Genomic DNA, 60948 nt, shown 5'->3' on the forward strand with positions numbered 1-60948 from the left:
GCAGTGTGCGGGCAGTGTGTGGGCAGTGTGTGGGCAGTGTGAGGGCAGTGTGAGGGCAGTGTGTGAGCAGTGTGTGGGCAGTGTGTGGGCAGTGTGAGGGCAGTGTGTGGGCAGTGTGAGGGCAGTTTGCGGGCAGTGTGTGGGCAGTGTGTGGGCAGTGTGAGGGCAGTGTGAGGGCAGTGTGTGGGCAGTGTGAGGGCAGTGTGTGGGCAGTGTGAGGGCAGTGTGAGGGCAGTGTGACGGCAGTGTGTGGGCAGTGTGAGTGCAGTGTGTGGGCAGTGTGAGGGCAGTGTCAGTGCAGTGTGACGGCAGTGTGTGGGCAGTGTGAGTGCAGTGTGTGGGCAGTGTGAGGGCAGTGTGTGGGCAGTGTGATGGCAGTGTGCGGGCAATGTGTGGGCAGTGTGTGGGCAGTGTGTGCAGTGTGTGGGCAGTGTGTGGGCAGTGAGTGGGCAGTGTGTGGGCAGTTTGTGGACAGTGTGTGGGCAGTGTGTGGGCAGTTTGTGGGCAGTTTGTGGGCAGTGTGTGGGCAGTTTGCGGACAGTGTGTGGGCAGTGTGCGGGCAGTTTGCGGACAGTGTGTGGGCAGTGTGTGGGCAGTGTGTGGGCAGTTTGCGGACAGTGTGTGGGCATTGTGAGGGCAGTGTGCGGGCAGTGTGTGGGCAGTGTGAGGGCAGTTTGTGGGCAGTGTGAGGGCAGTGTGTGTGCAGTGTGAGGGCAGTGTGAGGGCAGTGTGAGGGCAGTGTGTGGGCAGTGTGAGGGCAGTGTGTGGGCAGTGTGTGGGCAGTTTGTGGGCAGTGTGAGGGCAGTGTGTGGGCAGTGTGTGGGCAGTGTGAGGGCAGTGTGAGGGCAGTGTGTGGGCAGTGTGTGGGCAGTGTGTGGGCAGTGTGAGGGCAGTGTGTGGGCAGTGTGAGGGCAGAATGCGGGCAGTGTGTGGGCAGTGTGTGGGCAGTGTGAGGGCAGTGTGAGGGCAGTGTGTGGGCAGTGTGTGGGCAGTGTGTGGGCAGTGTGAGGGCAGTGTGTGGGCAGTGTGAGGGCAGTGTGCGGGCAGTGTGTGGGCAGTGTGTGGGCAGTGTGAGGGCAGTGTGAGGGCAGTGTGTGGGCAGTGTGAGGGCAGTGTGAGGGCAGTGTGAGGGCAGTGTGAGGGCAGTGTGTGGGCAGTGTGATGGCAGTGTGTGGGCAGTGTGTGGGCAGTGTGAGGGCAGTGTGAGGGCAGTGTGTGGGCAGTGTGAGGGCAGTGTGAGGGCAGTGTGTGGGCAGTGTGAGTGCAGTGTGTGGGCAGTGTGAGGGCAGTGTGTGGGCAGTGTGATGGCAGTGTGCGGGCAGTGTGTGGGCAGTGTGTGGGCAGTGTGAGTGCATTGTGAGGGCAGTGTGAGGGCAGTGTGTGGGCAGTGTGAGGGCAGTGTGAGGGCAGTGTGAGGCAGTGTGTGGGCAGTGTGTGGGCAGTGTGAGGGCAGTGTGAGGGAAGTGTGTGGGCAGTGTGAGGGCAGTGTGTGGGCAGTGTTTGGGCAGTGTGTGGGCAGTGTGAGGGCAGTGTGAGGGAATTGTGTGGGCAGTGTGAGGGCAGTGTGTGGGCAGTGTGTGTGGGCAGTGTGAGGGCAGTGTGTGGGCAGTGTGAGGGCAGTGTGTGGGCAGTGTGAGGGCAGTGTGTGGGCAGTGTTTGGGCAGTGTGAGGGCAGTGTTTGGGCAGTGTGTGGGCAGTGTGAGGGAAGTGTGTGGGCAGTGTGTGGGCAGTGTGAGGGCAGTGTGTGGGCAGTGTGAGGGCGGTGTGTGGGCAGTGTGTGGGCAGTGTGAGGGAAGTGTGTGGGCAGTGTGAGGGCAGTGTTTGGGCAGTGTGTGGGCAGTGTGTGGGCAGTGTCTGGGCAGTGTGAGGGCAGTGTGAGGGAAGTGTGTGGGCAGTGTGAGGGCAGTGTTTGGGCAGTGTGTGGGCAGTGTGAGGGAAGTGTGTGGGCAGTGTGAGGGAAGTGTGTGGGCAGTGTGAGGGCAGTGTGAGGGAAGTGTGTGGGCAGTGTGAGGGCAGTGTGTGGGCAGTGTTTGGGCAGTGTGAGGGCAGTGTGAGGGAAGTGTGTGGGCAGTGTGAGGGCAGTGTGAGGGCAGTGTTTGGGCAGTGTGTGGGCAGTGTGAGGGCTGTGTGAGGGCAGTGTGAGGGCAGTGTGTGGGCAGTGTGTGGGCAGTGTGTGGGCAGTGTGAGGGCAGTGTGAGGGCAGTGTGAGGGCAGTGTGTGGGCAGTCTGTGGGCAGTGTGTGCGCAGTGTGTGGGCAGTGTGAGGGCAGTGTGTGGGCAGTGTGTGGGCAGTGTGTGGGCAGTGTGTGGGCAGTTTGAGGGCAGTGTGCGGGCAGTGTGTGGGCAGTGTGTGGGCAGTGTGAGGGCAGTGTGAGGGCAGTGTGTGGGCAGTGTGTGGGCAGTGTGTGGGCAGTTTGAGGGCAGTGTGCGGGCAGTGTGTGGGCAGTGTGTGGGCAGTGTGAGGGCAGTGTGAGGGCAGTGTGTGGGCAGTGTGTGGGCAGTGTGAGTGCAGTGTGCGTGCATTGTGAGGGCAGTGTGAGGGCAGTGTGTGGGCAGTGTGTGGGCAGTGTGAGGGCAGTGTGAGGGCAGTGTGTGGGCAGTGTGTGGGCAGTGTGAGTGCAGTGTGCGTGCATTGTGAGGGCAGTGTGAGGGCAGAGTGTGGGCAGTGTGAGGGCAGTGTGTGGGCAGTGTGAGGGCAGTGTGCGGGCAGTGTGTGGGCAGTGTGAGTGCATTGTGAGGGCAGTGTGAGGGCAGTGTGTGGGCAGTGTGAGGGCAGTGTGAGGGCAGTGTGTGGGCAGTGTGTGGTCAGTGTGTGGGTAGTGTGTGGGCAGTGTGTGGGCAGTGTGAGGGTAGTGTGAGGGCAGTGTGTGGGCAGTGTGAGGGTAGTGTGAGGGCAGTGTGTGGGCAGTGTGAGGGCAGTGTGCGGGCAGTGTGTGGGCAGTGTGAGTGCATTGTGAGGGCAGTGTGAGGGCAGTGTGTGGGCGGTGTGATGGCAGTGTGAGGGCAGTGTGTGGGCAGTGTGTGGGCAGTGTGTGGGCAGTGTGTGGGCAGTGTGAGGGCAGTGTGAGGGTAGTGTGAGGGCAGTGTGTGGGCAGTGTGAGGGCAGTGTGAGGGCAGTGTGAGGGCAGTGTGAGGGTAGTGTGAGGGCAGTGTGTGGGCAGTGTGAGGGCAGTGTGTGGGCAGTGTGTGGGCAGTGTGTGGGCAGTGTGTGGGCAGTTTGAGGGCAGTGTGTGGGCAGTGTGTGGGCAGTATGTGGGCAGTGTGAGGGCAGTGTGTGGGCAGTGTGAGGGCAGTGTGAGGGCAGTGTGTGGGCAGTGTGAGTGCATTGTGAGGGCAGTGTGAGGGCAGTGTGTGGGCAGTGTGAGGGCAGTGTGAGGGTAGTGTGAGGGCAGTGTGTGGGCAGTGTGAGGGCAGTGTGTGGGCAGTGTGTGGGCAGTGTGTGGGCAGTGTGTGGGCAGTTTGAGGGCAGTGTGAGGGCAGTGTGTGGGCAGTGTGTGAGCAGTGTGTGGACAGTGTGTGGGCAGTGTTTGGGCAGTTTGCTGACAGAGTTTGGGCAGTGTGAGGGCAGTGTGAGGGCAGTGTGTGGGCAGTGTGTGGGCAGTGTGAGGGCAGTGTGAGGGCAGTGTGTGGGCAGTGTGTCGGCAGTGTGTGGGCAGTGTGTGGGCAGTGTGCGGGCAGTGTGAGGGCAGTGTGTGGGCAGTGTGTGAGCAGTGTGAGGGCAGTGTGTGGGCAGTGTGTGAGCAGTGTGTGGGCAGAGTGATGGCAGTGTGTGGGCAGTGTGTGAGCAGTGTGTGGACAGTGTGTGGGCAGTGTGTGGGCAGTGTGTGGGCAGTGTGCGGGCATTGTGTGGGCAGTGTGTGGACAGTTTGAGTGCAGTGTGTGGGCAGTGTGTGGGCAGTGTGTGGTCAGTTTGCAGACAGTGTGTGGGCAGTGTGAGGACAGTGTGTGTGCAGTTTGCGGACAGTGTGTGGGCAGTGTGTGGGCAGTGTGTGGTCAGTTTGCAGACAGTGTTTGGGCAGTGTGTGGGCAGTGTGAGGGCAGTGTGTGGGCAGTGTGTGGGCAGCGTGTGGACAGTGTGCGGGCAGTGTGTGGGCAGTGTGTGGGCAGCGTGTGGACAGTGTGCGGGCAGTGTGTGGGCAGTGTGTGGGCAGCGTGTGGGCAGTGTGTGGGCAGTGTGAGGGCAGTGTGTGGGCAGCGTGTGGACAGTGTGCGGCCAGTGTGTGGGCATTGTGTGGACAGTGTGCGGGCAGTGTGTGGGCATTGTGTGGACAGTGTGAGGGCAGTGTGTGGGCAGCGTGTGGACAGTGTGCGGGCAGTGTGTGCAGTGTGTGGGCAGTTTGCGGACATTATGTGGACAGTGTGTGGGCAGTGTGTGGGCAGTGAGTGCGCAGTGTGTGGGCAGTTTGCGGACAGTGTGTGGGCAGTGTGTGGGCAGTGTGTGGGCAGTTTGTGGGCAGTGTGTGGGCAGTTTGCGGACAGTGTGTGGGCAGTGTGCGGGCAGTTTGCGGACAGTGTGTGGGCAGTGTGTGGGCAGTGTGTGGGCAGTTTGCGGACAGTGTGTGGGCAGTGTGAGGGCAGTGTGCGGGCAGTGTGTGGGCAGTGTGAGGGCAGTGTGAGGGCAGTGTGTGGGCAGTGTGAGGGCAGTGTGAGGGCAGTGTGAGGGCAGTGTGTGGGCAGTGTGTGGGCAGTGTGTGGGCAGTGTGAGGGCAGTGTGAGGGAAGTGTGTGGGCAGTGTGAGGGCAGTGTGTGGGCAGTGTGAGGGCAGTGTGAGGGCAGTGTGAGGGCAGTGTGTGGGCAGTGTGTGGGCAGTGTGTGGGCAGTGTGTGGGCAGTGTGTGGGCAGTGTGAGGGCAGTGTGTGGGCAGTGTGAGGGCAGCGTGAGGGCAGTGTGTGGACAGTGTGTGGGCAGTGTGTGGGCAGTGTGAGGGCAGTGTGAGGGAAGTGTGTGGGCAGTGTGAGGGCAGTGTGTCGGCAGTGTGAGGGCAGTGTGAGGGCAGTGTGTGGGCAGTGTGTGGGCAGTGTGTGGGCAGTGTGTGGGCAGTGTGAGGGCAGTGTGTGTGCAGTGTGAGGGCAGTGTGAGGGCAGTGTGAGGGCAGTGTGAGGGCAGTGTGTGGGCAGTGTGCGGGCAGTGTGTGGGCAGTGTGTGGGCAGTGTGAGGGCAGTGTGTGGGCAGTGTGAGGGCAGTGTGAGGGCAGTGTGAGGGCAGTGTGAGGGCAGTGTGAGGGCAGTATGTGGGCAGTGTGTGGGCAGTGTGTGGGCAGTGTGTGAGGGCAGTGTGAGGGCAGTGTGAGGGCAGTGTGTGGGCAGTGTGAGGGCAGTGTGTGGGCAGTGTGTGGGCAGTGTGAGGGCAGTGTGTGGGCAGTGTGAATGCAGTGTGTGGGCAGTGTGAATGCAGTGTGTGGGCAGTGTGAGGGCAGTGTGTGGGCAGTGTGAGGGCAGTGTGAGGGCAGTGTGAGGGCAGTGTGTGGGCAGTGTGTGGGCAGTGTGTGGGCAGTGTGAGGGCAGTGTGTGGGCAGTGTGAGGTCAGTGTGAGGGCAGTGTGAGGGCAGTGAGGGGGCAGTGTGAGGGAAGTGTGTGGGCATTGTGCGGGCAGTGTGTGGGCAGTTTGTGGGCAGTGTGTGGGCAGTGTGTGGGCAGTGTGAGGGCAGTGTGAGGGCAGTGTGAGGGCAGTGTGAGGGCAGTGTGTGGGCAGTGTGTGGGCAGTGTGTGGGCAGTGTGTGAGAGCAGTGTGAGGGCAGTGTGTGGGCAGTGTGTGGGCAGTGTGAGGGCAGTGTGAGGGCAGTGTGAGGGCAGTGTGTGGGCAGTGTGTGGGCAGTGTGTGGGCAGTGTGAATGCAGTGTGTGGGCAGTGTGTGGGCAGTGTGAATGCAGTGTGTGGGCAGTGTGTGGGCAGTGTGAGGACAGTGTGTGGGCAGTGTGTGGGCAGTGTGTGGGCAGTGTGTGGGCAGTGTGTGGGCAGTGTGAGGGCAGTGTGAGGGCAGTGTGTGGGCAGTGTGAATGCAGTGTGTGGGCAGTGTGAATGCAGTGTGTGGGCAGTGTGTGGGCAGTGTGAATGCAGTGTGTGGGCAGTGTGTGGGCAGTGTGAATGCAGTGTGTGGGCAGTGTGTGGGCAGTGTGTGGGCAGTGTTTGGGCAGTGTGAGGGCAGTGTGTGGGCAGTGTGAATGCAGTGTGTGGGCAGTGTGTGGGCAGTGTGAATGCAGTGTGTGGGCAGTGTGTGGGCAGTGTGAGGACAGTGTGTGGGCAGTGTGTGGGCAGTGTGTGGGCAGTGTGTGGGCAGTGTGTGGGCAGTGTGTGGGCAGTGTGTGGGCAGTGTGAGGGCAGTGTGAGGGCAGTGTGAGGGCAGTGTGTGGGCAGTGTGAATGCAGTGTGTGGGCAGTGTGAATGCAGTGTGTGGGCAGTGTGTGGGCAGTGTGAATGCAGTGTGTGGGCAGTGTGTGGGCAGTGTGAATGCAGTGTGTGGGCAGTGTGTGGGCAGTGTGTGGGCAGTGTGTGGGCAGTGTGTGGGCAGTGTGAGGGCAGTGTGTGGGCAGTGTGAATTCAGTGTATGGGCAGTGTGTGGGCAGTGTGTGGGCAGTGTGTGGGCAGTGTGTGGGCAGTGTGAGGGCAGTGTGAGGGCAGTGTGTGGGCAGTGTGAATGCAGTGTGTGGGCAGTGTGTGGGCAGTGTGAATGCAGTGTGTGGGCAGTGTGTGAGCAGTGTGTGGGCAGTGTGTGGGCAGTATGAGGGCAGTGTGTGGGCAGTGTGAATGCAGTGTGTGGGCAGTGTGTGGGCAGTGTGAATGCAGTGTGTGGGCAGTGTGTGGGCAGTGTGTGGGCAGTGTGTGGGCAGTGTGTGGGCAGTGTGAATGCAGTGTTTGGGCAGTGTGTGGGCAGTGTGAGGGCAGTGTGTGGGCAGTGTGTGGGCAGTGTGTGGGCAGTGTGTGGGCAGTGTGTGGGCAGTGTGAGGGCAGTGTGTGGGCAGTGTGTGGGCAGTGTGTGGGCAGTGTGTGGGCAGTGTGTGGGCAGTGTGAGGGCAGTGTGTGGGCAGTGTGTGGGCAGTGTGTGGGCAGTGTGAGGGCAGTGTGTGGGCAGTGTGTGGGCAGTGTGTGGGCAGTGTGTGGGCAGTGTGTGGGCAGTGTGTGGGCAGTGTGTGGGCAGTGTGAGGGCAGTGTGTGGGCAGTGTGTGGGCAGTGTGTGGGCAGTGTGTGGGCAGTGTGAGGGCAGTGTGTGGGAAGTGTGTGGGCAGTGTGTGGGCAGTGTGTGGGCAGTGTGTGGGCAGTGTTTGGGCAGTGTGTGGGCAGTGTGTGGGCAGTGTGTGTGCAGTGTGTGGGCAGTGTGAGGGCAGTGTGAGTGCAGTGTGTGGGCAGTGTGTGGGCAGTGTGTGGGCAGTGTGAGGGCAGTGTGTGGGCAGTGTGAGGGCAGTGTATGGGCAGTGTGTGGGCAGTGTGTGGGCAGTGTGAGGGCAGTGTGTGGGCAGTGTGTGGGCAGTGTGTGGGCAGTGTGTGGGCAGTGCGTGGGCAGTGTGAGGGCAGTGTGTGGGCAGTGTGTGGGCAGTGTGTGGGCAGTGTGTGGGCAGTGTGTGGGCAGTGTGAGGGCAGTGTGTGGGCAGTGTGAGGGCAATGTGTGGGCAGTGTGTGGGCAGTGTGTGGGCAGTGTGTGGGCAGTGTGTGGGCAGTGTGTGGGCAGTGTGAGGGCAGTGTGTGGGCAGTGTGTGGGCAGTGTGTGGGCAGTGTGATGGCAGTGTGTGGGCAGTGTGTGGGCAGTGTGAGGGCAGTGTGTGGGCAGTGTGTGGGCAGTGTGAGGGCAGTGTATGGGCAGTGTGTGGGCAGTGTGTGGCAGTGTGTGGGCAGTGTGTGGGCAGTGTGAGGGCAGTGTATGGGCAGTGTGAGGGCAGTGTGTGGGCAGTGTGTGGGCAGTGTGAGGGCAGTGTATGGGCAGTGTGAGGGCAGTGTGAGGGCAGTGTGTGGGCAGTGCGAGGGCAGTGTGTGGGCAGTGCGAGGGCAGTGTGTGGGCAGTGTGAGGGCAGTGTGAGGGCAGTGTGTGGGCAGTGTGAGGGCAGTGTGAGGGCAGTGTGTGGGCAGTGTGTGGGCAGTGTGAGGGCAGTGTGTGGGCAGTGTGTGGGCAGTGTGTGAGGCAGTGTGAGGGCAGTGTGTGATGGCAGTGTGTGGGCAGTGTGTGGGCAGTGTGAGGGCAGTGTGAGGGCAGTGTATGGGCAGTGTGTGGGCAGTGTGTGGGCAGTGTGAGGGCAGTGTGAGGGCAGTGTGTGGGCAGTGTGTGGGCAGTGTGTGGGCAGTGTGTGGGCAGTGTGAGGGCAGTGTGAGGGCAGTGTGAGGGCAGTGTGTGGGCAGTGGAGGGCAGTGTGTGGGCAGTGTGTGGGCAGTGTGAGGGCAGTGTGTGGGAAGTGTGTGGGCAGGTGTGTGGGCAGTGTGTGGGCAGTGTGTGGGCAGTGTGAGGGCAGTGTGAGGGCAGTGTGTGGGCAGTGTGAGGGCAGTGTGTGGGCAGTGTGAGGGCAGTGTGAGGGCAGTGTGTGGGCAGTGTGAGGGCAGTGTGAGGGCAGTGTGTGGGCAGTGTGAGGGCAGTGTGTGGGCAGTGTGAGGGCAGTGTGAGGGCAGTGTGTGAGGGCAGTGTGTGGGCAGTGTGTGGGCAGTGTGTGGGCAGTGTGTGGGCAGTGTGAGGGCAGTGTGAGGGCAGTGTGTGGGGCAGTGTGAGGGCAGTGTGTGGGCAGTGTGAGGGCAGTGTGAGGGCAGTGTGTGGGCAGTGTGTGGGCAGTGTGAGGGCAGTGTGTGGGCAGTGTGTGGGCAGTGTGAGGGCAGTGTGAGGGCAGTGTGTGAGGGCAGTGTGTGGGCAGTGTGTGGGCAGTGTGTGGGCAGTGTGAGTGCAGTGTGAGGGCAGTGTGTGAGGGCAGTGTGTGGGCAGTGTGTGGGCAGTGTGTGGGCAGTGTGTGGGCAGTGTGAGGGCAGTGTGTGAGGGCAGTGTGAGGGCAGTGTGTGGGCAGTGTGTGGGCAGTGTGAGGGCAGTGTGAGGGCAGTGTGTGAGGGCAGTGTGTAGGCAGTGTGTGGGCAGTGTGTGGGCAGTGTGAGGGCAGTGTGAGGGCAGTGTGTGAGGGCAGTGTGAGGGCAGTGTGTGGGCAGTGTGTGGGCAGTGTGAGGGCAGTGTGTGGGCAGTGTGAGGGCAGTGTGTGGGCAGTGTGTGGACAGTGTGTGGGCAGTGTGTGGGTTGTGTGTGGGCGGTGTGTGGGCAGTGTGAGGGCAGTGTGTGGGCAGTGTGTGGGCAGTGTGTGGGCAGTGTGAGGGCAGTGTGAGGGCAGTGTGTGGGCAGTGTGAGGGCAGTGTGTGGGCAGTGTGTGGGCAGAGTGTGGGCAGTGTGTGGGCAGTGTGAGGGCAGTGTGTGGGCAGTGTGAGGGCAGTGTGAGGGAAGTGTGTGGGCAGTGTGTGGGCAGTGTGTGGGCAGTGTGTGGGCAGTGTGAGGGCAGTGTGTGGGCAGTGTGAGGGCAGTGTGTGGGCAGTGGGCAGTGTGAGGGCAGTGTGAGGGCAGTGTGTGGGCAGTGTGTGGGCAGTGTGTGGGCAGTGTGTGGGCAGTGTGTGGGCAGTGTGTGGGCAGGTGCAGTGTGTGGGCAGTGTGAGGGCAGTGTGTGGGCAGTGTGTGGGCAGTGTGTGGGCAGTGTGTGGGCAGTGTGTGGGCAGTGTGTGGGCAGTGTGTGGGCAGTGTGTGGGCAGTGTGTGGGCAGTGTGTGGGCAGTGTGTGGGCAGTGTGTGGGCAGTGTGTGGGCAGTGTGTGGGCAGTGTGTGGGCAGTGTGTGGGCAGTGTGAGGGCAGTGTGTGGGCAGTGTGTGGGCAGTGTGTGGGCAGTGTGTGGGCAGTGTGAGGGCAGTGTGTGGGCAGTGTGAGGGCAGTGTGTGGGCAGTGTGTGGGCAGTGTGTGGGCAGTGTGTGGGCAGTGTGTGGGCAGTGTGTGGGCAGTGTGAGGGCAGTGTGTGGGCAGTGTGTGGGCAGTGTGTGGGCAGTGTGTGGGCAGTGTGATGGCAGTGTGTGGGCAGTGTGTGGGCAGTGTGAGGGCAGTGTGTGGGCAGTGTGTGGGCAGTGTGAGGGCAGTGTATGGGCAGTGTGTGGGCAGTGTGTGGCAGTGTGTGGGCAGTGTATGGGCAGTGTGAGGGCAGTGTATGGGCAGTGTGAGGGCAGTGTGTGGGCAGTGTGTGGGCAGTGTGAGGGCAGTGTATGGGCAGTGTGTGGGCAGTGCGAGGGCAGTGTGTGGGCAGTGTGAGGGCAGTGTGAGGGCAGTGTGTGGGCAGTGTGAGGGCAGTGTGAGGGCAGTGTGTGGGCAGTGTGTGGGCAATGTGAGGGCAGTGTGTGGGCAGTGTGTGGGCAGTGTGTGGGCAGTGTGAGGGCAGTGTGTGAGGCAGTGTGTGGGCAGTGTGTGGGCAGTGTGAGGGCAGTGTGAGGGCAGTGTGTGGGCAGTGTGTGGGCAGTGTGTGGGCAGTGTGAGGGCAGTGTGAGGGCAGTGTGTGGGCAGTGTGAGGGCAGTGTGTGGGCAGTGTGTGAGGGCAGTGTGTGGGCAGTGTGAGGGCAGTGTGAGGGCAGTGTGTGGGCAGTATGTGGGCAGTGTGTGGGCAGTGTGTGGGCAGTGTGACGGCAGTGTGAGGGCAGTGTGTGGGCAGTGTGTGGGCAGTGTGTGGGCAGTGTGAGGGCAGTGTGTGGGCAGTGTGTGGGCAGTGTGTGGGCAGTGTGTGGGCAGTGTGAGGGCAGTGTGTGGGCAGTGTGTGGGCAGTGTGTGGGCAGTGTGAGGGCAGTGTGAGGGCAGTGTGTGGGCAGTGTGAGGGCAGTGTGTGGGCAGTGTGAGGGCAGTGTGAGGGCAGTGTGTGAGGGCAGTGTGTGGGAAGTGTGTGGGCAGTGTGTGGGCAGTGTGAGGGCAGTGTGAGGGCAGTGTGTGGGCAGTGTGAGGGCAGTGTGTGGGCAGTGTGAGGGCAGTGTGAGGGCAGTGTGTGGGCAGTGTGTGGGCAGTGTGTGGGCAGTGTGAGGGCAGTGTGTGGGCAGTGTGTGGGCAGTGTGAGGGCAGTGTGAGGGCAGTGTGTGAGGGCAGTGTGTGGGCAGTGTGTGGGCAGTGTGTGGGCAGTGTGAGGGCAGTGTGAGGGCAGTGTGTGAGGGCAGTGTGTGGGCAGTGTGTGGGCAGTGTGTGGGCAGTGTGTGGGCAGTGTGAGGGCAGTGTGTGAGGGCAGTGTGAGGGCAGTGTGTGGGCAGTGTGTGGGCAGTGTGAGGGCAGTGTGAGGGCAGTGTGTGAGGGCAGTGTGTGGGGCAGTGTGTGGGCAGTGTGTGGGCAGTGTGTGGGCAGTGTGAGGGCAGTGTGAGGGCAGTGTGTGGGCAGTGTGAGGGCAGTGTGTGGGCAGTGTGTGGGCAGTGTGAGGGCAGTGTGTGGGCAGTGTGAGGGCAGTGTGTGGGCAGTGTGTGGACAGTGTGTGGGCAGTGTGTGGGTTGTGTGTGGGCGGTGTGTGTGCAGTGTGAGGGCAGTGTGTGGGCAGTGTGTGGGCAGTGTGTGGGCAGTGTGAGGGCAGTGTGTGGGCAGTGTGAGGGCAGTGTGTGGGCAGTGTGTGGGCAGAGTGTGGGCAGTGTGAGGGAAGTGTGTGGGCAGTGTGTGGGCAGTGTGTGGGCAGTGTGACGGCAGTGTGTGGGCAGTGTGTGGGCAGTGTGTGGGCAGTGTGAGGGCAGTGTGTGGGCAGTGTGTGGGCAGTGTGTGGGCAGTGTGAGGGCAGTGTGTGGGCAGTGTGTGGGCAGAGTGTGGGCAGTGTGTGGGCAGTGTGAGGGCAGTGTGTGGGCAGTGTGTGGGCAGTGTGTGGGCAGTGTGTGGGCAGTGTGTGGGCACTGTGTGAGGGCAGTGTGAGGACAGTGTGAGGGCAGTGTGTGGGCAGTGTGTGGGCAGTGTGTGGGCAGTGTGAGGGCAGTGTGAGGACAGTGTGAGGGCAGTGTGTGGGCAGTGTGTGGGCAGTGTGTGGGCAGTGTGAGGACAGTGTGAGGGCAGTGTGTGGGCAGTGTGTGGGCAGTGTGAGGACAGTGTGAGGGCAGTGTGAGGACAGTGTGCGGGCAGTGTGTGGGCAATGTGAGGACAGTGTGAGGGCAGTGTGAGGGCAGTGTGTGGGCAGTGTGTGGGCAGTGTGAGGCCAGTGTGAGGGCAGTGTGTGGGCAGTGTGTGGGCAGTGTGTGGGCAGTGTGAGGGCAGTGTGTGGGCAGTGTGTGGGCAGTGTGTGGGCAGTGTGAGGACAGTGTGAGGGCAGTGTGTGGGCAGTGTGTGGGCAGTGTGTGGGCAGTGTGAGGGCAGTGTGTGGGCAGTGTGAGGGCAGTGTGTGGGCAGTGTGAGGACAGTGTGAGGGCAGTGTGTGGGCAGTGTGTGGGCAGTGTGTGGGCAGTGTGTGGGCAGTGTGTGAGGGCAGTGTGTGGGCAGTGTGTGGGCAGTGTGTGGGCAGTGTGAGGGCAGTGTGTGGGCAGTGTGTGGGCAGTGTGAGGGCAGTGTGTGGGCAGTGTGTGGGCAGTGTGAGGGCAGTGTATGGGCAGTGTGTGGGCAGTGTGTGGCAGTGTGTGGGCAGTGTGAGGGCAGTGTATGGGCAGTGTGAGGGCAGTGTGTGGGCAGTGTGTGGGCAGTGTGAGGGCAGTGTATGGGCAGTGTGAGGGCAGTGTGAGGGCAGTGTGTGGGCAGTGTGAGGGCAGTGTGTGGTCAGTGTGAGGGCAGTGTGAGGGCAGTGTGTGGGCAGTGTGTGGGCAGTGTGTGGGCAGTGTGAGGGCAGTGTGAGGGCAGTGTGTGGGCAGTGTGTGGGCAGTGTGAGGGCAGTGTGTGGGCAGTGTGAGGGCAGTGTGTGGGCAGTGTGTGGGCAGTGTGTGTGGGCAGTGTGTGGGCAGTGTGAGGGCAGTGTGAGGGCAGTGTGTGGGCAGTGTGAGGGCAGTGTGAGGACAGTGTGAGGGCAGTGTGTGGGCAGTGTGAGGGCAGTGTGTGGGCAGTGTGTGAGGGCAGTGTGTGGGCAGTGTGAGGGCAGAGTGAGGGCAGTGTGTGGGCAGTGCGTGAGGGCAGTGTGTGGGCAGTGTGAGGGCAGTGTGAGGGCAGTGTGAGGACAGTGTGAGGGCAGTGTGTGGGCAGTGTGAGGGCAGTGTGAGGGCAGTGTGTGGGCAGTGTGAGGGAAGTGTGTGGGCAGTGTGAGGGCAGTGTGTGGGCAGTGTGAGGGCAGTGTGTGGGCAGTGTGTGGGCAGTGTGTGTGGGCAGTGTGTGGGCAGTGTGAGGGCAGTGTGAGGGCAGTGTGTGGGCAGTGTGAGGGCAGTGTGAGGACAGTGTGAGGGCAGTGTGTGGGCAGTGTGAGGGCAGTGTGTGGGCAGTGTGTGAGGGCAGTGTGTGGGCAGTGTGAGGGCAGTGTGAGGGCAGTGTGTGGGCAGTGTGTGAGGGCAGTGTGTGGGCAGTGTGAGGGCAGTGTGAGGGCAGTGTGAGGACAGTGTGAGGACAGTGTGTGGGCAGTGTGAGGGCAGTGTGAGGGCAGTGTGTGGGCAGTGTGAGGGCAGTGTGTGGGCAGTGTGTGAGGGCAGTGTGTGGGCAGTGTGAGGGCAGTGTGAGGGCAGTGTGTGGGCAGTGTGTGAGGGCAGTGTGTGGGCAGTGTGTGGGCAGTGTGTCGGCAGTGTGTGGGCAGTGTGAGGGCAGTGTGAGGGCAGTGTGTGAGGGCAGTGTGAGGGCAGTGTGTGGACATTGTGTGGGCAGTGTGAGGGCAGTGTGTGGGCAGTGTGAGGGCAGTGTGTGGGCAGTGTATGGACAGTGTGTGGGCAGTGTGTGGGCAGTGTGAGGGCAGTGTGTGGGCAGTGTGAGGGCAGTGTGTGGGCAGTGTGAGGGCAGTGTGTGGGCAGTGTGAGGGCAGTGTGTGGGCAGTGTATGGACAGTGTGTGGGCAGTGTGTGGGCAGTGTGTGGGCGGTGTGTGGGCAGTGTGAGGGCAGTGTGTGGGCAGTGTGTGGGCAGTGTGTGGGCAGTGTGAGGGCAGTGTGAGGGCAGTGTTTGAGGGCAGTGTGTGGGCAGTGTGTGGGCAGTGTGTGGGCAGTGTGAGTGCAGTGTGAGGGCAGTGTGTGGGCAGTGTGAGGGCAGTGTGTGGGCAGTGTGAGGGCAGTGTGAGGGCAGTGTTTGAGGGCAGTGTGTGGGCAGTGTGTGGGCAGTTTGTGGGCAGTGTGAGGGCAGTGTGTGGGCAGTGTGAGGGCAGTGTGTGGGCAGTGTGAGGGCAGTGTGAGGGCAGTGTGTGGGCAGTGTGTGGGCAGTGTGTGGGCAGTGTGAGGGCAGTGTGTGGGCAGTGTGTGGGCAGTGTGTGGGCAGTGTGTGGGCAGTGTGAGGGCAGTGTGTGGGCAGTGTGTGGGCAGTGTGTGGGCAGTGTGAGGGCAGTGTGTGGGCAGTGTGTGGGCAGTGTGTGGGCAGTGTGAGGGCAGTGTGTGGGCAGTGTGTGGGCAGAGTGTGGGCAGTGTGTGGGCAGTGTGAGGGCAGTGTGTGGGCAGTGTGTGGGCAGTGTGTGGGCAGTGTGTGGGCAGTGTGTGGGCAGTGTGTGAGGGCAGTGTGAGGACAGTGTGAGGGCAGTGTGTGGGCAGTGTGTGGGCAGTGTGTGCAGTGTGTGGGCAGTTTGCGGACATTATGTGGGCAGTGTGTGGGCAGTGTGTGGGCAGTGAGTGGGCAGTGTGTGGGCAGTTTGCGGACAGTGTGTGGGCAGTGTGTGGGCAGTGTGTGGGCAGTTTGTGGGCAGTGTGTGGGCAGTTTGCGGACAGTGTGTGGGCAGTGTGCGGGCAGTTTGCGGACAGTGTGTGGGCAGTGTGTGGGCAGTGTGTGGGCAGTTTGCGGACAGTGTGTGGGCAGTGTGAGGGCAGTGTGCGGGCAGTGTGTGGGCAGTGTGAGGGCAGTGTGAGGGCAGTGTGTGGGCAGTGTGAGGGCAGTGTGAGGGCAGTGTGAGGGCAGTGTGTGGGCAGTGTGTGGGCAGTGTGTGGGCAGTGTGAGGGCAGTGTGAGGGAAGTGTGTGGGCAGTGTGAGGGCAGTGTGTGGGCAGTGTGAGGGCAGTGTGAGGGCAGTGTGTGGGCAGTGTGTGGGCAGTGTGTGGGCAGTGTGTGGGCAGTGTGTGGGCAGTGTGAGGGCAGTGTGTGGGCAGTGTGAGGGCAGTGTGAGGGCAGTGTGTGGACAGTGTGTGGGCAGTGTGTGGGCAGTGTGAGGGCAGTGTGAGGGAAGTGTGTGGGCAGTGTGAGGGCAGTGTGTCGGCAGTGTGAGGGCAGTGTGAGGGCAGTGTGTGGGCAGTGTGTGGGCAGTGTGTGGGCAGTGTGTGGGCAGTGTGAGGGCAGTGTGTGTGCAGTGTGAGGGCAGTGTGAGGGCAGTGTGAGGGCAGTGTGAGGGCAGTGTGTGGGCAGTGTGCGGGCAGTGTGTGGGCAGTGTGTGGGCAGTGTGTGGGCAGTGTGAGGGCAGTATGTGGGCAGTGTGAGGGCAGTGTGAGGGCAGTGTGAGGGCAGTGTGAGGGCAGTGTGAGGGCAGTATTTGGGCAGTGTGTGGGCAGTGTGTGGGCAGTGTGTGAGGGCAGTGTGAGGGCAGTGTGAGGGCAGTGTGTGGGCAGTGTGTGGGCAGTGTGTGGGCAGTGTGTGGGCAGTGTGAGGGCAGTGTGTGGGCAGTGTGAATGCAGTGTGTGGGCAGTGTGAATGCAGTGTGTGGGCAGTGTGAGGGCAGTGTGTGGGCAGTGTGAGGGCAGTGTGAGGGCAGTGTGAGGGCAGTGTGTGGGCAGTGTGTGGGCAGTGTGTGGGCAGTGTGAGGGCAGTGTGTGGGCAGTGTGAGGTCAGTGTGAGGGCAGTGTGAGGGCAGTGAGGGGGCAGTGTGAGGGCAGTGTGTGGGCATTGTGCGGGCAGTGTGTGGGCAGTTTGTGGGCAGTGTGTGGGCAGTGTGTGGGCAGTGTGAGGGCAGTGTGAGGGCAGTGTGAGGGCAGTGTGAGGGCAGTGTGTGGGCAGTGTGTGGGCAGTGTGTGGGCAGTGTGTGAGAGCAGTGTGAGGGCAGTGTGTGGGCAGTGTGAGGGCAGTGTGAGGGCAGTGTGAGGGCAGTGTGTGGGCAGTGTGTGGGCAGTGTGTGGGCAGTGTGAATGCAGTGTGTGGGCAGTGTGTGGGCAGTGTGAATGCAGTGTGTGGGCAGTGTGTGGGCAGTGTGAGGACAGTGTGTGGGCAGTGTGTGGGCAGTGTGTGGGCAGTGTGTGGGCAGTGTGTGGGCAGTGTGAGGGCAGTGTGTGGGCAGTGTGAATGCAGTGTGTGGGCAGTGTGAATGCAGTGTGTGGGCAGTGTGTGGGCAGTGTGAATGCAGTGTGTGGGCAGTGTGTGGGCAGTGTGAATGCAGTGTGTGGGCAGTGTGTGGGCAGTGTGTGGGCAGTGTTTGGGCAGTGTGAGGGCAGTGTGTGGGCAGTGTGAATGCAGTGTGTGGGCAGTGTGTGGGCAGTGTGAATGCAGTGTGTGGGCAGTGTGTGGGCAGTGTGAGGACAGTGTGTGGGCAGTGTGTGGGCAGTGTGTGGGCAGTGTGTGGGCAGTGTGAGGGCAGTGTGAGGGCAGTGTGAGGGCAGTGTGTGGGCAGTGTGAATGCAGTGTGTGGGCAGTGTGAATGCAGTGTGTGGGCAGTGTGTGGGCAGTGTGAATGCAGTGTGTGGGCAGTGTGTGGGCAGTGTGAATGCAGTGTGTGGGCAGTGTGTGGGCAGTGTGTGGGCAGTGTGAGGGCAGTGTGTGGGCAGTGTGAATTCAGTGTGTGGGCAGTGTGTGGGCAGTGTGTGGGCAGTGTGTGGGCAGTGTGTGGGCAGTGTGAGGGCAGTGTGAGGGCAGTGTGTGGGCAGTGTGAATGCAGTGTGTGGGCAGTGTGTGGGCAGTGTGAATGCAGTGTGTGAGCAGTGTGTGGGCAGTGTGTGGGCAGTGTGAGGGCAGTGTGTGGGCAGTGTGAATGCAGTGTGTGGGCAGTGTGAATGCAGTGTGTGGGCAGTGTGTGGGCAGTGTGTGGGCAGTGTGTGGGCAGTGTGAATGCAGTGTGTGGGCAGTGTGAATGCAGTGTTTGGGCAGTGTGTGGGCAGTGTGAGGGCAGTGTGTGGGCAGTGTGTGGGCAGTGTGTGGGCAGTGTGTGGGCAGTGTGAGGGCAGTGTGTGGGCAGTGTGTGGGCAGTGTGTGGGCAGTGTGAGGGCAGTGTGTGGGCAGTGTGTGGGCAGTGTGTGGGCAGTGTGAGGGCAGTGTGAGGACAGTGTGAGGGCAGTGTGTGGGCAGTGTGAGGGCAGTGTGAGGGCAGTGTGTGGGCAGTGTGAGGGCAGTGTGTGGGCAGTGTGTGAGGGCAGTGTGTGGGCAGTGTGAGGGCAGTGTGAGGGCAGTGTGTGGGCAGTGTGTGAGGGCAGTGTGTGGGCAGTGTGTGGGCAGTGTGTCGGCAGTGTGTGGGCAGTGTGAGGGCAGTGTGAGGGCAGTGTGTGAGGGCAGTGTGAGGGCAGTGTGTGGGCAGTGTGTGGGCAGTGTGAGGGCTGTGTGTGGGCAGTGTGAGGGCAGTATGTGGGCAGTGTGTGGACAGTGTGTGGGCAGTGTGTGGGCAGTGTGTGGGCGGTGTGTGGGCAGTGTGAGGGCAGTGTGTGGGCAGTGTGTGGGCAGTGTGTGGGCAGTGTGAGGGCAGTGTGAGGGCAGTGTTTGAGGGCAGTGTGTGGGCAGTGTGTGGGCAGTGTGTGGGCAGTGTGAGTGCAGTGTGAGGGCAGTGTGTGGGCAGTGTGTGGGCAGTGTGTGGGCAGTGTGAGGGCAGTGTGAGGGAAGTGTGTGGGCAGTGTGTGGGCAGTGTGTGGGCAGTTTGTGGGCAGTGTGAGGGCAGTGTGTGGGCAGTGTGAGGGCAGTGTGTGGGCAGTGTGAGGGCAGTGTGAGGGCAGTGTGTGGGCAGTGTGTGGGCAGTGTGTGGGCAGTGTGAGGGCAGTGTGTGGGCAGTGTGTGGGCAGTGTGTGGGCAGTGTGTGGGCAGTGTGAGGGCAGTGTGTGGGCAGTGTGTGGGCAGTGTGTGGGCAGTGTGAGGGCAGTGTGTGGGCAGTGTGTGGGCAGTGTGTGGGCAGTGTGAGGGCAGTGTGTGGGCAGTGTGTGGGCAGAGTGTGGGCAGTGTGTGGGCAGTGTGAGGGCAGTGTGTGGGCAGTGTGTGGGCAGTGTGTGGGCAGTGTGTGGGCAGTGTGTGGGCAGTGTGTGAGGGCAGTGTGAGGACAGTGTGAGGGCAGTGTGTGGGCAGTGTGTGGGCAGTGTGTGCAGTGTGTGGGCAGTTTGCGGACATTATGTGGGCAGTGTGTGGGCAGTGTGTGGGCAGTGAGTGGGCAGTGTGTGGGCAGTTTGCGGACAGTGTGTGGGCAGTGTGTGGGCAGTGTGTGGGCAGTTTGTGGGCAGTGTGTGGGCAGTTTGCGGACAGTGTGTGGGCAGTGTGCGGGCAGTTTGCGGACAGTGTGTGGGCAGTGTGTGGGCAGTGTGTGGGCAGTTTGCGGACAGTGTGTGGGCAGTGTGAGGGCAGTGTGCGGGCAGTGTGTGGGCAGTGTGAGGGCAGTGTGAGGGCAGTGTGAGGGCAGTGTGTGGGCAGTGTGAGGGCAGTGTGAGGGCAGTGTGAGGGCAGTGTGTGGGCAGTGTGTGGGCAGTGTGTGGGCAGTGTGAGGGCAGTGTGAGGGAAGTGTGTGGGCAGTGTGAGGGCAGTGTGTGGGCAGTGTGAGGGCAGTGTGAGGGCAGTGTGTGGGCAGTGTGTGGGCAGTGTGTGGGCAGTGTGTGGGCAGTGTGTGGGCAGTGTGAGGGCAGTGTGTGGGCAGTGTGAGGGCAGTGTGAGGGCAGTGTGTGGACAGTGTGTGGGCAGTGTGTGGGCAGTGTGAGGGCAGTGTGAGGGAAGTGTGTGGGCAGTGTGAGGGCAGTGTGTCGGCAGTGTGAGGGCAGTGTGAGGGCAGTGTGTGGGCAGTGTGTGGGCAGTGTGTGGGCAGTGTGTGGGCAGTGTGAGGGCAGTGTGTGTGCAGTGTGAGGGCAGTGTGAGGGCAGTGTGAGGGCAGTGTGAGGGCAGTGTGTGGGCAGTGTGCGGGCAGTGTGTGGGCAGTGTGTGGGCAGTGTGTGGGCAGTGTGAGGGCAGTATGTGGGCAGTGTGAGGGCAGTGTGAGGGCAGTGTGAGGGCAGTGTGAGGGCAGTGTGAGGGCAGTATGTGGGCAGTGTGTGGGCAGTGTGTGGGCAGTGTGTGAGGGCAGTGTGAGGGCAGTGTGAGGGCAGTGTGTGGGCAGTGTGTGGGCAGTGTGTGGGCAGTGTGTGGGCAGTGTGAGGGCAGTGTGTGGGCAGTGTGAATGCAGTGTGTGGGCAGTGTGAATGCAGTGTGTGGGCAGTGTGAGGGCAGTGTGTGGGCAGTGTGAGGGCAGTGTGAGGGCAGTGTGAGGGCAGTGTGTGGGCAGTGTGTGGGCAGTGTGTGAGCAGTGTGAGGGCAGTGTGTGGGCAGTGTGAGGTCAGTGTGAGGGCAGTGTGAGGGCAGTGAGGGGGCAGTGTGAGGGCAGTGTGTGGGCATTGTGCGGGCAGTGTGTGGGCAGTGTGTGGGCAGTGTGTGGGCAGTGTGAGGGCAGTGTGAGGGCAGTGTGAGGGCAGTGTGAGGGCAGTGTGTGGGCAGTGTGTGGGCAGTGTGTGGGCAGTGTGTGAGAGCAGTGTGAGGGCAGTGTGTGGGCAGTGTGTGGGCAGTGTGAGGGCAGTGTGAGGGCAGTGTGAGGGCAGTGTGTGGGCATTGTGTGGGCAGTGTGTGGGCAGTGTGAATGCAGTGTGTGGGCAGTGTGTGGGCAGTGTGAATGCAGTGTGTGGGCAGTGTGTGGGCAGTGTGAGGACAGTGTGTGGGCAGTGTGTGGGCAGTGTGTGGGCAGTGTGTGGGCAGTGTGTGGGCAGTGTGTGGGCAGTGTGAGGGCAGTGTGAGGGCAGTGTGTGGGCAGTGTGAATGCAGTGTGTGGGCAGTGTGAATGCAGTGTGTGGGCAGTGTGTGGGCAGTGTGAATGCAGTGTGTGGGCAGTGTGTGGGCAGTGTGTGGGCAGTGTTTGGGCAGTGTGAGGGCAGTGTGTGGGCAGTGTGAATGCAGTGTGTGGGCAGTGTGTGGGCAGTGTGAATGCAGTGTGTGGGCAGTGTGTGGGCAGTGTGAGGACAGTGTGTGGGCAGTGTGTGGGCAGTGTGTGGGCAGTGTTTGGGCAGTGTGAGGGCAGTGTGAGGGCAGTGTGAGGGCAGTGTGTGGGCAGTGTGAATGCAGTGTGTGGGCAGTGTGAATGCAGTGTGTGGGCAGTGTGTGGGCAGTGTGAATGCAGTGTGTGGGCAGTGTGTGGGCAGTGTGAATGCAGTGTGTGGGCAGTGTGTGGGCAGTGTGTGGGCAGTGTGTGGGCAGTGTGAGGGCAGTGTGTGGGCAGTGTGAATTCAGTGTGTGGGCAGTGTGTGGGCAGTGTGTGGGCAGTGTGTGGGCAGTGTGTGGGCAGTGTGAGGGCAGTGTGAGGGCAGTGTGTGGGCAGTGTGAATGCAGTGTGTGGGCAGTGTGTGGGCAGTGTGAATGCAGTGTGTGGGCAGTGTGTGGGCAGTGTGTGGGCAGTGTGTGGGCAGTGTGTGGGCAGTGTGTGGGCAGTGTGAATGCAGTGTTTGGGCAGTGTGTGGGCAGTGTGAGGGCAGTGTGTGGGCAGTGTGTGGGCAGTGTGTGGGCAGTGTGTGGGCAGTGTGTGGGCAGTGTGAGGGCAGTGTGTGGGCAGTGTGTGGGCAGTGTGTGGGCAGTGTGTGGGCAGTGTGAGGGCAGTGTGTGGGCAGTGTGTGGGCAGTGTGTGGGCAGTGTGTGGGCAGTGTGAGGGCAGTGTGTGGGCAGTGTGAGGGCAGTGTGTGGGCAGTGTGTGGGCAGTGTGTGGGCAGTGTGTGGGCAGTGTGTGGGCAGTGTGAGGGCAGTGTGTGGGCAGTGTGTGGGCAGTGTGTGGGCAGTGTGAGGGCAGTGTGTGGGAAGTGTGTGGGCAGTGTGTGGGCAGTGTGTGGGCAGTGTGTGGGCAGTGTTTGGGCAGTGTGTGGGCAGTGTGTGGGCAGTGTGTGTGCAGTGTGTGGGCAGTGTGAGGGCAGTGTGTGGGCAGTGTGTGGGCAGTGTGTGGGCAGTGTGTGGGCAGTGTGAGGGCAGTGTGTGGGCAGTGTGTGGGCAGTGTGTGGGCAGTGTGTGGGCAGTGTGTGGGCAGTGTGTCAGCAGTGTGAGAGCAGTGTGTGGGCAGTGTGTGGGCAGTGTGTGGGCAGTGTGTGGGCAGTGTGTGGGCAGTGTGAGGGCAGTGTGTGGGCAGTGTGAATTCAGTGTGTGGGCAGTGTGTGGGCAGTGTGTGGGCAGTGTGTGGGCAGTGTGTGGGCAGTGTGAGGGCAGTGTGAGGGCAGTGTGTGGGCAGTGTGAATGCAGTGTGTGGGCAGTGTGTGGGCAGTGTGAATGCAGTGTGTGAGCAGTGTGTGGGCAGTGTGTGGGCAGTGTGAGGGCAGTGTGTGGGCAGTGTGAATGCAGTGTGTGGGCAGTGTGTGGGCAGTGTGAATGCAGTGTGTGGGCAGTGTGTGGGCAGTGTGTGGGCAGTGTGTGGGCAGTGTGTGGGCAGTGTGTGGGCAGTGTGAATGCAGTGTTTGGGCAGTGTGTGGGCAGTGTGAGGGCAGTGTGTGGGCAGTGTGTGGGCAGTGTGTGGGCAGTGTGTGGGCAGTGTGTGGGCAGTGTGAGGGCAGTGTGTGGGCAGTGTGTGGGCAGTGTGTGGGCAGTGTGTGGGCAGTGTGAGGGCAGTGTGTGGGCAGTGTGTGGGCAGTGTGTGGGCAGTGTGAGGGCAGTGTGTGGACAGTGTGTGGGCAGTGTGTGGGCAGTGTGAGGGCAGTGTGTGGGCAGTGTGTGGGCAGTGTGTGGGCAGTGTGAGGGCAGTGTGTGGGAAGTGTGTGGGCAGTGTGTGGGCAGTGTGTGGGCAGTGTGTGGGCAGTGTTTGGGCAGTGTGTGGGCAGTGTGTGGGCAGTGTGTGTGCAGTGTGTGGGCAGTGTGAGGGCAGTTTGTGGGCAGTGTGTGGGCAGTGTGTGGGCAGTGTGTGGGCAGTGTGAGGGCAGTGTGTGGGCAGTGTGTGGGCAGTGTGTGGGCAGTGTGTGGGCAGTGTGTGGGCAGTGTGTCAGCAGTGTGAGAGCAGTGTGTGGGCAGTGTGTGGGCAGTGTGTGGGCAGTGTGTGGGCAGTGTGAGGGCAGTGTGTGGGCAGTGTGTGGGCAGTGTGTGGGCAGTGTGAGGGCAGTGTGTGGGCAGTGTGAGGGCAGTGTGTGGGCAGTGTGTGGGCAGTGTGTGGGCAGTGTGTGGGCAGTGTGTGGGCAGTGTTTGGGCAGTGTGAGGGCAGTGTGTGGGCAGTGTGAGGGCAGTGTATGGGCAGTGTGTGGGCAGTGTGTGGGCAGTGTGAGGGCAGTGTGTGGGCAGTGTGTGGGCAGTGTGTGGGCAGTGTGTGGGCAGTGTGAGGGCAGTGTGTGGGCAGTGTGTGGGCAGTGTGTGGGCAGTGTGTGGGCAGTGTGTGGGCAGTGTGTGGGCAGTGTGAGGGCAGTGTGTGGGCAGTGTGAGGGCAGTGTGTGGGCAGTGTGTGGGCAGTGTGTGTGCAGTGTGTGGGCAGTGTGTGGGCAGTGTGAGGGCAGTGTGTGGGCAGTGTGTGGGCAGTGTGTGGGCAGTGTGTGGGCAGTGTGTGGGCAGTGTGATGGCAGTGTGTGGGCAGTGTGTGGGCAGTGTGAGGGCAGTGTGTGGGCAGTGTGTGGGCAGTGTGAGGGCAGTGTATGGGCAGTGTGTGGGCAGTGTGTGGCAGTGTGTGGGCAGTGTGTGGGCAGTGTGAGGGCAGTGTATGGGCAGTGTGAGGGCAGTGTGTGGGCAGTGTGTGGGCAGTGTGAGGGCAGTGTATGGGCAGTGTGAGGGCAGTGTGAGGGCAGTGTGTGGGCAGTGCGAGGGCAGTGTGTGGGCAGTGTGAGGGCAGTGTGAGGGCAGTGTGTGGGCAGTGTGTGGGCAGTGTGAGGGCAGTGTGTGGGCAGTGTGTGGGCAGTGTGTGGGCAGTGTGAGGGCAGTGTGTGAGGGCAGTGTGTGGGCAGTGTGTGGGCAGTGTGAGGGCAGTGTGAGGGCAGTGTATGGGCAGTGTGTGGGCAGTGTGTGGGCAGTGTGAGGGCAGTGTGAGGGCAGTGTGTGGGCAGTGTGAGGGCAGTGTGTGGGCAGTGTGAGGGCAGTGTGTGGGCAGTGTGAGGGCAGTGTGAGGGCAGTGTGTGGGCAGTGTGTGGGCAGTGTGTGGGCAGTGTGTGGGCAGTGTGACGGCAGTGTGAGGGCAGTGTGTGGGCAGTGTGTGGGCAGTGTGTGGGCAGTGTGAGGGCAGTGTGTGGGCAGTGTGTGGGCAGTGTGTGGGCAGCGTGTGGGCAGTGTGAGGGCAGTGTGTGGGCAGTGTGTGGGCAGTGTGTGGGCAGTGTGTGGGCAGTGTGAGGGCAGTGTGAGGGCAGTGTGTGGGCAGTGTGAGGGCAGCGTGTGGGCAGTGTGAGGGCAGTGTGAGGGCAGTGTGTGAGGGCAGTGTGTGGGCAGTGTGTGGGCAGTGTGTGGGCAGTGTGAGGGCAGTGTGAGGGCAGTGTGTGGGCAGTGTGAGGGCAGTGTGTGGGCAGTGTGAGGGCAGTGTGAGGGCAGTGTGTGGGCAGTGTGTGGGCAGTGTGTGGGCAGTGTGAGGGCAGTGTGTGGGCAGTGTGTGGGCAGTGTGAGGGCAGTGTGAGGGCAGTGTGTGAGGGCAGTGTGTGGGCAGTGTGTGGGCAGTGTGAGGGCAGTGTGAGGGCAGTGTGAGGGCAGTGTGAGGGCAGTGTGTGAGGGCAGTGTGTGGGCAGTGTGTGGGCAGTGTGTGGGCAGTGTGTGGGCAGTGTGAGGGCAGTGTGAGGGCAGTGTGTGAGGGCAGTGTGAGGGCAGTGTGTGAGGGCAGTGTGTGGGCAGTGTGTGGGCAGTGTGAGGGCAGTGTGTGGGCAGTGTGAGGGCAGTGTGTGGGCAGTGTGAGGGCAGTGTGAGGGAAGTGTGTGGGCAGTGTGTGGGCAGTGTGTGGGCAGTGTGAGGGCAGTGTGTGGGCAGTGTGAGGGCAGTGTGTGGGCAGTGTGAGGGCAGTGTGAGGGCAGTGTGTGGGCAGTGTGTGGGCAGTGTGTGGGCAGTGTGAGGGCAGTGTGTGGGCAGTGTGTGGGCAGTGTGTGGGCAGTGTGTGGGCAGTGTGAGGGCAGTGTGTGGGCAGTGTGTGGGCAGTGTGTGGGCAGTGTGAGGGCAGTGTGTGGGCAGTGTGTGGGCAGTGTGTGGGCAGTGTGAGGGCAGTGTGTGGGCAGTGTGTGGGCAGAGTGTGGGCAGTGTGTGGGCAGTGTGAGGGCAGTGTGTGGGCAGTGTGTGGGCAGTGTGTGGGCAGTGTGTGGGCAGTGTGTGGGCAGTGTGTGAGGGCAGTGTGAGGACAGTGTGAGGGCAGTGTGTGGGCAGTGTGTGGGCAGTGTGAGGGCAGTGTGAGGACAGTGTGAGGGCAGTGTGTGGGCAGTGTGTGGGCAGTGTGTGGGCAGTGTGTGGGCAGTGTGAGGACAGTGTGAGGGCAGTGTGTGGGCAGTGTGTGGGCAGTGTGAGGACAGTGTGAGGGCAGTGTGAGGACAGTGTGAGGGCAGTGTGTGGGCAATGTGAGGACAGTGTGAGGGCAGTGTGAGGGCAGTGTGTGGGCAGTGTGTGGGCAGTGTGAGGACAGTGTGAGGGCAGTGTGTGGGCAGTGTGTGGGCAGTGTGTGGGCAGTGTGAGGGCAGTGTGTGGGCAGTGTGAGGGCAGTGTGTGGGCAGTGTGAGGACAGTGTGAGGGCAGTGTGTGGGCAGTGTGTGGGCAGTGTGTGGGCAGTGTGAGGGCAGTGTTTGGGCAGTGTGTGGGCAGTGTGTGGGGGCAGTATGTGGGCAGTGTGTGGGCAGTGTGTGGGCAGTGTGAGGGCAGTGTGTGGGCAGTGTGTGGGCAGTGTGAGGGCAGTGTGTGGGCAGTGTGTGGGCAGTGTGAGGGCAGTGTATGGGCAGTGTGTGGGCAGTGTGTGGCAGTGTGTGGGCAGTGTGAGGGCAGTGTATGGGCAGTGTGAGGGCATTGTGTGGGCAGTGTGTGGGCAGTGTGAGGGCAGTGTATGGGCAGTGTGAGGGCAGTGTGAGGGCAGTGTGTGGGCAGTGTGAGGGCAGTGTGTGGGCAGTGTGAGGGCAGTGTGAGGGCAGTGTGAGGGCAGTGTGTGGGCAGTGTGTGAGGGCAGTGTGAGGACAGTGTGAGGGCAGTGTGTGGGCAGTGTGTGGGCAGTGTGAGGGCAGTTTGAGGACAGTGTGAGGGCAGTGTGTGGGCAGTGTGTGGGCAGTGTGTGGGCAGTGTGTGGGCAGTGTGAGGACAGTGTGAGGGCAGTGTGTGGGCAGTGTGTGGGCAGTGTGAGGACAGTGTGAGGGCAGTGTGAGGACAGTGTGAGGGCAGTGTGTGGGCAATGTGAGGACAGTGTGAGGGCAGTGTGAGGGCAGTGTGAGGGCAGTGTGTGGGCAGTGTGTGGGCAGTGTGTGGGCAGTGTGAGGGCAGTGTGTGGGCAGTGTGAGGGCAGTGTGTGGGCAGTGTGAGGACAGTGTGAGGGCAGTGTGTGGGCAGTGTGTGGGCAGTGTGTGGGCAGTGTGAGGGCAGTGTGTGGGCAGTGTGAGGGCAGTGTGTGGGCAGTGTGAGGACAGTGTGAGGGCAGTGTGTGGGCAGTGTGTGGGTAGTGTGTGGGCAGTGTGTGGGCAGTGTGTGAGAGCAGTGTGTGGGCAGTGTGTGGGCAGTGTGTGGGCAGTGTGAGGGCAGTGTGTGGGCAGTGTGTGGGCAGTGTGAGGGCAGTGTGTGGGCAGTGTGTGGGCAGTGTGAGGGCAGTGTATGGGCAGTGTGTGGGCAGTGTGTGGGCAGTGTGAGGGCAGTGTGAGGGCAGTGTGAGGACAGTGTGAGGGCAGTGTGAGGGCAGTGTGTGGGCAGTGTGAGGGCAGTGTGAGGGCAGTGTGAGGGCAGTGTGTGGGCAGTGTGAGGGCAGTGTGTGGGCAGTGTGTGGGCAGTGTGTGGGCAGTGTGTGGGCAGTGTGTGGGCAGTGTGTGGGCAGTGTGAGGGCAGTGTGAGGGCAGTGTGTGGGCAGTGTGTGGGCAGTGTGAGGGCAGTGTGTGGGCAGTGTGAGGGCAGTGTGTGGGCAGTGTGTGGGCAGTGTGTGTGGGCAGTGTGTGGGCAGTGTGAGGGCAGTGTGAGGGCAGTGTGTGGGCAGTGTGAGGGCAGTGTGAGGACAGTGTGAGGGCAGTGTGTGGGCAGTGTGAGGGCAGTGTGTGGGCAGTGTGTGAGGGCAGTGTGTGGGCAGTGTGTGGACAGTGTGTGGGCAGTGTGAGGGCAGTGTGAGGGCAGTGTGTGGGCAGTGTGTGAGGGCAGTGTGAGGGCAGTGTGAGGGCAGTGTGAGGGCAGTGTGTGGGCAGTGTGTGGGCAGTGTGAGGGCAGTGTGAGGGCAGTGTGAGGACAGTGTGAGGGCAGTATGTGGGCAGTGTGAGGGCAGTGTGAGGGCAGTGTGTGGGCAGTGTGTGGGCAGTGTGAGGGCAGTGTGAGGGCAGTGTGAGGACAGTGTGAGGGCAGTGTGTGGGCAGTGTGAGGGCAGTGTGAGGGCAGTGTGTGGGCAGTGTGTGGGCAGTGTGAGGGCAGTGTGTGGGCAGTGTGTGGGCAGTGTGAGGGCAGTGTGAGGGCAGTGTGTGGGCAGTGTGTGAGGGCAGTGTGTGGGCAGTGTGAGGGCAGTGTGAGGGCAGTGTGAGGACAGTGTGAGGGCAGTGTGTGGGCAGTGTGTGGGCAGTGTGTGGGCAGTGTGTGGGCAGTGTGAGGGCAGTGTGAGGGCAGTGTGTGGGCAGTGTGTGAGGGCAGTGTGTGGGCAGTGTGAGGGCAGTGTGAGGGCAGTGTGAGGACAGTGTGAGGGCAGTGTGTGGGCAGTGTGAGGGCAGTGTGAGGGCAGTGTGTGGGCAGTGTGTGGGCAGTGTGAGGGCAGTGTGTGGGCAGTGTGAGGGCAGTGTGTGGGCAGTGTGTGGGCAGTGTGAGGGCAGTGTGTGGGCAGTGTGAGGACAGTGTGAGGGCAGTGTGTGGGCAGTGTGTGGGCAGTGTGTGGGCAGTGTGTGGGCAGTGTGTGGGGGCAGTATGTGGGCAGTGTGTGGGCAGTGTGTGGGCAGTGTGAGGGCAGTGTGTGGGCAGTGTGTGGGCAGTGTGAGGGCAGTGTGTGGGCAGTGTGTGGGCAGTGTGAGGGCAGTGTATGGGCAGTGTGTGGGCAGTGTGTGGCAGTGTGTGGGCAGTGTGAGGGCAGTGTATGGGCAGTGTGAGGGCATTGTGTGGGCAGTGTGTGGGCAGTGTGAGGGCAGTGTATGGGCAGTGTGAGGGCAGTGTGAGGGCAGTGTGTGGGCAGTGTGAGGGCAGTGTGTGGGCAGTGTGAGGGCAGTGTGAGGGCAGTGTGAGGGCAGTGTGTGGGCAGTGTGTGAGGGCAGTGTGAGGACAGTGTGAGGGCAGTGTGTGGGCAGTGTGTGGGCAGTGTGAGGGCAGTTTGAGGACAGTGTGAGGGCAGTGTGTGGGCAGTGTGTGGGCAGTGTGTGGGCAGTGTGAGGACAGTGTGAGGGCAGTGTGTGGGCAGTGTGTGGGCAGTGTGAGGACAGTGTGAGGGCAGTGTGAGGACAGTGTGAGGGCAGTGTGTGGGCAATGTGAGGACAGTGTGAGGGCAGTGTGAGGGCAGTGTGAGGGCAGTGTGTGGGCAGTGTGTGGGCAGTGTGTGGGCAGTGTGAGGGCAGTGTGTGGGCAGTGTGAGGGCAGTGTGTGGGCAGTGTGAGGACAGTGTGAGGGCAGTGTGTGGGCAGTGTGTGGGCAGTGTGTGGGCAGTGTGAGGGCAGTGTGTGGGCAGTGTGAGGGCAGTGTGTGGGCAGTGTGAGGACAGTGTGAGGGCAGTGTGTGGGCAGTGTGTGGGCAGTGTGTGGGCAGTGTGTGGGCAGTGTGTGAGAGCAGTGTGTGGGCAGTGTGTGGGCAGTGTGTGGGCAGTGTGAGGGCAGTGTGTGGGCAGTGTGTGGGCAGTGTGAGGGCAGTGTGTGGGCAGTGTGTGGGCAGTGTGAGGGCAGTGTATGGGCAGTGTGTGGGCAGTGTGTGGGCAGTGTGAGGGCAGTGTGAGGGCAGTGTGAGGACAGTGTGAGGGCAGTGTGAGGGCAGTGTGTGGGCAGTGTAAGGGCAGTGTGAGGGCAGTGTGAGGGCAGTGTGTGGGCAGTGTGAGGGCAGTGTGTGGGCAGTGTGTGGGCAGTGTGAGGGCAGTGTGTGGGCAGTGTGTGGGCAGTGTGTGGGCAGTGTGTGGGCAGTGTGAGGGCAGTGTGAGGGCAGTGTGTGGGCAGTGTGTGGGCAGTGTGAGGGCAGTGTGTGGGCAGTGTGAGGGCAGTGTGTGGGCAGTGTGTGGGCAGTGTGTGTGGGCAGTGTGTGGGCAGTGTGAGGGCAGTGTGAGGGCAGTGTGTGGGCAGTGTGAGGGCAGTGTGAGGACAGTGTGAGGGCAGTGTGTGGGCAGTGTGAGGGCAGTGTGTGGGCAGTGTGTGAGGGCAGTGTGTGGGCAGTGTGTGGACAGTGTGTGGGCAGTGTGAGGGCAGTGTGAGGGCAGTGTGTGGGCAGTGTGTGAGGGCAGTGTGTGGGCAGTGTGAGGGCAGTGTGAGGGCAGTGTGAGGACAGTGTGAGGGCAGTATGTGGGCAGTGTGAGGGCAGTGTGAGGGCAGTGTGTGGGCAGTGTGTGGGCAGTGTGAGGGCAGTGTGAGGGCAGTGTGAGGACAGTGTGAGGGCAGTGTGTGGGCAGTGTGAGGGCAGTGTGAGGGCAGTGTGTGGGCAGTGTGAGGGCAGTTTGAGGACAGTGTGAGGGCAGTGTGTGGGCAGTGTGTGGGCAGTGTGTGGGCAGTGTGTGGGCAGTGTGAGGACAGTGTGAGGGCAGTGTGTGGGCAGTGTGTGGGCAGTGTGAGGACAGTGTGAGGGCAGTGTGAGGACAGTGTGAGGGCAGTGTGTGGGCAATGTGAGGACAGTGTGAGGGCAGTGTGAGGGCAGTGTGAGGGCAGTGTGTGGGCAGTGTGTGGGCAGTGTGTGGGCAGTGTGAGGGCAGTGTGTGGGCAGTGTGAGGGCAGTGTGTGGGCAGTGTGAGGACAGTGTGAGGGCAGTGTGTGGGCAGTGTGTGGGCAGTGTGTGGGCAGTGTGAGGGCAGTGTGTGGGCAGTGTGAGGGCAGTGTGTGGGCAGTGTGAGGACAGTGTGAGGGCAGTGTGTGGGCAGTGTGTGGGTAGTGTGTGGGCAGTGTGTGGGCAGTGTGTGAGAGCAGTGTGTGGGCAGTGTGTGGGCAGTGTGTGGGCAGTGTGAGGGCAGTGTGTGGGCAGTGTGTGGGCAGTGTGAGGGCAGTGTGTGGGCAGTGTGTGGGCAGTGTGAGGGCAGTGTATGGGCAGTGTGTGGGCAGTGTGTGGGCAGTGTGAGGGCAGTGTGAGGGCAGTGTGAGGACAGTGTGAGGGCAGTGTGAGGGCAGTGTGTGGGCAGTGTGAGGGCAGTGTGAGGGCAGTGTGAGGGCAGTGTGTGGGCAGTGTGAGGGCAGTGTGTGGGCAGTGTGTGGGCAGTGTGTGGGCAGTGTGTGGGCAGTGTGTGGGCAGTGTGTGGGCAGTGTGAGGGCAGTGTGAGGGCAGTGTGTGGGCAGTGTGTGGGCAGTGTGAGGGCAGTGTGTGGGCAGTGTGAGGGCAGTGTGTGGGCAGTGTGTGGGCAGTGTGTGTGGGCAGTGTGTGGGCAGTGTGAGGGCAGTGTGAGGGCAGTGTGTGGGCAGTGTGAGGGCAGTGTGAGGACAGTGTGAGGGCAGTGTGTGGGCAGTGTGAGGGCAGTGTGTGGGCAGTGTGTGAGGGCAGTGTGTGGGCAGTGTGTGGACAGTGTGTGGGCAGTGTGAGGGCAGTGTGAGGGCAGTGTGTGGGCAGTGTGTGAGGGCAGTGTGAGGGCAGTGTGAGGGCAGTGTGAGGGCAGTGTGTGGGCAGTGTGTGGGCAGTGTGAGGGCAGTGTGAGGGCAGTGTGAGGACAGTGTGAGGGCAGTATGTGGGCAGTGTGAGGGCAGTGTGAGGGCAGTGTGTGGGCAGTGTGTGGGCAGTGTGAGGGCAGTGTGAGGGCAGTGTGAGGACAGTGTGAGGGCAGTGTGTGGGCAGTGTGAGGGCAGTGTGAGGGCAGTGTGTGGGCAGTGTGTGGGCAGTGTGAGGGCAGTGTGTGGGCAGTGTGTGGGCAGTGTGAGGGCAGTGTGAGGGCAGTGTGTGGGCAGTGTGTGAGGGCAGTGTGTGGGCAGTGTGAGGGCAGTGTGAGGGCAGTGTGAGGACAGTGTGAGGGCAGTGTGTGGGCAGTGTGTGGGCAGTGTGTGGGCAGTGTGTGGGCAGTGTGAGGGCAGTGTGAGGGCAGTGTGTGGGCAGTGTGTGAGGGCAGTGTGTGGGCAGTGTGAGGGCAGTGTGAGGGCAGTGTGAGGACAGTGTGAGGGCAGTGTGTGGGCAGTGTGAGGGCAGTGTGAGGGCAGTGTGTGGGCAGTGTGTGGGCAGTGTGAGGGCAGTGTGTGGGCAGTGTGAGGGCAGTGTGTGGGCAGTGTGTGGGCAGTGTGAGGGCAGTGTGTGGGCAGTGTGAGGACAGTGTGAGGGCAGTGTGTGGGCAGTGTGTGGGCAGTGTGTGGGCAGTGTGTGGGCAGTGTGTGGGGGCAGTATGTGGGCAGTGTGTGGGCAGTGTGTGGGCAGTGTGAGGGCAGTGTGTGGGCAGTGTGTGGGCAGTGTGAGGGCAGTGTGTGGGCAGTGTGTGGGCAGTGTGAGGGCAGTGTATGGGCAGTGTGTGGGCAGTGTGTGGCAGTGTGTGGGCAGTGTGAGGGCAGTGTATGGGCAGTGTGAGGGCATTGTGTGGGCAGTGTGTGGGCAGTGTGAGGGCAGTGTATGGGCAGTGTGAGGGCAGTGTGAGGGCAGTGTGTGGGCAGTGTGAGGGCAGTGTGTGGGCAGTGTGAGGGCAGTGTGAGGGCAGTGTGAGGGCAGTGTGTGGGCAGTGTGTGAGGGCAGTGTGAGGACAGTGTGAGGGCAGTGTGTGGGCAGTGTGTGGGCAGTGTGAGGGCAGTTTGAGGACAGTGTGAGGGCAGTGTGTGGGCAGTGTGTGGGCAGTGTGTGGGCAGTGTGAGGACAGTGTGAGGGCAGTGTGTGGGCAGTGTGTGGGCAGTGTGAGGACAGTGTGAGGGCAGTGTGAGGACAGTGTGAGGGCAGTGTGTGGGCAATGTGAGGACAGTGTGAGGGCAGTGTGAGGGCAGTGTGAGGGCAGTGTGTGGGCAGTGTGTGGGCAGTGTGTGGGCAGTGTGAGGGCAGTGTGTGGGCAGTGTGAGGGCAGTGTGTGGGCAGTGTGAGGACAGTGTGAGGGCAGTGTGTGGGCAGTGTGTGGGCAGTGTGTGGGCAGTGTGAGGGCAGTGTGTGGGCAGTGTGAGGGCAGTGTGTGGGCAGTGTGAGGACAGTGTGAGGGCAGTGTGTGGGCAGTGTGTGGGCAGTGTGTGGGCAGTGTGTGGGCAGTGTGTGAGAGCAGTGTGTGGGCAGTGTGTGGGCAGTGTGTGGGCAGTGTGAGGGCAGTGTGTGGGCAGTGTGTGGGCAGTGTGAGGGCAGTGTGTGGGCAGTGTGTGGGCAGTGTGAGGGCAGTGTATGGGCAGTGTGTGGGCAGTGTGTGGGCAGTGTGAGGGCAGTGTGAGGGCAGTGTGAGGACAGTGTGAGGGCAGTGTGAGGGCAGTGTGTGGGCAGTGTAAGGGCAGTGTGAGGGCAGTGTGAGGGCAGTGTGTGGGCAGTGTGAGGGCAGTGTGTGGGCAGTGTGTGGGCAGTGTGAGGGCAGTGTGTGGGCAGTGTGTGGGCAGTGTGTGGGCAGTGTGTGGGCAGTGTGAGGGCAGTGTGAGGGCAGTGTGTGGGCAGTGTGTGGGCAGTGTGAGGGCAGTGTGTGGGCAGTGTGAGGGCAGTGTGTGGGCAGTGTGTGGGCAGTGTGTGTGGGCAGTGTGTGGGCAGTGTGAGGGCAGTGTGAGGGCAGTGTGTGGGCAGTGTGAGGGCAGTGTGAGGACAGTGTGAGGGCAGTGTGTGGGCAGTGTGAGGGCAGTGTGTGGGCAGTGTGTGAGGGCAGTGTGTGGGCAGTGTGTGGACAGTGTGTGGGCAGTGTGAGGGCAGTGTGAGGGCAGTGTGTGGGCAGTGTGTGAGGGCAGTGTGTGGGCAGTGTGAGGGCAGTGTGAGGGCAGTGTGAGGACAGTGTGAGGGCAGTATGTGGGCAGTGTGAGGGCAGTGTGAGGGCAGTGTGTGGGCAGTGTGTGGGCAGTGTGAGGGCAGTGTGAGGGCAGTGTGAGGACAGTGTGAGGGCAGTGTGTGGGCAGTGTGAGGGCAGTGTGAGGGCAGTGTGTGGGCAGTGTGTGGGCAGTGTGAGGGCAGTGTGTGGGCAGTGTGTGGGCAGTGTGAGGGCAGTGTGAGGGCAGTGTGTGGGCAGTGTGTGAGGGCAGTGTGTGGGCAGTGTGAGGGCAGTGTGAGGGCAGTGTGAGGACAGTGTGAGGGCAGTGTGTGGGCAGTGTGTGGGCAGTGTGTGGGCAGTGTGTGGGCAGTGTGAGGGCAGTGTGAGGGCAGTGTGTGGGCAGTGTGTGAGGGCAGTGTGTGGGCAGTGTGAGGGCAGTGTGAGGGCAGTGTGAGGACAGTGTGAGGGCAGTGTGTGGGCAGTGTGAGGGCAGTGTGAGGGCAGTGTGTGGGCAGTGTGTGGGCAGTGTGAGGGCAGTGTGTGGGCAGTGTGAGGGCAGTGTGTGGGCAGTGTGTGGGCAGTGTGAGGGCAGTGTGTGGGCAGTGTGAGGGCAGTGTGTGGGCAGTGTGTGGGCAGTGTGTGTGGGCAGTGTGTGGGCAGTGTGAGGGCAGTGTGAGGGCAGTGTGTGGGCAGTGTGAGGGCAGTGTGAGGACAGTGTGAGGGCAGTGTGAGGGCAGTGTGTGGGCAGTGTGAGGGCAGTGTGAGGGCAGTGTGTGGGCAGTGTGTGAGGGCAGTGTGTGGGCAGTGTGTGGGCAGTGTGTGGGCAGTGTGTGGGCAGTGTGTGGGCAGTGTGTGGGCAGTGTGTGGGAAGTGTGTGGGCAGTGTGAGGGCAGTGTGTGGGCAGTGTGTGAGGGCAGTGTGTGGGCAGTGTGAGGGCAGTGTGAGGGCAGTGTGAGGGCAGTGTGTGGGCAGTGTGTGGGCAGTGTGTGAGGGCAGTGTGTGGGCAGTGTGTGGGCAGTGTGTGAGGGCAGTGTGTGGGCAGTGTGAGGGCAGTGTGAGGGCAGTGTGTGGGCAGTGTGAGGGCAGTGTGTGGGCAGTGTGTGAGGGCAGTGTGTGGGCAGTGTGAGGGCAGTGTGAGGGCAGTGTGAGGGCAGTGTGAGGGCAGTGTGTGGGCAGTGTGTGAGGGCAGTGTGTGGGCAGTGTGAGGGCAGTGTGAGGGCAGTGTGAGGGCAGTGTGTGGGCAGTGTGTGGGCAGTGTGTGAGGGCAGTGTGTGGGCAGTGTGTGGGCAGTGTGTGAGGGCAGTGTGTGGGCAGTGTGAGGGCAGTGTGAGGGCAGTGTGTGGGCAGTGTGTGGGCAGTGTGAGGAAACATTCTTTTACTCAGCGAGTTGTTCTGATCTGGAATTCACTGCCTGAAAGGGCGGTGGAAGCAGATTCAATAATAACTTTCAAAAGAGAATTGGATAAATACTTGAAGACAAAAAAATTGCAGGGTTATGGGGAAAGAGCAGGGGAATGGGAATAATTGGATAATTCTTTAAAAGAGCTGGGCCGAATGGCCTCCTCCTGTGCTGTACCTACTTTGATCAATGTTTCCGCCTTAAATCAGTTGACTGCCGCTGAATTCCCGTTTCGGGAGGTACAAACTACACTTTCAGGTAAGTTTCTTTGTGCAGCAGCCCTCATGTTAACTTGAAATAAAAACAGAAAATGTTGGAAACTCTCAGCTGGTCAGAGAGCATTTGAGGAGAGAAAACAAAGTTAATGTTTCAGGTCGATGACCTTACCTCAGAACTGGAAGAAGTTAGAAATTTAACAGTTTATATACAAGTACAGAGCCTGGGAAAGGGGGAAGGGAGGAAATAACAACAACAACCTGCATTTATATCCTGCCTTTAACATAGTAAAACATCCCAGGGTGCTTCACAGGAGCGATTATCAAACAATCTATGACACTGAGCCACATAAGGAGATATTAGGACAGGTGACCAAAAGCTCAGTCAAAGAGGTAGGTTTTAAGGAGGGTCTAAAAGGAGGAGAGAGAGGCGGAGAGGTTTAGGGAGGGAATTCCAGAGCTATGGGCCCAGGCAGCTGAAGGCACGGCCGCCAATGGTGGAGCGATTAAAATCGGGGCTGCGCAAGAGGCCAGAATTGGAGGAGTGCAGAGATCGCGGAGGGTTGTCGGGCTGGAGGAGGTTACAGAGATAGGGAGGGGCGAGGCCACGGAGGGAATTGAACACAAGGATGGGAATATTAAATTGATGTGTTGCCAATGTAGGTCAGTGAGCACAGGGGTGGTGGGTGAATGGGACTCGGTGCGAGTGAGGAGACAGGCAGCAGAGTTTTGGATGAGCTCAAGTTTACGGAGAGTGCAGGCTGGGAGGCCGGCCAGGAGAATATTGGAATAATCCAGTCTGGAGGTATTAAAGGCATGGATGAGGGTTTCAGCAGCAGATGAGCTGAGGCAGGGGTGGAGACGGGCGATGTTACGGAGGTGGAAGTAGGCGGACTTCGTGATGGAGAGAATATGTGTTCGGAAGCTCATCTCAGGGTCAAATAGGACGACAAGGTTGTGAATGCTCTGGTTCAGTCTCAGGCAGTGACCGGGGAGAGGGATGGAATTGGTGGCCAGGAAACGGAGTCTGTGGCGGGGACAGTGGCTTCAGTCTTCCCAATATTTAGTTGAACGGTATTTCTGCTCATCTGGTACTGGATGTCAGACAAGCAGTGTGACAAATGAGACACAATGGAGGGGTTGAGAGAGGTGGTGGTGAGGTAGAGCTGGGTGTCATCAGTGTACATGTGGAACCTGACGTGTTTTCAGATGATGTCACCGAGGGGCAGCATGTAGATGAGAAATAGGAGGGGGCCAAGGACCGATCTTTGGGGGACTCCAGAGGTAACGGTGTGGGAGTGGGAAGAGAAGCCATTACAGGTGATTCTCTGTCTATGACTGGAGATATAACAATGGAACCAGGTGAGGACAGTCCCACCCAGCTGGATGACGGAGGAGAGGCGATGGAGGAGGATGGTGTGGTCAACCGCATCAAAGGCTGCGGACAGGTGGAGAAGGATGAGGAGGGATAGTTTACCACGGTCACAGTCACATAGGACGTAATTTGTGACTTTGATGAGGGCCGTTTCAGTCCTGTGGAAAGGGTAGAAATCTGATTGTAGGGATTCAAACATGGAGTTCCGGGAAAGACGGGCACGGATTTGGGAGGTGACAACATGTTCAAGGACTTTGGAGAGGAAAGGGAGATTGGAGATGGGGCCGGTAGTTTGCAAGGACAGAGGGGTCAACGGTGCGTTTTTTGAGGAGGGGGTGACGACAACAGATTATGAAGGGGAGGGGGACAGTACCTGAGGGGAGGGAACCATTAACATTATCAGCTAAGATGGGGGCCAGGAAGGGAAGTTGGGTGGTCAACAGTTTGGTGGGAATAGGGTTGAGGGAGCAGGAGGTGGGTCTCATGGATAAGATTTCCTCAGAGAGCGGATGAGGAGAGATAGGAGAGAAACGAGAGAAAAATACAAGTTCAGGGCTAGAGCAGGAGGGGACCTTAGGGAAAGTTTGGCTTGATGGGCTAGAGGAAGGGAGGGAAGAGGCAGAGGCAGCTGAACGGAGGGTCTCAATCTTAGTGACAAAGAAGTCCATGAGCTCCTCACACTTGTTGTTGGAGGTGAGGGTGGAGGAGGTAGGTGAGAGGGGTTTAAGAAGATGGTTTGTAGTGGAGAAGAGAAGTCGGGGATTATCTTTGCATTCCAGGATGATCCTGGAATAGTGAGCAGTTTTGGGAGAGGAGAGCAGGACCCGATAGTGCTTTATGTGGTCCAGCCAGATCTGGCGATGAATGGCTAAACTAGTTGTTCACCGTAAATGTTCAAGTCTATGTCCCTTGGATTTAAGGGAGCGGAAATGAGGGCCATACCAGGGGGAACGACCAGGGTGAGAGAGAGTAATGGTTTTAATGGGGACAAGAGCAACAAAGGTGGAGGTGAGGGTGTGATTGAGCAGATCAGTAGCTGTAGAAATGTTGTGGTGAATGGAGGGCCAAAGGCAGGACAGTTGGGAATTTGAAAGTGCCCTTGTAAGTGTCCTGGGGGAGAGTTTTTTCCTGTTCGGGCACAGAAGGAAGTGGGGTTGGGAGGGGGAAGGGGGATATGAGTAGAAAGAGATATAAGGAAGTGATCAGAGATGGCCTTATCCGTGATTGGCACAATGAAACTAGAGAGGCCACATGAGTGGGCAAGGTCGAGGGGGTGGGGAGTTTATGTGGACGGAGAGATTCGGGGAGGATAGGAGGGTAGTGAACTCAGAGTTGGATGGAGGTTGAAATCACCGAGGATGAGAAGCCGCTCGGTGCAGAGGCTGAGGGAGGAAAGTGGTGAAGATATCTCAGTGAGTGGGCGGCAGAGAATGAGGATTTTAAAGGTGAGGTGAAAGGGATGAAACAAGGTGAGATGCTCAAAGGAGGAGAAGGTGCCAGAGGAGTAGTGCAAAAGACCAAGGTGTGATTTGGTGATAACGGCCACACTGCCACCGCGGCGGTCTGGACGGGGCAAATGGTGGAAGGAATAACCAGGCCGGGAGGCTTCATTCAGGGAAAAGTGTCATCACCCGTCAGCCAGGTTTCCGTCAAGGCCATGATGTCGGTGCAATCATCCACAATAAGCTCATGGATGGCAAGAGCCTTATTCACAAGTGAACGGACATTCTGGAGGGAGATGCGGAGAGGGGCCATGAGAGCTGATCCCCTGGCAGAGGCTCAGGGTCAGCTCTGGGAGGGGTGAGTGGGACGGGAAAGAGTTTGGCAAGATTATCCCCCAGTGAGCCTCGCTGGTCCTTTGGAGGATGCTGAGTGAGGTACAGAGGGAAGCTGTAGGATTATCTAAGAGGGAGTCAAGCCTGGGCTGGCGGCATGAGTGAAGCAAGGTCACAGAGTGGTGAAGGGTTGGAGTAGGGATTCGGGGGTTTGGGCAGGGTATGTGAGAGGGGAGAAATGACAGGAGACATAATAACAGGAGAGAAGGGTCACAGAGTGGTGAAGAGAAAAGAAGGGGAAAGGGGAAATAACAGTGTTGGTCTGGGGTCCGGAGGGAAGGTCGGTGATAGGTGGAGGGCAGGAGTAATTAAAGGACAAAAGAGATGACGGTGCAAGGAAAGGATGGTGATAATGGGACAATGAAGAAGCAAAAGATGGGTCCAGGGCGGTGTAAATGGCAATAGCAGAATCATTAGCAGCACCAGCTGTCCGAGACAGTGCGAGCAGTGGTTCGGGTCTAAAGTCGTGGGTTGGGATGTTTCGGTCAGAAGGCTGTAAATTTCCTCATGGTAATTTGTTGGGCTTCTGTGACACCTTCTACCTCATTGGTCCAGAGCCCTGACACTGAAATGTGCCAGGTCAATCAGAAATGTTGGTGAAGCTGCAGACACTGGTGTTCCCACGGCCACTGCCCATACATGCGTGTTAATGACATACTGTGTCTGTGAACTCTTTAACAGTCCTCGAATAACTGAACAGGTTTGCTTAGAATGTTTGCTCCTGGTTTACTGATGTGAATAAGCTTTGAACATTTAAATAACTCCTGAATCCCCTTTATCCCATCTGCCTGTGATTGTGATTTTCAATAGTAAAACCCTATGAAAAAGCACGGACATTAGCTCTCCTTCTGTTTGAGGCTCCAATTCTCGATTGTGTTTTAAAAGGGAAACGCCCATGGATGTGCCTTCAGATACCTCAGTGCCGTGCACACCGTTCTGAGTAGAGATTCATTAAGGATGACTATCGAAGAGATGGGTCTGTAAATGTAATAAATACCCTGAGGCCTGTTAATGAGACTGTTCGTGTGCCTCAGTCCCAGGGCTGCAGGAGAACCATTGTTTACGGAAGAAATTTCAAAGCAGTTTTAAAGTGTTTTGAAATATCCCTTAATATAGATTGTGGTACATAATAAATGAAGCTTTGGGGAGAACGGTTGATTAAATCTGTTTGTTTAACTGAGTGTCACTAATATCTCTGATGGTGCACTCCAGTTAATTGTCCCAGCAGAGGAGCCCCTCTGGTATAAGTGGGGATTTCTTTGACTGAATTGACATTTTTCAGTCAGAGCCTTGTGTCCTCCACACTGAACATGGATTATCCAGTCATCTTTGAGGTGGAACGTATTTACTACCCCGTTCTTGCAGCCGTTGGTATTATGGGTAAGGAAATGAAACTGGTCACAGTATAAATCAGTGTAACTGTTACTGCTCTTGGTGCTTGTCTTGCCCTCTTACTGATTGGTTTTCATATGTTTTGATATATTTAATATATATATAACACAGCTTTGGATACAAAACTGGCTTAGTGGCAGAAGGCAGAGGGTGATGGTCGAAGGTTGTTTTTGTGACTGGAAGCCTGTGGCCAGTGGGGTACCACAGGGATCGGTGCTGGGTCCCTTGCTGTTTGTGGTCTACATTAATGACTTGGATATGAATGTAAAAGGTATGATCAGTAAGTTCGCTGATGATACAAAGATTGGTAGGGTGGTAAATAGTGAGGAGGATAGCCTCAGTCTGCAGGACGATATAGATGGGTTGGTCAGATGGGCGGAACAGTGGCAAATGGAATTTAACCCGGAAAAGTGCGAGGTGATGCACTTTGGAGGGACTAACAAGGCAAGGGAATACACAATGAATGGGAGGACCCTAGGCAAGACAGAGGGTCAGAGGGATCTTGGTGTGCAAGTTCACAGATCCCTGAAGGCGGCGGAACAGGTAGATAAGGTGGTAAAGAAGGCATATGGGATACTTGCCTTTATTAGCCGAGGCATAGAATATAAGAGCAAGGAGGTTATGATGGAGCTGTATAAAACACTGGTTAGGCCACAGCTGGAGTACTGTGTGCAGTTCTGGTCGCCACACTACAGGAAGGATGTGATCGCTTTGGAGAGGGTGCAGAGGAGATTCACCAGGATGTTACCAGGGCTGGAGCGCTTCAGCTATGAAGAGAGATTGGGTTTGTTTTCCTTGGAGCAGAGGAGGCTGAGGGGGGACATGATTGAGGTGTACAAAATTATGAGGGGCACAGATAGGATGGATACTAAGGAGCTTTTTCCCTTCGTTGAGGGTTCTATAACAAGGGGACATAGATTCAAGGTAAAAGGCGGGAGGTTTAGAGGGGATTTGAGAAAGAACTTTTTCACCCAGAGGGTGGTTGGAGTCTGGAACTCACTGTCTGAAAGGGTTGTGGAGGCAGGAACCCTCACAACATTCAAGAAGCATTTGGATGAGCACTTGAAATGCCATAGCATACAAGGCTACGGACCAAATGCTGGAATATGGGATTAGAGTAGACAGGGCTGATGGCCGGCGCGGACACGATGGGCCGAAGGGCCTCTATCCGTGCTGTATGACTCTATGACTCTAGATGGAGAGTCTGTGTGTCAGAGAGAAAGAGAGAGCAAGAGAGACAAAAACACAGAGAAAGCGACAGTATTATATGTTTTGATATGTTTGTGATATAATCGCCTTTCCATTGGATCAGTTCACTGTACAGTTCTTTTGTTGTCTATTAATTGGATTTCTTGATTGAAATTATGAACATTTTTGAATTTTCAATCCAAGAAATAATGGCAAATTATTCCCAGTACTGTCTGCTGGATAATTCCTTATCTCAAATAGACATTGGCATCAGACAGAATAGAAACCTTAGTCGGGCTGTGAGAAAGTGTAATCTTTGCCTGTGCTGAAGTTTCAACTTGTCCTTTAGATTGCCAGAAATATCATGTTAACACTCAAGGTCAAAGAAAGCATTTTTCAACCAAAAAGTAATGAGCTGAGTCCAGACAATTGTCTACGAGTTCTCCACAAGGTTCAAGGTTCCAGATAATAGTAGTTTGGTGCTGTTGGTATTGAACTGGTCACAGGGATTATAGACAAGTTCAGTGAGTGGGCGCAAAGGTGGTAGATGGAGTATAATGTGGGAAATGTGAAATTATCCACTTTGATAGGAAGAATAGAAAAACAGAATATTTTTTAAATGTTGAGAGACTAAGAAATGTTGGTAGTCAGAGGGAGTTGGGTGTCCTTATACATTAATCACAGAATCTTACCATGCAGGTACAGCAAGCAATTAGGAAGGCAAATGGTATGTTGGCCTTTATTGCAAGGAGGTTAGAGTATAATGACTAAGGAAGTCTTGCTGCGATTATATAGGGCTCTGGTGAGAACACATCTGGAGTATTGTGCACAGTTTTGGTCTCCTTACCTAAGGAAGGATCTTTCAAAGTTCTCTAGATTCAGGAACTGTCCCTCAGATTGGAAAATTGCACATGTCACTCCGCTTTTTAAGAAAGGAGAGAGAAGGAAACCAGGGAATTATAGACCAGTTAGCCTAACATCTGTTGTGGGGAAAATGCTGGAGTCTATAATTAAGGATAGGGTGACTGAACACCTCGAGAATTTTCAGTTAATCAGAGAGAGCCAGCATGGATTTGTGAAAGGTAGGTCATACCTGACAAACCTGATTGAATTTTTTGAAGAGGTGACTAAAGTAGTGGACAGGGGAATGTCAATGGATGTTGTTTATATGGACTTCCAGAAGGCATTTGATAAGATCCCACATAAGAGACGGTTAGCGAAGATAGAAGCCCATGGAATCGAGGGAAAAGTACGGACTTGGTTAGGAAGTTGGCTGAGCGAAAGGCGACAGAGAGTAGGGATAATGGGTAGGTATTCACATTGGCAGGATGTGACTAGTGGAGTCCCGCAGGGATCTGTCTTGGGGCCTCAATTATTCACAATATTTATTAACGACTTAGATGAAGGCATAGAAAGTCTCATATCTAAGTTTGCCGATGACACAAAGATTGGTGGCATTGTAAGCAGTGTAGATGAAAACATAAAATTACAAAGCGATATTGATAGATTAGGTGAATGGGCAAAACTGTGGCAAATGGAATTCAATGTAGACAAATGTGAGGTCATCCACTTTGGATCAAAAAAGGATCGAACAGGGTACTTTCTAAATGGTAAGAAGTTAAAAACAGTGGATGTCCAAACGAACCTAGGGGTTCAGGTACATCGATCATTGAAGTGTCATGAACAGGTGCAGAAAATAATCCATAAGGCTAATGGAATTCTGGCCTTTATATCTAGAGGACTAGAGTACAAGGGGGCAGAAGTTATGCTGCAGCTATACAAAACCCTGGTCAGACCACACCTGGAGTACTGTGAGCAGTTCTGGGCACCGCACCTTCGGAAGGACATATTGGCCTTGGAGGGAGTGCAGCGTAGGTTTACTAGAATGATACCCGGACTTCAAGGGTTAAGTTACGAGGAGAGATTACAAAAATTGGGGTTGTATTCTCTCGAGTTTCGAAGGTTAAGGGGTGATCTGATTGAAGTTTATAAGATATTAAGGGGAACGGATAGGGTGGATAGAGAGAAACTATTTCCGCTGGTTGGGGATTCTAGGAGTAGGGGGCACAGTCGAAAAGGAGCGAGATTAGAAAACATTTCTACACACAAAGGGTTGTAGAAGTTTGGAACTCTCTTCCGCAAATGGCAATTGATACTAGCTCAATTGTGAAATTTAAATCTGAGATAGATAGCTTTTTGTCAATCAAAGGTATTAAGGGATATGGGCCAAAGGCAGGTATATGGAGTTAGATCACAGATCAGCCATGATCTTATCAAATGGCGGAGCAGGCATGAGGGGCTGAATGGCCTACTCCTGTTCCTATATTCCTATGTTCCTATATTTACCTTAGAGGGGCTGCAATAAAGGTTCATTAGATTGATTCCTGGGATGAGAGGGTTGTCCTATGAGGAGAGGTTGAGTAGAATGGTCCTATTTTCTCTGGAGTTTAGAAGAATGAGATGTGATCTCATCAAAACATATAAAACTCTTAGAGGGCTTGATAGGGTAGATGCTGAGAGGATGTTTCCCCTGGCTGGAGGGTCTAGAACTGGGGGACATAGTCTCAGGATAAGGGGTCAGCCATTTAGGACTGAGATGAGGAAATGTTTCTTAGCTCAGAGAGTCGTAAATCTTTGGAATTCTCAACCCCAGAGGCTGTGGATACTGAGTCATTGAGTATTTTCAAGACTGAGATCGATGGATATTTGGACTCGAGGTGAATCAAAGGGATATGGGGATTGGGCGGGAAAGTGGAGTTGAGGTGAAGATCAGCCATGATCTTATTGAATGTCATAGCAGGCTCGAGAGACCATATGGCCTACTCTTGCTCCTATTTCTTATGTTCTTATTACATTGATTGAAAAAAATTATTTGCCATTGTCAAAAGTTGTCCATCTGCTCAGTATCAATGGATGGTTCTTTGGTCCGTTATAATTGACTGCCTTTTGTTCCAGTTTACTTGTTGAGGTAGTCCCAGGTCATCTAGGGATAACTAGTGCTCTATCTGAGACTGGACAGGACCAGTGATTGGCTCGTTGCCTTTTCGATGGTGAACGCGGTGCCCAGATGTCCCCTCAATTGGAATTATATTGGATGTTATGTAGCGCTCTGTGGTCAGTATGCTTCAGACTTGCAATCAGATACTTAAGTGTTTAAATGAGATGGGATGGTCAAGCAATGGGAGATTTATCTGCAATAAATAAATCTCCATTGACTGTTGATGGAGGAGACATTCAGCATGGCAAGACATTGCACGTGACTGATTGGTCTCTCAACAGACCGGTCCAACAGAAACAGGTAGATTTGTGTAAAATGCAAATACTCTGTTAAAGGATTGCAATTTAAATGGAAAACTCTGGACATTATGTCAACGGCATCTGTGCATGATCAGTAATGTGGGGTCAACACTCACCAATCCTCGATTGTTCTAATCATTGGAGAAATAAATCATGGGCTGATAAATCACCGTCAATGTGTTTGAGATCTCAGCAACCAACAGGGTGAATGGGACAGCATTGATTGGGGTCAGAGAGAGAGCGGGGAATGGGACAGCATTGATTGGGGTCAGAGAGAGAGTGGGGAATGGGACAGCATTGATTGAGGGTCAGAGAGAGAGTGGGAATGGGACAGCATTGATTGGGGTCAGAGAGAGTGGGAATGGGACAGCATTGATTGGGGTCAGAGAGAGAGTGGGGAACGGGACAGCATTGATTGGGGTCAGATAGAGAGTGGGAATGGGACAGCATTGATTGGGGGTCAGAGAGAGAGCGAGGAATGGACAGCATTGATTGAGGGTCAGGAATAGAGTGGGAAATTGGACAGCATTGATTGATGGTCAGAGAGAGAGTGGGGAATGGGACAGCATTGATTGATGGTCAGAGGGAGTGCGGGGAATGGGACATCATTGATTGAGGGTCAGAGAGAGAGTGGGGAATGGGACATCATTGATTGAGGGTCAGAGAGAGAGCAGGGAATGGGACAGCATTGATTGAGGCCCAGAGAGTGAGAGTGGGAAGGGGATAGCATTGATTGAGGGCCAGAGCGAGATTGGGTAATGCGACAGTATTGATTGAGGGTCAGGAATAGAGTGGGGAATGGGACAGCATTGATTGAGGGTCAGAGAGAGAGTGGGGAATGGGACAGCATTGATTGAGGGTCAGAGGGAGAGCGGGGATTGGGACAGCATTGATTGAGGGTCAGAGAGAGAGCGGGGAATGGGACAGCATTGATTGAGGGTCAGAGAGAGAGTGGGGAATGGGACAGCATTGATTGAGGGTCAGAGAGAGAGTGGGAATGGGACAGCATTGATTGAGGGTCAGAGAGAGAGTGGGAATGGGACAGCATTGATTGAGGGTCAGAGAGAGAGTGGGAATGGGACAGCATTGATTGAGGGTCAGAGAGAGTGGGAAATGGGACAGCATTGATTGAGGGACAGAGAGAGAGTGGGGAATGGGACAGCATTGATTGAGGGTCAGAGAGAGAGTGGGGAATGGAACAGCATTGATTGAGGGTCAGAGAGAGAGTGGGGAATGGGACAGCATTGATTGAGGGTCAGGAACAGAGTGGGAAATTGGACAGCATTGATTGCTGGTCAGAGAGAGAGTGGGGAATGGAACAGCATTGATTGAGGGTCAGAGAGAGAGTGGGGAATGGGACAGCATTGATTGATGTTCAGAGGGAGTGCGGGGAATGGGACAGCATTGATTGAGGGTCAGAGAGAGAGCGAGGAATTGGACAGCATTGATTGAGGGTCAGAGAGAGAGTGGGGAATGGGACAGCATTGATTGAGGGTCAGAGGGAGAGTGGGGATTGGGACATCATTGATTGAAGGTCAGAGAGAGAATGGGGAATGGGACAGCATTAATTGAGGGTCAGAGAGAGAGTGGGGAATGGGACAGCATTGATTGAGGGTCAGAGAGAGAGCGAGGAATTGGACAGCATTGATTGAAGGTCAGAGAGAGAGCGGGGAATGGGACAGCATTGATTGAGGGTCAGGAATCGAGTGGTGATTGGACAGTATTGATAGAAAGTCGGATAGAGAGTGGTGAATGGGGCAGCATTGATTGAGGCCCGGACAGTGAGAGTGGGAATGGGACAGCATTGATTGAGGGTCAGAGAGAGAGTGGGGAATGGGACAGCATTGATTGAGGGTCAGAGAGAGAGTGGGGAATGGGAGAGTATTGATTGGGGGTCAGACAGAGAGTGGGGAATGAGGCAGCATTGATTGAGGGTCAGAGGGATAGTGGGGAATGGGACAGCATTGATTGAAGGTCAGAGAGAGAGTGGGGAATGGGACAGCATTGATTGAGGGTCAGAGAGAGAGTGGGGAATTTTACAGCATTGATTGAGGGTCAGAGAGAGAGAGTGGGAAGGGGATACCATTGATTTTGGGACAGAGTGAGATTGGTTAATGCGACAGCATTGATTGAGGGTCAGGAATAGAGTGGGGAATGGGACAGCATTGATTGAGGGTCAGAGAGAGAGTGGGGAATTTTACAGCATTGATTGAGGGTCAGAGAGAGTGGGAAATAGGACAGCATTGATTGAAGGTCAGAGAGAGAGCGGGGAATTGGACAGCATTGATTGTGGGTCAGAGGGAGAGCGGGGAATTGGACAGCATTGATTGAGGGTCAGAGGGAGAGTGGGGATTGGGACATCATTGATTGAAGGTCAGAGAGAGAATGGGGAATGGGACAGCATTAATTGAGGGTCAGAGAGAGAGTGGGGAATGGGACAGCATTGATTGAGGGTCAGAGAGAGAGCGGGAATGGGACAGCATTGATTGAGGGTCAGGAATAGAGCGGGGAATGGGACAGCATTGATTGAGGGTCAGAGGGAGAGCGGGGAATGGGACACATTGATTGAGTGTCAGAGAGAGAGCGGGAATGGGACAGCATTGATTGAGGGTCAGAGAGAGAGTGGGGAATGGGACAGCATTGATTGAGGGTCAGGAATAGAGTGGGTAATTGGACAGCATTGATTGAGGGTCAGAGAGAGAGTGGGGAATGGGACAGCATTGATTGAGGGTCAGAGGGAGAGCGGGGAATTGGACAGCATTGATTTTGATTAAGGGTCAGAGGGAGAGTGGTGAAAGGGACAGCATTGAGTGAGGGTAAGAGAGAGAGAGCGGGGAATGGGACAGCATTGATTGAGGGTCGGGGAGTGAGTTGGGAATGGGACACATTGATTGAGGGTCAGATAGAGAGTGGGAATGGGACAGCTTTGATTGGGGTCAGAGAGAGAGTGGGGAATGGGACAGCATTGATTGAGGGTTAGGGAGAGAGAGTGGGGAATGGAACAGCATTGATTGATGGTCAGAGAGAGAGTGGGGAATGGGACAGCATTAATTGATGGTCAGAGGGAGAGCAGGGAATGGGACACATTGATTGAGGGTCAGAGAGAGAGTGGGGAATTGGACAGCATTGATTGAGGGTCAGAGGGAGAGCAGGGAATGGGACACATTGATTGAGGGTCAGAGGGAGAGCGGGGAATGGGACATCATTGATTGAGGGTCAGAGGGAGAGTGAGGAATGCGACAGCATTGATTGAAGGTCAGAGAGAGAGTGGGGAATGGGACATCATTGATTGAGGGTCAGTGAGAGAATGGGGAATGGGACATCATTGATTGATGGTCAGAGGGAGTGCGGGGAATGGGACATCATTGAATGAGGGTCAGAGAGAGAGTGGGGAATGTGACAGCATTGATTGAGGGTCAGAGGGAGAATGGGGAATGGGACAGCATTGATTGAAGGTCAGAGAGAGAGTGGGGAATGGTACAGCATTGATTGAGGGTCAGAGAGAGAGTGGGGAATGAGGCAGCATTGATTGAGGGTCAGAGAGAGAGAACGGGGAATGGGACAGGATTGATTGCGGATCAGCGAGAGAGCAGGGAATGGGAGAGCATTGATTGAGGCCTAGAGAGTGAGAGTGGGAAGGGGATAGCACTGATTGAGGGCCAGAGTGAGATTGGTTAATGCGACAGCATTGATTGAGGGTCAGGAATAGAGTCGGGAAAGGGGCAGCATTGATTGAGGGTCAGAGGGAGAGCGGGGAATTGGACAGCATTGATTGAGGGTCAGAGGGAGAGTGGGGAATGGGACAGCATTGATTGAAGGTCAGAGAGAGAGTGGGGAATGGGACAGCATTGATTGAAGGTCAGAGGGAGAGTGGGGAATGGGACAGCATTGATTGAAGGTCAGAGAGAGAGTGGGGAATTGGACAGCATTGATTGAGGGTCAGAGGGAGAGCGGGGAATGGGACATCATTGATTGAGGGTCAGAGGGAGAGTGAGGAATGCGACAGCATTGATTGAAGGTCAGAGAGAGAGTGGGGAATGGGACATCATTGATTGAGGGTCAGAGAGAGAGTGGGGAATGGGACAGCATTGATTGAGGGTCAGAGGGAGAGCGGGGAATTGGACAGCATTGATTTTGATTAAGGGTCAGAGGGAGAGTGGTGAAAGGGACAGCATTGAGTGAGGGTAAGAGAGAGAGAGCGGGGAATGGGACAGCATTGATTGAGGGTCAGAGAGAGAGCAGGGAATGGAACAGCTTTGATTGAGGCCCTGAGAGTGAGAGTGGGAAGGGGATAGCATTGATTGAGGGCCAGAGTGAGATTGGGTAATGCGTCAGCATTGATTGAGGGTCAGGAATAGAGTGGGGAATGGGACAGCATTGATTGAGGGTCAGAGAGAGAGTGGGGAATAGGACAGCATTGGTTGAGTGTCAGAGGGAGAGCGGGGAATGGGACAGCATTGATTGAGTGTCAGAGGGAGAGCGGGGAATGGGACAGTATTGATTGAGGGTCAGAGAGAGAGTGGGGAATTTTACAGCATTGATTGAAGGTCAGAGAGAGAGTGGGGAATGGGACAGCATTGATTGAGGGACAGAGAGAGTGGGTAATGGGGCAGCATTGATTGAGGGTCAGAGAGAGAGTGGGGAATGGGACAGCATTGATTGAGGGTCAGAGGGAGAGCGGGGAATTGGACAGCATTGATTGAGGGTCAGAGGGAGAGCGGGGAATGGGACAGCATTGATTGAGGGTCAGGAATAGACTGGGGAATGGGACAGCATTGATTGAGGGTCAGAGGGAGAGCTGGGAATGGGACAGCATTGATTGAGGGTCGGGGAGTGAGTTGGGAATGGGACACATTGATTGAGGGTCAGATAGAGAGTGGGACTGGGACAGCTTTGATTGGGGTCAGAGAGAGAGTGGGGAATGGGACAGCATTGATTGAGGGTTAGGGAGAGAGAGTGGGGAATGGAACAGCATTGATTGATGGTCAGAGAGAGAGTGGGGAATGGGACAGCATTAATTGATGGTCAGAGGGAGAGCGGGGAATGGGACACATTGATTGAGGGTCAGAGAGAGAGTGGGGAATTGGACAGCATTGATTGAGGGTCAGAGGGAGAGCGGGGAATGGGACATCATTGATTGAGGGTCAGAGGGAGAGTGAGGAATGTGACAGCATTGATTGAAGGTCAGAGAGAGAGTGGGGAATGGGACATCATTGATTGAGGGTCAGTGAGAGAGTGGGGAATGGGACATCATTGATTGATGGTCAGAGGGAGTGCGGGGAATGGGACATCATTGATTGAGGGTCAGAGAGAGAGTGGGGAATGGGACAGCATTGATTGAGGGTCAGAGGGAGAATGGGGAATGGGACAGCATTGATTGAAGGTCAGAGAGAGAGTGGGGAATGGTACAGCATTGATTGAGGGTCAGAGAGAGAGTGGGGAATGAGGCAGCATTGATTGAGGGTCAGAGAGAGAGAACGGGGAATGGGACAGCATTGATTGCGGATCAGTGAGAGAGCAGGGAATGGGAGAGCATTGATTGAGGCCTAGAGAGTGAGAGTGGGAAGGGGATAGCATTGATTGAGGGCCAGAGTGAGATTGGGTAATGCGACAGCATTGATTGATGGTCAGGAATAGAGTCGGGAAAGGGGCAGCATTGATTGAGGGTCAGAGGGAGAGCGGGGAATTGGACAGCATTGATTGAGGGTCAGAGGGAGAGTGGGGAATGGGACAGCATTGATTGAAGGTCAGAGAGAGAGTGGGGAATGGGACAGCATTGATTGAAGGTCAGAGGGAGAGTGGGGAATGGGACAGCATTGATTGAAGGTCAGAGAGAGAGTGGGGAATTTTACAGCATTGATTGAGGGTCAGAGAGAGAGAGTGGGAAGGGGATACCATTGATTGAGGGCCAGAGTGAGATTGGTTAATGCGACAGCATTGATTGAGGGTCAGGAATAGAGTGGGGAATGGGACAGCATTGATTGAGGGTCAGAGAGAGAGTGGGGAATGGGACAGCATTGATTGAGGGTCAGAGAGAGCGGGGAATGGGACAGCATTGATTGAGGGTCAGAGTGAGAGTGGGGAATGGGACAGCATTGATTGAGGGTCAGAGGGAGAGCGGGGAATGGGACAGCATTGATTGAGGGTCGGGGAGTGAGTTGGGAATGGGACAGCATTGAATTAGGGTCAGAAATAGAGCGGGGAATGGGACAGCATCGATTGAGGGTTGGGGAGATAGTTGGGAATGGGACAGCATTGATTGAGGTTCAGAGAGAGAGAATTGGGAATGGGACAGCATTGATTGAGGGTCAGAGAGAGAGAATTGGGAATGGGACAGCATTGATTGAGGGTCAGAGAGAGAGAATTGGGAATGGGACAGCATTGATTGAGGGTCAGAGAGAGAGAGTTGGGAATGGGACAGCATTGAGTGAGGGTCAGAGAGAGAGTGCGGGAAATGGGACAGCATTGATTGAGGGTCAGAGAGAGAGCGGGAAATGGGACAGCATTGATTGAGGGTCGGGGAGAGAGACTGGGGAATGGGACAGCATTGATTGAGGCCCAGAGAGTGAGAGTGAGAGTGGGAATGGGACAGCATTGATTGAGGGTCAGAAAGAGAGCGGGGAATTGGACAGCATTGATTGAGGGTCAGAGAGAGAGAGTGGGGAATGGAACAGCATTGATTGAGGGTGAGAGAGAGAGCACCGAATGGGACAGCATAGATTGAGGGTCAGGGAGAGAATGGGGAATGGGACAGCATTCATTGATGGTCAGAGAGAGAGCGGGGAATGGGACAGCATTGATTGAGGGTCAGAGAGAGAGTGGGGAATGGGTCAGCATTGATTGAGGGTCAGAGAGAGAGCGGGGAACGGGACAGCATTGATTGAGGGTCAGAGAGAGAGTGGGGAATGGGACAGCATTGATTGATGGTCAGAGGGAGTGCGGGGAATGGGACATCATTGATTGAGGGTCAGAGGGAGAGTGGGGAATGGGACATCATTGATTGAGGGTCAGAGGGAGAGTGGGGAATGGGACAGCATTGATTGAGGGTCAGAGAGAGAGTGGGGAATGGGACAGCATTAATTGAGGGTCAGAGGGAGAGCGGGGAATTGGACAGCATTGATTGAGGGTGAGAGAGAGAGTGGGGAATGGGTCAGCATTGATTGAGGGTCAGAGAGAGAGCGGGGAACGGGACAGCATTGATTGAGGGTCAGAGAGAGAGTGGGGAATGGGACAGCATTGATTGATGGTCAGAGGGAGTGCGGGGAATGGGACATCATTGATTGAGGGTCAGAGGGAGAGTGGGGAATGGGACATCATTGATTGAGGGTCAGAGGGAGAGTGGGGAATGGGACAGCATTGATTGAGGGTCAGAGAGAGAGTGGGGAATGGGACAGCATTAATTGAGGGTCAGAGGGAGAGCGGGGAATTGGACAGCATTGATTGAGGGTCAGAGGGAGAGTGGGGAATGGGACAGCATTGAGTGAGGGACAGAGAGAGAGAGCGGGGAATGGGACAGCATTGATTGAGGGTCAGAGAGAGTTGGAAATGGGACAGCATTGATTGAGGGACAGAGAGAGAGAGTGGGTAATGGGGCAGCATTGATTGAGGGTCAGAGAGAGAGTGGGGAATGGGACAGCATTGATTGAGGGTCAGAGGGAGTGCGGGGAATGGGACAGCTTTGATTGAGGCCCAGAGAGTGAGAGTGGGAAGCGGATAGCATTGATTGAGGGCCAGAGTGAGATTGGGTAATGCGGCAGCATTGATTGAGGGTCAGGAATAGAGTGGGGAATGGGACAGCATTGATTGAGTGTCAGAGAGAGAGTGGGGATTGGGACCGCATTGATTGAGGGTCAGAGAGAGAGTGGGGAATGGGACATCATTGATTGAGGGTCAGAGGGAGAGCAGGGAATTGGACAGCATTGATTGAGGGTCAGAGGGAGAGTGGGGAATGGGACAGCATTGATTGAGGGTCAGAGGGAGAGTGGGGAATGGGACAGCATTGATTGAGGGTCAGAGGGAGAGTGGGGAATGGGACAGCATTGATTGAGGGTCAGAGGGAGAGTGGGGAATATTACAGCATTGATTGAGGGTCAGAGAGAGAGTGTGGAAATGGGATAGCATTGATTGAGGGTCAGAGAGGGAGTGGGGAATGGGACAGCATTGATTGAGGGTCAGAGAGAGAGTGGGGAATGGGACAGCATTGATTGAGGGTCAGGAATCGAGTGGTGATTGGACAACATTGATTGAAGTTCGGATAGAGAGCGGATAATGGGGCAGCATTGATTGAGGCCCAGAGAGTGAGAGTGGAAATGGGATCGCATTGATTGAGGGTCGGGGAGAGAGTTGGGAATGGGACAGCATTGATTGAGGGTCAGAGAGAGCGGGGAACGGGACAGCATTTATTGAGGGTCAGAGAGAGAGTGGGGAATGGGACAGCTTTGATTGAGGGTCGGGGAGTGAGTTGGGAATGGGACAGCATTGAATTAGGGTCAGAAATAGAGCGGGGAATGGGACAGCATTAATTGAGGGTTGGGGAGATATTTGGGAATGTGACAGCATTGATTGAGGGTCAGAGAGAGAGTCGGGAATGGGACAGCATTGATTTAGGGTCAGTGGGAGAGTGGGGAATTTTACAGCATTGATTGAGGGTCAGAGAGAGAGTGGGGAATGGGACAGCATTGATTGAGGTTCAGAGAGAGAGAATTGGGAATGGGACAGCATTGATTGAGGGTCAGAGAGAGAGAGTTGGTAATGGGACAGCATTGAGTGATGGTCAGAGAGAGAGTGCGGGAAATGGGACACCATTGATTGAGGGACAGAGAGAGAGTGGGGAATGGGACAGCATTGATTGAGGGTCAGAGAGAGAGCGGGAAATGGGATAGCATTGATTGAGGGTCAGAGAGAGAGTGGGGAATTGGACAGCATTGATTGAGGGTCAGAAAGAGAGCGGGAATGGGACAGCATTGATTGAGGGTTGGGGAGAGATTTGGGAATGGGACTGCATTGATTGAGGGTCAGAAATAGAGCGGGGAATGGGATAGCATTGATTGAGGGTCAGAGAGAGAGCGGGAAATGGGATAGCATTGATTGAGGGTCAGAGAGAGAGTGGGGAATGGGACAGCATTGATTGAGGGTCAGAAAGAGAGCGGGAATGGGACAGCATTGATTGAGGGTTGGGGAGAGATTTGGGAATGGGACTGCAATGATTGAGGGTCAGAAATAGAGCGGGGAATGGGATAGCATTGATTGAGGGTCAGAGAGAGAGCGGGGAACGGGACAGCATTGATTGAGGGTCAGAGAGAGAGTGGGGAATGGGACAGCATTGATTGAGGGTCAGAGAGTGGGGAATGGGACAGCATTGATTGAGGGTTGGTGAGAGAGTGCGGAATGGGACAGCATTGATTGAGGGTCAGAAGTAGTGCGGGGAATGGCACAGCATTGATTGAGGGTCAGCGTGAGAGCGGGGAATGGGACAGCATTGATTGAGGGTCGTGGAGAGAGTTGGGAATGGGACAGCATTGATTGAGGGTCAGAAATAGAGCGGGGAATTGGACAGCATTGATTGAGGGTCTCAGGGAGAGCGGGGAATGGGACAGCATTGATTGAGGTTCAGAGAGTGTGTGGGAAATGGGCCAGCATTGATTGTGGGTCAGAGAGAGAGCTGGGAATTGTACAGCATTGATTGAGGGTCAGAGAGAGAGACTGGGGAATGGGACAGCATTGATTGAGGCCCAGAGAGTGAGAGTGAGAGTGGGAATGGGACAGCATTGATTGAGGGTCAGAAAGAGAGCGGGGAATGGGACAGCATTGATTGAGGGTCAGAGAGAGAGAGTGGGGAATGGGACAGCATTGATTGAGGGTCAGAGAGAGAGAGTGGGGAATGGGACAGCATTGATTGAGGGTTGGAGAGAAAGTGGGGAATGGGACAGCATTGATTGATGGTCAGAGAGAGAGTGGGCAATTAATCTCTGAATTAATAATGAATGTTCTACCAGCTCTGTGTTATTTTATTTTCCAGTTGCACTTAGTTCGCCTCCTCTGACCTGTCACTTCATGGATTCCCCAACTATCCGAGTGATTTATTGTGTCCCGAGTCTCACTCCATGGTCTCTCCTCACTCCATGGTCTCTCCTCACTCCATGGTCTCTCCTCACTCCATGGTCTCTCCTCACTCCATGGTCTCTCCTCACTCCATGTTCTCGTCTCACTCCATTGTGTCTCTCTCCATTGTGTCTCTCTCCATTGTGTCTCTTTCCATGGTGTCTCTCCATTGTCTCTCTCCATTGTCTCTCTCCATGGTGTCTCTCTCCATGGTGTCTCTCCATTGTCTCTCTCCATTGTCTCTCTCCATTGTGTCTCTCTCCATTGTCTCTCTCCATTGTGTCTCTCTCCATGGTGTCTCTCTCCATTGTCTCTCTCCATTGTGTCTCTCTCCATGGTGTCTCTCCATTGTCTCTCTCCATTGTCTCTCTCCATTGTGTCTCTCTCCATGGTGTCTCTCCATTGTCTCTCTCCATTGTCTCTCTCCATTGTCTCTCTCCATTGTCTCTCTCCATTGTGTCTCTCCATTGTCTCTCTCCATTGTCTCTCTCCATTGTGTCTCTCTCCATGGTGTCTCTCCATTGTCTCTCTCCATTGTGTCTCTCTCCATTGTCTCTCTCCATGGTGTCTCTCTCCATTGTGTCTCTCTCCATGGTGTCTCTCTCCATTGTCTCTCTCCATTGTGTCTCTCTCCATGGTGTCTCTCCATTGTCTCTCTCCATTGTCTCTCTCCATTGTGTCTCTCTCCATGGTGTCTCTCCATTGTCTCTCTCCATTGTCTCTCTCCATTGTCTCTCTCCATTGTGTCTCTCTCCATGGTGTCTCTCCATTGTCTCTCTCCATTGTGTCTCTCTCCATGGTGTCTCTCCATTGTCTCTCTCCATGGTGTCTCTCTCCATGGTGTCTCTCCACTGTCTCTCTCCATTGTGTCTCTCTCCATGGTGTCTCTCCATTGTCTCTCTCCATTGTGTCTCTTTCCATGGTGTCTCTCCATTGTCTCTCTCCATTGTGTCTCTCTCCATGGTGTCTCTCCATTGTCTCTCTCCATTGTCTCTCTCCATTGTGTCTCTCTCCATGGTGTCTCTCTCCATGGTGTCTCTCTCCATGGTGTCTCTCTCCATTGTCTCTCTCCATGGTGTCTCTCTCCATGGTGTCTCTCTCCATGGTGTCTCTCTCCATGGTGTCTCTCCATTGTCTCTCTCCATTGAGTCTCTCTCCATTGTCTCTCTCCATGGTGTCTCTCTCCATTGTCTCTCTCCATTGTGTCTCTCTCCATTGTCTCTCTCCATGGTGTCTCTCTCCATGGTGTCTCTCTCCATTGTCTCTCTCCATGGTGTCTCTCTCCATGGTGTCTCTCCATTGTCTCTCTCCATTGAGTCTCTCTCCATTGTCTCTCTCCATGGTGTCTCTCTCCATGGTGTCTCTCCATTGTCTCTCTCCATTGTGTCTCTCTCCATGGTGTCTCTCCATTGTCTCTCTCCATTGTGTCTCTCTCCATTGTGTCTCTCTCCATGGTGTCTCTCTCCATTGTCTCTCTCCATGGTGTCTCTCTCCATGGTGTCTCTCCATTGTCTCTCTCCATTGTGTCTCTCTCCATGGTGTCTCTCTCCATGGTGTCTCTCTCCATTGTCTCTCTCCATGGTGTCTCTCTCCATGGTGTCTCTCTCCATGGTGTCTCTCTCCATTGTCTCTCTCCATGGTGTCTCTCTCCATTGTCTCTCTCCATGGTGTCTCTCTCCATGGTGTCTCTCTCCATGGTGTCTCTCTCCATGGTGTCCCGAGTCTCACTCCAAGTTCTCTCCTCACTCCCACGTCTCTCCTCACTCCATGGTCTCTCCTCACTCCATGGTCTCTGCTCACTCCATGGACTCTCCTCATTCCATTGTGTCTCATTCCATTGTGTCTCATTCCATTGTGTCTCATTCCATTGTATCTCATTCCATTGAGTCTCTCTCCATTGAGTCTCTCTCCATTGAGTCTCTCCCCATTGAGTCTCTCCCCATTGAGTCTCTCTCCATTGAGTCTCTCTCCATTGAGTCTCTCCCCATTGAGTCTCTCCCCATTGAGTCTCTCCCCATTGAGTCTCTCTCCATTGTGTCTCTCTCCATTGTGTCTCTCTCCATTGAGTCTCTCTCCATTGAGTCTCTCTCCATTGAGTCTCTCTCCATTGAGTCTCTCTCCATGGTCATAGAGTCATAGAGTTATACAGCACGGATAGAGGCCCTTCGGCCAATCGTGTCCGCGCCAGCCATCAAGCCCAGTCTAATCTAATCCCATATTCCAGCATTTGGTCCGTAGCCTTGTATGCTATGGCATTTCAAGTGCTCATCCAAATGCTTCTTGAATGTTGTGAGGGTTCCTGCCTCCACAACCCTCTCAGGCAGTGAGTTCCAGACTCCAACCACCCTCTGGGTGAAAAAGTTTTCTCAAATCCCCTCTAAACCTCCCTCCTTTTACCTTGAATCTATGCCCCCTTGTTATAGAACCCTCAACGAAGGGAAAAAGCTCCTTAGTATCCATCCTATCTGTGCCCCTCATAATTTTGTACACAATATCTCATTCCATTTTGTCTCATTCCATTGTGTCTCTCTCCATTGTGTCTCTCTCCATGGTGACTCACTCTTTGGTGTCTCACTCCATGGTGACTCACTCTTTGGTGTCTCACTCCATGGTGACTCACTCCGCTGCGGGGTTTGCCTCACAGTCCAGTGTGTTTACCAACATAAGGAATTACGTTGCAATTCGGGCACACAAATCCCCTGCAAAGGACCAAGCTCACGCCCAAAGCACAAGCCCTCAAACCCCCAACACCATCCCTCCCCCCTCCTCTCTCCCCAACACCACCCCTCCCTCACCTCTCCCCAACAGAATCCGGGATCTCAGACATTTGGTATTTTGAGAGATTGAAGTACTGGAGTGAGTTCCCCACACAGAGGGAGAGAGAGAGAGAGTAGGGAGGCTGCTGGAATTCACTTCCAGGGTTCAGGCAGAAACAATGGCAACATTGAAGATGAGATTGGAGAGTTGGATGAAGTGAATGGGATATGAGGGAAGGGTTGGTCGATAGGATTCAAATTATCTGTTCGTCTGGAGGGCAAACCCGAATTCGGACTGGTTAGGCCGAATGGCCTGATGGGGGTTGTAACTTGGACCCAGTATTGTGTATTTCGCCTTTCCTCCAATATCCCGATTTATTTTTTATCTCACTCCCCGTCATTTGTCCATTGCGTGCCTTTGTTTCACTTCTGTTACAACCTTTAATCTCAATGATTAATCTTCTTGTGTTTTATTCCGATCCCTCACAATCTCACAACTCATTTTTGATTTTGTTGATCTTTATTCCAGATCACTGTACACTCCCAATCATTTTAAGTTTGCCTTGTTTTATTCCTCCTATATGTAATCTTTAACTGATGAAATTCACTTCCTTTACCTGACCCTTCCACCTCACATTAATAACACCCGATTTTGTAATCTCTTAACTAATTCAGTTTCTGTAAGATTCAATCGATGTTGTTCATTTTAATTATCCTCATTGCAATTCCCCAGTTTATTGTTGTGCACAGAACCAGTTACAGTCAACACAGGGAACAAGCAGCCGACTTGTGGGGGACTGGTTATTTTTGGGTGAGCCTGGTGAGAATGTCCTTTTCTCTCTCTTACAGTGAACTTGGTGGCGATTGTGATCCTGTCCCGAGGAAAGTGCGGACTCTCCAAATGTATCACTCGTTACCTGGTAGCAATGGCAGTGGCCGATCTAACGGTGGTGATCATTGAAGTTATACTGAAACGAATTAACAACATTTACTTGCCAGTAAATTTTTTGTTCATCACTCCGATATGCGCCCTGAAACTTGTGACGAAGATTGCGGCCCTGGACTGTTCTGTTTGGTTCACGGTCGCTTTCACCTTCGATCGCTTTGTAGCCATTTGCTGTCAGAATCTCAAACCAAAGTTTTGTACCCAGAGGACGGCGAGCGTGGTTGTCGGGACAGTGTGTGTGCTGGGCTGTTTGAGGAGCATTCCCTTTTACTTCATGTACGAACCCCAACTTATAATTAACAATGTCCCGTATTTTTGCATTGAAACCGCTGCCTATTACAACTCGCCCTTGTGGGCGGCGTATGAGTGGTTCGACAGCATTTTAACCCCTTTACTGCCCATCTTCTTCATCCTGCTCTTCAATGCTCTCACCGTCAAGCACATTATAATGTCCAATATAGTCCGCAGGGCCCTCCTGAGCAATATGGATAATCACGATGATCCAGAGACCGAGAGCCGAAAGAAATCCATGATTTTACTCTTCACTCTATCCGGCAATTTCATTCTACTCTGGCTGACGTATGTTGTACATTCCTTAAGTTGGCGGGTGAAAAACTACAATTATACAGACAAATATTACAGTAACCCGATATACATCAATCAGCAAACGGGGTACATGCTGCAGCTTCTCAGCTCCTGCACCAACACGTGTATCTATGGACTGACACAGAGGAAATTCAGAGAGGAGCTGAAGAATGGGGTGAAATATCTGTTTACACTGAATGGCATATTATGTAAATAACAAACAACTGACATAAAGCTGCAGCAGGCTTTGGAGATTTACAACACAGTCCCCTCTTCTATTCAATAACACCACGCTGGCAGGAGATAGGAAGAGAGAGACTGTCAGTCTTGAGAGGGAATTGGCAATTATAGATAGGCAAAAGAAGGCAAGTTGGATTTTGATGTAGATTAATTGAGGATGAGGAAAGAGTTAACATGCGCAGCAAGGAAGGGGCTCAAGGGAATAAGTCAATTGACTGGTGGGGATATGGGACATTTATCCAACACGGATACAGTCAAATGCCATCCCTCAAATATCAGACAGGGTCTGCCCCTCGCACTGGATTTTAATAGAATAAATGAACTCGGTTAACTAAAATATAACAAATGCAAAGTGTCCAATGCAGGAGAAGAGGAGGAAAAAATGGAACTGCATTTGGTCAACGTGACGCAGTTAATAATAATATCACCGTTCCTTCATTGTCGCTAGGTCAAAATCCTGGCACTCCCTAACAGCACTGTGGGAGAACCTTCACCACACGGACTGCAGCGGTTCAAGAAGGCGGCTCACCACCACCTTCTCGAGGGCAATTAGGGATGGGCAATAAATGCTGGCCTCGCCAGCGACGCCCACATCCCATGAACGAGTAAAAAAATAATAATGTACACTGGACCACATCTGGTCAATTTGAAACATTTAATAATAATGTACACTGGGTCACATCTGGTTACTGTGAAACATTTAATAATAATGCACACTGGATCACATCTGGTCAATGAGTAGCATTTAATAATAGTAATGTACACTAGACCACATCTGGTGAATGTGAAACATTTAATAATAATAATAATACACACTGGGTCACCTCTGGTCAATGTGAAACATTTAATAATAATAATGCACACTGGACCACATCTGGTTACAGTGAAACATTTAATAATAATGTACACTGGACCACATCTGGTCAATCTGAAACATTTAATAATAATGCGCACTGGGTCACGTCTGGTTACTGTGAAACATTTAATAATAATGTCCACTGGACCACATCTGGTTACTGTGAAACATTTCATAATAATGTCCACTGGACCACATCTGGTTACTGTGAAACATTTCATAATAATGTCCACTGGACCACATCTGGTCAATGTGAAACATTTAATAATAATAATGCGCACTGGACCACATCTGGTCAATGTGAAACATTTAATAATAATAATGTACACTGGACCACATCTGGTCAATGTGAAACATTGAATATTAATAATGCACAATGGGCCACGTCTGGTCACTGTGAAACATTTAATAATAATAATAATGCACACTGGGTCACGTCTGGTCACTATGAAACATTTAATAATAATAATGCACACTGGGTCACGTCTTGTCACTGTGAAACATGTAATAATAATAATGCACACTGGGTCACGTGTGGTCAATGTGAAACATGTAATAATAATAATGCACACTGGGTCACGTCTGGTCACTATGAAACATTTAATAATAATAATGCACACTGGGTCACGTCTGGTCACTATGAAACATTTAATAATAATAATGCACACTGGGTCACGTGTGGTCAATGTGAAACATTTAATAATAATAATGTACACTGGGTCACGTATCGTTTCTGTGAAGCATTTAATAATAATGTACACTGGACCACATCTGGTTACAGTGAAACATTTATTATTATTAATCATAATAATAATATCCACTGGACCACATCTTGTTACTGTGAAACATTTCATAATAATGTACACTGGACCACATCTGGTCAATGTGAAACATTTCATAATAATAATGCGCACTGGGTCACGTCTGGTCACTGTGAAACATTTAATAACAATAATGTCCACTGGACCACATCTGGTCTATGTGAAACATTTAATAACAATAATGTGCACTGGACCACATCTTGTTACTGTGAAAGATTTAATAATAATAATGCACACTGGACCACATCTGGTTACTGTGAAACATTTAATAATAATAATGCACACTGGGTCATGTCTGGTCAATGAGAAACATTTCATAATAATAATGCGCACTGGGTCACGTCTGGTCACTGTGAAACATTTAATAACAATAATGTCCACTGGACCACATCTGGTCTATGTGAAACATTTAATAACAATAATGTGCACTGGACCACATCTTGTTACTGTGAAAGATTTAATAATAATAATGCACACTGGACCACATCTGGTTACTGTGAAACATTTAATAATAATAATGCACACTGGGTCATGTCTGGTCAATGAGAAACATTTAATAATAATAATGCGCACTGGATCATTTCTGGTTACTGTGAAACATTTACTAATGATGCACACTGGACCACATGTGGTCAATGTGAAGCATTTAATAATAATGCACAATGGGTCACATCTGGTTACTGTGAAACATTTAACAATAATGCACACTGGATACTGCGACCCATCTGGTTACTGTGAAACATGTGATAATAATGCACACTGGATACTCTGTAACATCTGGGCACTGTAAAGCATTTAATGATAATATGCAGTGGGCACTGGGTCACACCTGGTTAATGTGAAGCATTTCATAATAATGCACGCTGGACCACATCTGGTCAATGTGAAGCATTTGATAATAATTAATGAACACTGGACCACATCTGGTCAAAGTGAAGTATTTACTAATATTGCAGACACAACACTGCAGCACCTCTGGTCAATGTGAAACAATTAATAATGTGCACCAGACACTGAGTCACATCTGGGCACTGTGCAGCCTTTAATAATGATGCACACTGGATAATGGGTAACATCTGGTGACTGTGAAGCAATGGATATTGTGTCTGCAATGGATATTGTGTCATTTCTGATCAACGTGAAACATTTAATAATAGTGCACACTGGGACACATCAGGTCACTGTGGAACATTTAATAATAATGCACACTGGATAATGGGCCACATCAGGTCACTGTGGAACATTTAATAATAATGTACACTGGACGCTAGGCCAAATCTGGTTAATGTGATGCCTTTAATAATAATGCATATTTGATCACATAGAATCATAGAATGGTTACAGCACAGAAGGAGGCCATTCAGCCCATCGAGCCAGAGCTGGCTCTCTGCAAGAGCAATCCAGCTAGTCCCACTCCCCTGCTCCTTCCCTGTAGCCCTGCAAATTTTTCTCCTTCAGGTACCTATCTAATTCCTTTTTGAGAGTCACAATTGACCCTGCTTCCACCACCCTTTCAGGCCGTGCATTCCAGGTCCTAACCACTCGCTGCGTAAAAAAGCTTTTCCTCATGTCGCCTTTGTTTCTTTTGCCGATCACCTTAAACCTGTGTCTTCTGGTTCGCGACCCTTCCACCAATGGAAATAGTTTTTCTTTATTTACTCTGTCTAGATCCTCCATGATTTTGAACACCTCAATCAAATCTCCTCCCCACCTTCTCTGCTCCAAGAAGAAAAATCCCAGCTTT

The 60948-nt window shown here is 55.5% G+C and overlaps 1 protein-coding gene across 1 annotated transcript; it reads left to right on the top strand.

Annotated features, from left to right (window-relative positions):
- Positions 1-36763: 36763 nt before the first annotated feature.
- Positions 36764-57504, top strand: LOC137309879 (probable G-protein coupled receptor 139). The gene is made up of 3 exons (XM_067977897.1): positions 36764-36987; positions 38305-38402; positions 56606-57504. The coding sequence occupies exons 1-3, from the start codon at positions 36764-36766 to the stop codon at positions 57502-57504; spliced, it is 1221 nt and encodes a 406-aa protein (XP_067833998.1).
- Positions 57505-60948: the final 3444 nt, after the last annotated feature.

The sequence above is a fragment of the Heptranchias perlo genome, unplaced genomic scaffold (genome assembly GCF_035084215.1).
Source record: "Heptranchias perlo isolate sHepPer1 unplaced genomic scaffold, sHepPer1.hap1 HAP1_SCAFFOLD_188, whole genome shotgun sequence".
In the NCBI taxonomy this organism is placed as follows: domain Eukaryota; kingdom Metazoa; phylum Chordata; class Chondrichthyes; order Hexanchiformes; family Hexanchidae; genus Heptranchias; species Heptranchias perlo.

Bases quoted from the DNA above. Each gene is read 5' to 3' on its own strand.
- LOC137309879 (XM_067977897.1), top strand. From the start codon at position 36,764: ATGGTGGAAGGAATAACCAGGCCGGGAGGCTTCATTCAGGGAAAAGTG. The intron at 36,988-38,304 runs GTGAGTGGGACG...GACATTTTTCAG, and splicing joins CAGGGTCAGCTCTGGGAGGG to TCAGAGCCTTGTGTCCTCCA. The intron at 38,403-56,605 runs GTAAGGAAATGA...TCTCTCTTACAG, and splicing joins TGCAGCCGTTGGTATTATGG to TGAACTTGGTGGCGATTGTG.